The following is a 70,684-nucleotide window of genomic DNA, read 5'->3' as shown; positions in this document are numbered from 1 at the left end:
ATTAACATATTAAATATTAAAAATAAGACAGGTTTCATGGATGAAAGATGGATAAATACCAGAAGACAAAAGTATTTTACGTTTAACTTTAAAAAAATGGAGAAATTAGACAATTTTAAGATATTTATTGTTACTTACTATTGGTTTGATGTTTTTAAGATATTAGTTGTTTGTAATTTAAGTTAATTTTCTTATACCTTAAGTTTTTTTATATTATTACAAGTAATATGTTTGAACTCTTAAAACCGTTTAAGCTCTAAACTGTGGTTAAAAACCACACAAAATAATGACACCAAATTCATGCGGTTAATAACCGCAACACAAAAAAAAAAACAAAACCGCACCGCAAAAATAACCGCCTAACCGCACCGCAAAATAACCGCACCATGCGGTTTTGAAAATGGATTAACCGCATTTGCGGTTAGTGGTGAGGTTTTAGCTAATAACCGCACTGAACCGCACCGCGCTCACCCCTATCCGAAGGTACTTAAGAATATTCTTGACTGCGGTCCAATGTGCTCTACCAGAGTTCCCTTGATATCTGCTGACCATGCTCAAAGCGAAGGCCAAATCAGGGCGAGTACAATTCATATCATACATGATCGAGCCAACTATGGAAGCATAAGGTACTCGGCTCATCTCTGCTCTCTTGGCTTCGGTACTCGGACTTTGAGTCTTACTCAATTTGGTATTGCTTTGGATTAGTGACTCCCCTTTCTTGGAATTCTCCATACTAAAATGCGTTAGTACTCTATCCAAGTAAGTACTTTGACTAAGTCCTATTACCCTTTTACTTCTGTTTCTCACTATCCTTATCCCAAGAATATAGGCAGCTTCTCTGAGGTCTTTTATAGCGAAACACTTCCCAATCCAGGACTTAACTTCCTGCAGGGTTGGAACGTCGTTTCCTGTGAGTAATATGTCATCGACATACAAAACGAGAAAGCTAACTACACTCCCGCTGGCTTTGACATACACACAGGACTCATCCTCGCTTCTTGAGAAACCAAACTCTTTGACTTTTTCATCGAAATAAGGATTCCATCTACAAGATGCTTGTTTCAATCCATAAATGGATTTCTCAAGCTTACACACTCTATTAGGGTGTTTTGCATCAATAAAACCCTTTGGTTGACTCATGCAAACATCTTCAGCTAACTTTCCATTAAAGAAAGCGGTTTTGACATCCATTTGCCATATTTCATAATCATGAAACGCAACTATGGCTAGCATAACCCTTATATACTCTATCTTCGCTACTGGTGAGAAGGTCTCATCATAGTCAACTCCGGGAGTTTGAGTAAAGCCCTTCGCAACCAATCACACTTTATATGTGTGTACTTTCCCATCCATATCGGTCTTCTTCTTGAAGATCCATTTGCACCCGACATTCTTACGACTTGGTACATTGTTAACCAAGTTCCAAACTTGATTGTCATACATGGACTGAATCTCGTTGTCCATAGTCTCTTTTCAATTCGCAGACTCCGGGCTTGCCATGTCTTCCTTGTAGTTGTTAGGTTCATCCAAATTTACTAGTGTACTATCACTAATAAACGTATCACCCTCACTCCTTATATGAAAACCATACAAGACGGGTGGAACACTAACTCTACTGGAACGTCTAAGAGGTAGGGACTCGTCAATTGGTTCAACCAGAGTTTCCTCCTTGGGTTGAGTGCCAGCATTAGAGGTTCCTTCATCGCTTGATTCTTGAAGCTCTTCAAGATCAATTTGCCTCCCACTGTTCTCTTGGGTTATGACTTCTCACACTCGGAAAACCCCTCTCCTCGCAACGAAGACAACATTGTCACTTGGTCTATAGAAGAGATATCCAAAGGACTTTTGGGGGTAGTCGATGAAAATACACCGCTCACTATGAGGTTCGAGTTGTCGTGAGCCTCTCGTCTTACGAAATCCTTGCAACCCCAAACCTTGATATGTGCCAACGAGGGAGCTTTCCCTATCCACATCTCGTGAGGTGTTTTGGCAACGAGGGAGCTTTCCCTATCCAATCATTATCATAAGCTAATTAAAACTACCGTTGAAGGGACGCCTCAAAGGGGTAGTAACAATAGACACAAACTCACGGTTACGAGTCAAGGAAACTAATAATATTCAGAAAAATATAAATATCGTAAAGAAGTTGGGGAAGTGTGTTCATAAACAATAAAAGAATGCTAGGAAGGTACATCCCTAGTGAATGTTGTAACCGAGTTGCATATATCCAAACAAATATCCATAGGATACAACAAGATATCATAAACAATTCCAAAGGATGAAAAACATTGGATTAAGGATAAATAGTGAGATATAATATTATATTCATAAACAAAAATTCTACTCGAAAGACAATAAGTATTTTCTACATTATCAAAAACTTGTGAACTCATCAACATTATGTTGACCTTTCAAAAGCCACATATATTCTTAGGAAATCGAAGATTTCATTTCCTATAGTAACAGTTGATTGATGGAACTACTTGAAGTCTACTGAGATGCTTACGTATCAAGATATTTAGTTATGTTAGAATTTTAGTACTTTCACAAGCATCTTACCATGTAATTTATATACTTTACAATGGAAGGGATATTTATGTCACATATTATTTTGTATTGTTCAATGTATGTTTAATGACTGTGATCCAACATCCTAACGTCGCGCTGCCTAACGATTTCCACCGCTGGTCGGGGATGTGACACTTCTGGAAACCCTAAAGACGCTCCCAAAACCGTCCATGCCAAGAATTCTTCTGGAAACCCCTAGCGTCTTTAATTAATTTCAATTAATCATGAATTAATTATAGATTAACTCTAATTAATAATTAACTAATTCCATCTATTTCTAATTAATTTGTTATTCATATAATAAATTAACAAATCATTGATTAATAATTTATAATTAATATATTAACAATTCATTTTATGTCTCCCCTTTGATCAATCCAATTTATTTCCTAGTTATAAGGGTAACCCAAAAAGGACTTTACTTTTATTCATCAACATTATACCAATTTAGTTAGAACCTTAGACACCTTAATCCAACATCATATTCTTGAAAGTAAGTATTGCATTGTTAAAAGTCTAATGGATATGACTTTGGAATTCATTTGACAACAAATCTTATGATTAATGTGACTCCTATTTGTCATGACAGATGATAAAACCACTATGTGATTGCATGAATATCTGTTGGAATTAGTTTTGACTAATGGTCCATTCAGACTATCCACAATACATACTGATTCGACATTCGAGTACATCCAAAGGTTTTGATAAAATGTATTTGCGGACTCATTGCCTTGAACATGTAAACATGAAATACATTATCAAGTATCTAGTTATATTAGATCGTGGATACCATTTGGTTGTAAGTCTTATGGTAAATGTAAATCACGTTTATCGAGATAGATGATTAATGCATTACTTTGTAATGTAAATATACGTTGGAATTAGTTCACACTAATGGACCATTTAGATAAACCACAATACATAGTAAAACTGACTTCGTATGAACATTTTTATCTGAATAAACATTGAGACTGGAACCTTCTAGGTTTTCAGAGTTTTCATAAAGCGGTTTGATAATCAACTAGGAAAAAGAATAAGATACTCATATCTAATAAGATTGGTGAGCATCTTAGTCATCATCTAAGAAATTATGAAAAAGTTTCATAATTGTCTCTGACACTATCACTAAGGCCATTCGTAATGCTCTCCACGAGCAAGGGTCGTGGAGAGCTTCCAAATCAGCAACCACGAACCACCCAAAGAACTGGGGTACTCACCACGACCACGAAGAGAGAGAAAGAAGAGTCGGGGAAGAAGAAGTCAGAGAGAGTAGAAGAGAATGATTGGGCGTTCTCCTTCGTCCTGCCCACCACAATCGACAACGAATATGAAGGATAACGGTGTATAGGGGTGGTGTACACGAACGATTCTCGTTGCCACGTCAACCACTGAGCCTTTCGTGCTCGGTATACCGGAAGGTCGTTGTTAGAAATAGAAACAAATCATTGCTTGATTTGATATTTGACATAATACTTTAGGAAAATTAATAAATTATCATTTTTGTATACATTTAGTTTTTTCAAAACAATTTATCATTAAACTGATATTTATTGCTCAACAACATTATAGCTTATTAAATGTTTAAGAAACACCATTAAACTCATATTTGTTTTCAGGAAACACCCTTACACTTACATTTGTGTACACAATTTACCATTAGCCTAATTTTTTATACACGTTAAATCTATTTATCTTTTATGGCCATCATCAATTTTCCATTCATCTCACCTCGCCAACATAATACCAGATAAAAAAAATATCATTTAGTTGTTCATTTTTTAAAAGCATCACAAAATGACTATATTATATTCTCACGGCGAAAAATCAATCTACATGTTCCTTTTATTAGTGTCATCAATTTTTCTATCACCACACACAATTTTCTGCTAATTTCCCTCTCCTACTTTGTGATAACACCCTATCCGCTACCCCACACGGCAACACCCGTCTGTCACCCTTTTATTCTTGAAATGTATATGTAAACCGCTAAAATTACAATAGTTGGTCAAAATAATAATCCTTTAAAAATAAATATAGATTTAACGATAGATCTTGTAAAAAAAATAACTAAAGTTTCTGATAATCATAAAAGTTTTTCATAAACATAATGTATAAACGGCAACAAGCTCCAAGTTACTAACTAAATAAGTAAATAATATGAATACTATTTGACTATTTCGTACATTTATGCAGTCGGTATTTTTGGTAAAGTTGAAGTATTTTAAAATTCGTAGTCGGTATTTTTGGTAAAGTGAAGTATTTTATCATAAAATTCTTGCCCATAATATTCCTAAACATAGCATCGCCCATGTGACCCACATTCACTTCTTCCTCGCTACTCGCTACAGGGTACAGGCTTGCTCTTACACACGCTACCTGCTTTCTCATAAATACCCCCTTCTCAATCACCAAAATTCACACTAATCAACCACCTCCGATCTCCGCCATGTCCGTCCCTGCATCCGTCGTCAAGCCGCCGTTGGTTGACGAGTTGGATATCGTCATACCCACCATCAGAAACCTCGATTTCCTCGAGCAGTGGAGACCTTTCTTCCAGCCATACCATCTGATCATCGTCCAAGATGGAGATCCAACGAAGAAGATCCATGTACCTGAAGGATTCGATTACGAACTCTACAATCGTAACGATATCAATCGGATCCTTGGCCCTAAGTCCAGTTGCATTTCCTTCAAGGATTCCGCTTGTCGATGCTTCGGATTCCTTGTCTCCAAGAAGAAATACATCTTCACCATTGACGACGACTGCTTCGTAAGTTAACTCTAATTTCCCCTTTTATTTACCGAGTTGACTCATTGAGTCCAAAATCTTAAAAAGTCTTCTCTAGATCTCCACCGGAATTCCAGACTACTGTTGCCGAATGCCGATGGCTAGGGAAAATTCAAAATACAATGCCCTCTAGATCAGGTTGTTATCGTAGACTGTCACCAGATTGTGACACGTGCTAAACATATTGGACAATAAGATCTATTCTTAGCCGTACGATTACCATTTTTCGGTCCGTGGGACCTGAAGTAGATGATTTGATTCAAAAATCAAATAATTTTGACTTTTACGTCCAATTAGGAAAGTACATCTGACTCCAAAAGTGGGCAAAAGCCGCAAAACCCCAAAATTCATTGACCAAGAATAGTAAATTAGCACCAAGTTCAAAGATGTCAAATCCCTAGAACCCTAATTTATGGATCTTGTTCATAAACTACCATAATTCTTTATACGATTAATGAAATGGCATATGTCATTTGAAAGCGATGACTTAACTTGTTATGTTACTTATGTACATAAATTACAAATTTTATTCAACTTTAAATTTGAAGGTTGCTAAAGATCCAACTGGGCAAGAGATCAATGCATTGGCACAACACATCCACAACTTGTTGACACCTGCAACACCCTTCTTCTTCAACACATTGTATGATCCATACAGGGAAGGTGCAGATTTTGTTAGGGGTTACCCCTTCAGCTTAAGAGAAGGTGCCACCACTGCCATCTCTCATGGCCTTTGGCTCAACATCCCTGACTATGATGCCCCTACTCAACTTGTCAAGCCTCGTGAGCGCAACACCAGGTATTGATAAAGTGATATGAGAATAAGTTTATGAGCAATTAGGATTAAATGAGAAGATCTTACTGGATTAAGTCATGTTTTTTCAGGTATGTGGATGCTGTGATGACCATACCGAAACAGACACTTTTCCCTATGTGTGGGATGAACCTTGGGTTCCATAGGGAACTCATTGGGCCTGCTATGTATTTTGGGCTCATGGGAGACGGCCAGCCCATTGGTCGATATGACGACATGTGGGCTGGATGGTGTGCTAAGGTACCATATTTTTAAAAACACCAAAAAGAAGAGGAAAATAAAAGACTTTTTTTTTTGTTTATAATGTTAATAGAATTATGGTGAATTTGTAGGTGATTTGTGACCATTTGGGGCTAGGGGTGAAAACAGGGCTACCATACATTTGGCATAGCAAAGCAAGCAACCCATTTGTGAACTTGAAGAAAGAATACAAAGGTATTTATTGGCAAGAAGACATTATTCCATTCTTTCAATCTGTTGTTCTCCCGAAAGAATGCACAACCCCACAAAAATGCTACATTGAGCTCTCAAAGCTTGTGAAGGAGAAACTTGGCCCAATTGATCCTTACTTTGAGAAGCTTGGAGATGCCATGGTTACATGGATCGATGCTTGGAATGAACTCAACCCGTTGACTGATGGTGCTACCACTGTCAAGATTGAGCCTTCTAAAACTAAGTAGAGATAGTACACCCGGATCATGTCTACTTTTGTTACTTTTCTTATTGTTGGAATTATGTTTCTTGAATTTGTCATTTTCGGCTTTGGTTATAGTCTGTTTGGTTGAGTTGAGTTTATTGCAGAGATGTAACTTATATTTTTAGCTATGGATATGTGATTTTATCGTTGTTTGTTGTTTTAATTGTTAGTGGGATATATTTTTAGCTATGTATCCATGATTTTTGGGTTTTTCTAAACTGAAAAAACTAACTAAATGACATTAACAATCATAAATGGTCACTGAAACATATAGTTTATGTGGATGAAATAATTTTTAAGTGGAAGAAGAATCACATCCGTTCACAATATTCATTGGTTTTAACAACATACTAGCTTAACCCATTAAGTTTATTAAGTTAAAAAGAGACAAAAGGGGGATGAAAATGACATTAAGATAGAATAATACAAATAAATCAACTGTAGAAAGTGCCACCAAGAGAATTCATTCAAATAAAAGAATGAAGACAAGCAAACATAAATCTACGGAATTCATTTCAAGGGCCATTTTCGTTTTCTTTTGCGATTCCTAGATCATGTGGGGACTAGAATTTGTTCATCTTCACCGCGACATTTGAATGCAAAAATTCCAAGGGCAAATAGCATTACAACTACACATACCATCAATCTTCGAACATAACCACAACTTCCACCGGCGTTCTTCACCATCACCACAGCCACACCCTTCTCCGCCATATCAGACGGTGGTGAATCTGTAAGTTGATTGTAGTTCCCATCATGATTTTCGGAAGCCTTGTAAGAAAACTCTGTACAGACTTCACTTTCGTTGTCCATTTCCGAAGCCTCACCGTGTGTGACTCTTCCTCCACCGTCATCTTCCGAATCCACTTCCGATTCTTCAAAAAGTTTTCTTCCCTTAAACTTACCATTATCGAAATCAGCCTCACGCTCTTTGATTATTTCAATTGCGACTCGATCATGGTGTCTTGAATTCCAGAAGTCCTCTTCTGAAGGCGAATTTTCATGCTGTAACAACGACATGAGTTCTTTGGGAGATTTGTCGTACATTTCACAGAGACGGTGGTCGACGGTGGCGACTGAGTCGTTGGTGGAGTTCCGGCGATTAGATCTGGAAATCGATTGTTTGATGCAGTCCCATTCTTCTTCAAGTCTCTTTAATTGTTTTTGAAGTGGGTCGTCGAGATCTTCATCATTGTAAATCGATTTGGGTAAACTTTTCATGGTGGTGGGGTCGTCGTCGTAGTGTTTTGATTTCTTCAAGAATGGGGATATAACTTTTGTAAAGCCGTTTTCATGGAGATTCTTGTGGGATTTGAACTACCTTCCTGAATTTCAAATTTGAATTTTCGTTAAAACTCTATGAAATTTAACGGTTCTCCCCGTTTTTGAACCCTCAAATTGGTTCTCAAAACAGTTTTTTCCTTTTTTTTTGACGTCACTTGTTTTATAACATGGGTATTTTGTTAAAATTAATCAAATAAAATCGAGAAATTGAGTAAACTAACCCAATTTGAGTTGTATTTAACCGTATTTTGAAAACCGGATCGGACTGGCCGGTTTAACTGCGAACTGTTTTTGAAACCGGTTCTTAGAGGCCAAAAAAACCGCATGTCAGTGAACCGATAAAAATCGGTCGAACCAGTAAAAACCGATAAAACAGGGAATTTTAATTTTTTTTTCTATTTTTGTATTTTTATTTATTTAAAATTAATAACAATGTATTTATGATATCATCTAGTTTTTCCAATTTTTGAGACCGGTCTAACCGGTTGGAAAAATCAAACCATCGAACCGATAGTAAAAAGGCCGGTTCAGTCTCGAGTCCGTTTTTCAAAACCTTGGTATTAACCAAAACTAATCAATTTTTTTTTTCCAAAAGTAACCACTTGGTCAAGAATTGGTCATTCTGAACCAAGATAACGGGCCCAAGCCGAATATTGTAGCATAATGTTATATATATGGATCCCACACATAAAAAAGTGGAATACGTGTTCCAGATTCTCAAATTCCAAAGTTCGTTTTCTCCGCTTTTGGACCTATTTCCGAGCATCGATTCGTTAAACCAAGTGATTTCTACTCTTTAAGTTACTTGCATTTGAGTTTTCACACAAGTATATGTATTCCAGAATACGTTGAACAGCTCCATAATGTCCAGTTTTTTATGTTATTTTGTTGCACATATAAAATATGCATTTAAGTAGCGTAGAGTGTATTATACCCGTTTTTTTTAGTACAAAATTATGTTTTCTAGAGTATCAGGAATGGTCATGTAGGTCCGGAACATGAAGAACTTATTTCGGAATACTAAGAACGAGTCCAAAATGTCCAGTTTTTGCATGTTTTTTTATGTTGTACATATAAATTCTACATTTAAGTAGCTCTGAGTGTGTTTAGAACCATTTTTTTAGTTTGGAACTATGTTTTCTAGAGAAACTGGAATGGTATTGTACGTCCATAATACAAAGAACCTATTCCGGAATACCAAGAACTTAATTCGGAATCCTAAGAACTTTATTTAGAATGATGATCTAGAATGACAGGCCGGAATGAAAATTGATTATTTTTGGTGTCTGACATTGTTTAATAACCCATATTAGTCCAAAGACGAATTTGCATGAATGTTGTTAAAAAAGTCGGTTTTACGGACGAAGAAGTTATATTCCATTTACAGAAGCTTTCAAAATTGCGTCCCATAAAAGTAAAAGCAATTAAAATTTATTTAAAAATGTTGGTTTTATGGTAATGTGTATTAAAATATTGTTGAAATTTTGTTTTTGCATATAACAAACTAGGATGCTGGTTTAGAAATAAAAAGAAGAAGAAGAAGAAGAAGAAGAAGAAGAAGAAGAAGAAGAAGAAGAAGAAGAAGAAGAAGAAGAAAAAGAAGAAGAAGAAGAAGAAGAAGAAACAACAACAAAGACACCTATAAAATTAAGAAAGAAATCAGAAGGAGTGTTAAAACTTAAATTGAAAGTAGATAGAACTCCGAAGGATGAGACCGGAGCAAGTTTAGACAAACCTGTTATTATAAACTAGTTGCAATGTCATTATATTTTTTATGGATATGTTTCAGCAAGTTGGTTTTATTATTGGATATGTTTATGCAAGTTGTTTTTAATGCGTATGTTAATATATTTTATTTTCAGTCTCCAACATCCAGTTGATTGATGATGATGGGTTGTCAATACAATATGATACTAGGTGTGAGACTCATGTATTAAATGAGTTTATTTAAAAAAAAAACTAAATATAAAATTTTAAACATTTGAGAAGTTTGAATTTATAAGAAAAATGAGAAAAATATTAAACTATAACAATTAAAGTGCTTTTTTTCTCTAAATTTAATCAAAAAGTTTAGATAAATAAATAAAGGAAATTAATGAAGCTTTAATTTATAAATTTGAAATTAAAAGGAAAGTTCATTAAGGAAATTAATATGCATTTATTATTGTATTTAAATATTATGTGGAATTTAATAAAATAGAAAAACAAAAAAAATGACATGTGGAATAAAAAATAATTCAAAATAACCACAAAATGACATTTGGCAAATTAAATGAGAGTGTGACGAGTGGCAAAAAAAACTCTCATTTATTATAGTAGATACTACGTCTTGAAGACAAGTAACAACGTCTTGTTGATACGACTGCATTATAGTTGATTCGTGATTATCAATGTGCGAAACAACGAATTGTAATACTGGAAAATCCATTACCGCCTTTTACGGCCAAGGAGCGAAGAAAACTAGCATTGTATAATATGCAAATGCTCCTTATTACGATGTCTGGAGATATACGACAGTTTGTGAACATAATTGACTTCACCAAACTCAGACGAACTCATTCTTAACTTATAAACATACTGTCAAAGGTGAAGAATTTTATCAAAATTTATCACAAGTTTGACAACCAATTAATGGATGAAGATGAACAAGTAATTTTGCAGCTGAAAATGGTTGAATACAAATAAAAAAAAAATATCAGGGTTGATTTTCCATATGAACGTGCTTGGGATACTTTAAAAGATTTTCCATATTTTTAAATTATGTATTTTCTTATGTTTATGTTTAATAAGGTTATGGTACTTCTAAATTATATTTTTTTCTATGTTTGTAATATGTAACAAATATTAGGGAAATCATAATATTTTTCATTAATCACTCCAAAAATCGATTACAAACATAATTAATTGAGATTCCCTTACATAAGGAACAAAACGACCATCAATGAGCCCGATATTTCCCATTCAGATTCAGGGGGGAAAGGGTGCACATTTTGGGTCTGGTAGGTAGTTCGAAACACTTCAGCTCGATAATATATCTGAACCATATTGGCTAACTCAGTGATGTTTGAATAACGTGATGATGCAATAGCACAACTGCATGCTATACCCAAACTGCGCCATTTCCCACATGAACAGGTATGACGGTTGGGATCTACAATACAAGTTATTTTCAAATAAAAAATGCAGAAAATGTCGAAAAGAAACGGAGAAGGGATCTCTAGCGGGATCTTTGTTTTTTGCCACCGAACAGACTTTTGCATCCTTCTCAGAAGCACCATCTATGCATCCGCGGTTAGTACGCCAGTCAACCTCCCTGAAAAGTAAATATTATCATTTACAGTTATTTTACAGGTAAAAAAATTCAATATTTTATAGTATTTTACCTCCCATGAAATTGTGTTCAACAAAAATCCATTGAATGTAGTCATGAATTGCCTCAACAAGTGTTATTATCGGTACATTGCATTGATTAACCGATAACACCAACATAAATTATGGAATATCAATGTTGAGTACATTCCAACAGATATTAGGGAAATAGTCTCTTGCCTATTTTGCATGACTGATGTTGACAAGCACCTCACGTGCATCATGGGTTAGCCGACGGAAGTTTTGCTTAAAATCAGAAATAATATATGAGTTGGATGTCATCCAAAACAAAGGTTCCAATGTTTTGGGAGAAACGTCTCTTTTGTGCATATACATGAACACGCTTTTAGATGTATACCCATGATATGAATAAAGGAATACATGAACTATTCAAGAACTAATGACATTTTCCATATTGGTTATGAACAACACTTCCTTAACCACTACGAGAGCTTCCTTTAACCTCATAAGGAACTGTTGGGTTTTCATTCAAAAATTGTTTCAAAAACATAAACATAGCAACGAAAGACTTTAGATTTGAACAAAATAAAACTAGGTTTATTCCCACCAGAAGATCATTTTGCTAGACTTAGAAAAATTAAAACAACCATAGAAGGAAACATTACAACCTTTGAAGACTTTGATTCCTTTAGACAGTTAGGAAGTTGATGAAGATGTCTTTAAGCTCCAAGAAAGAAGCTATATGTAAGTATCGACCAACATTTAGCCAACTTGATAAGATGTTAGACTTCATCTTGTAATAATAACACTCTTAAGTCTTTACGAACAAAACAAAAGCTTTTGTTCTAAAGGAGAGTTTAAGTAAAGTATCAACTTCTTCTTACTCTGATCTCAACACTTTAAAAGAAAAAATTAGAGAGATTATGGAGATGGGAAGGCTAAAATTTCTTAGCACTTTAAGACCCATGCTTTATCAAATCAACCATCCATGCTTTCTAAGAACATGATGTGTTGAATAAAATAATCAAAAGAAGTCTTCTTTCTTCTTTATGGTCTCCTTGAATATTTTATAAAAAGAAGAAACTTGTTTTCTATAAAAACTCTTCTAATATTTATAACTTATAAAACATATAATTCCATATCAGACAAAAACCCCTTTTGGTCCAAAAAGATGTACATGACATAATAAAACATTCCTTATGATATATATTATGATATGTTTTGATATCTCATATTTAAAATTAATATTTCCATGAAATAAATAATTTCCAATTAATTGCAAAAATTATATTTATTTATCAAGGATAAAATTCTTATAAATAATATATTTGCATCAAGTTGTTGTTAGTGTGACCATTTAGGATCATATATTATCTAGCAATATTATTCTATAATGACTCTTGGCATATAGATCTTTTAATCTTTCACTTGCAGAAGACTCATCTTAGATTGATACAGACAGTGTTGAACGCCTAGCAACATTTCACCACCCCTAATAATATATGACTTAGTGTCATTCTATCAATATCCAATTCCTAAAAGCTCAAAGCTTCAATTGATGTATAAGGTAAGTTTATCTGTTATCAATTTGTTACATACATCCTGTTAAACAAGAGACTTGGATCGCAATCAATCTCATTTGGTGTTCAACTTTAGGTAACCCGTGTTAGATGTCTAACTCTCAACGCATAATAGGAACAAATCTGATCTTGACTACATAAGCTTCTCGCATAGTTCACACCATACCTGAAAATGAGTTTTATAACTGCCCGGTTAAGGATCAACATTTAACCATATCAAAGCACAACACTCCATACACTTAAGTCCCACTATTTATCTAAGGTGTTAAGGACACAAAGATAGTGTGACACTCGAAATCTTGAAGAGAAATTGTTGAGAATAAGCTTTATTTGAGTTGAACTCGACGAGTTGGAGGGGCCAACTCAACGAATTTTTGATTGTGACATCTGTCGAATTTTGGTAAACAAAAGGCAACAAGGGTCAACAAAAGTCAATTGTGTGTATATTAGGTCAAAAAGGCGAAATGTGATTTTTGTAACATCCCTAATGTATTATTGAATATTATAATGCTACGCTATTCTAAATCTATTATCAAATAAACGCTTTTATTGCAAAAAATAAACTATCGTAACGAAGTAATTCGATAAAATACACAAATATTACCGGGACTTGGGTAATGTTCATAACACGAGGTTTACGTGTTCACAAATGCATAAACACGATTCAAACATCATATGACCTAGTATTATCTAATATTCCGGTGGTTTTTCCGGAAAAATGTCATACATCAAGAAAACGAAAGTTGCCACGATTTGACACTCATATTTTATATAACGAATTGGAAATAATCAAATTATAAGGTTTTAATATTATTGTTAATAATATTAAATAACAATATTTTTGTTAGTTATTAAACCTTACAAATTTCTCTTATTACACTATACTTTTATAAAAATACAAGACTTTAATAAAAAGGGCTAGAAATTTTTATAAAAACCATAAGAAACAAAATGTGTCACCTCTCTCCCAACATTTCCCTCTCCGCCCAACACACTCATGATCTCTACCATTTTAGAATAATACTAGAACCCATGCCTTGAATATTTTATTCATAAGGCTTTACTTGATTATAATAAACTACAAATCATACTTCTAAATAAAAAATCACACAAACATGCTTCTTCCCTTACCCATGCACACCGCCCCACTCTCCTCCCTCCTCTATATAACTTACGACCGAGAAGGCCTTTCCCCTCCCTCTCTCAATCTTGAAATTGCATACAATTCCCTCTAAAGTGCTTCCAAGGATTCCAAGTTGATTCCAAGCTTTTTGCAAACCATTTGGTGAGTCTTTCTTCCTAATTTTCGAGATTTCCATTATCCATCATCATCTTTTGGTTATTTTTACTCATGATCTTGAATCAAAAACTCTAGGAATGATCTTGAAGTTTCAAGAAGGTGTTACTTGATTCTTACCTTATCTTTCCACCATTTCTTTCCATCTTTTAGGGAAAGCACATAAGGTAAGTTTATACCCCTCATTTTCATCTTTATCCAAGTTTTAGGGGGAGAATACAAGTAAACTTGCATAATTGTACAAGTTGTTATACATGCATACTTTCATGTTGTGTAAAAATGTTATTTACATGCAATAATGTTATTACCTAGTATTATTAACATTTATATGTGGTATGTTGTTTAAAATATAAATCTATGAAAAATGAGTATAAACATGCTATATGAAAACAAAACTATAAAAACTAGGGTTTTTATGAACATGATATGACTTTTCTAGCAAAAATGGTTATAACTACGATATTACACCATTTTGTGGGATGTAAGTCAAAATATGTTATTTTGGACATATGTTATGACACTAATTATAAATACCAAGGATTTGATTTTACAAAAAGAAAACTTAAAAATCTATCATTTTATGTAATAATTAGGGTTTTCTAATAAAAAGTCAATTGTGTGTATATTAGGTCAAAAAGGCGAAATGTGATTTTTGTAACATCCCTAATGTATTATTGAACATTATAATGCTACGTACGCTATTCTGAATCTATTATCAAATAAACGCTTTTATTGCGAAAAATAAACTATCGTAACGAAGTAATTCGATAAAATACACAAATATTATCGGGACTTGGGTAATGTTCATAACACGAGGTTTACGTGTTCACAAATGCATAAACACGATTCAAACATCATATGACCTAGTATTAGTTAATATTCCGGTGGTTTTTCCGGAAAAATGTCATACATCAAGAAAACGAAAGTTGCCACGATTTGACACTCATATTTTATATAACGAATTGGAAATAATCAAATTATAAGGTTTTAATATTATTGTTAATAATATTAAATAACAATATTTTTGTTAGTTATTAAACCTTATAAATTTCTCTTATTACACTATACTTTTATAAAAGTACAAGACTTTAATAAAAAGGGCTAGAAATTTTTATAAAAACCATAAGAGACAAAATGTGTCACCTCTCTCCCAACATTTCTCTCTCCGCCCAACACACTCATGATCTCTACCATTTTAGAATAATACTAGAACCCATGCCTAAAATATGCTGTATAAAACACAAAAATGTTAGATTGACTTAAACTTCACAAAGAGGTAAAAATAAATTTTACAAAGTTTATAATTAAATATTTACTGTTTGGTGACGTAAAAAGGTCAAAACTAGAAAAATGAGTTTATCATACTAGTAGTTCATATACTTGTGTTAGATGTATAATATATGTTATTTATGAACATCTAAACATGTTAACTTATATATATATATATATATATATATATATATATATATATGTACAACGAAATATTTATAATAAACTATAATAGATATAGTTTATGAGTCATTATCACTATTATAACATTTTGGGACAAAACAAATAATTATATAAAAGTATATAATCCTTATACACTATGTAAATACTATGGAAAAGTGATATTTACACATACAAGAGTTTTCATTACAATAAAACGTAAACTTGTTGAAACAATTATGTGAGACAAAGACTTCACTGTACCTACCAGAGTACACACTAAATTCCTGAATTATAACCAGAATCTCGGTAAAATTATAACCAGAATCTCGGTAAGAGAGCGTGATACTTGTGTATAAATGTATACGAGACTGACAATCCCGCACCTAAGCTGCTAACTATAAATAGACCGGTAGGTATGGGGTGACAAATGTCTAACATTCCGACACTTGAAGAACGTCGCAGCAGGCCAACTTCGGTTTTAGCATGGTTGTAATAACTCACATGGGAAATCAATGATACATTTAGTTTATGGGGTAACATGCGTTTAAATGGTTTTATATAAGAATAAAACTACGTAATACTATTTTAAGTATAGAAATACTTACACATTTTTGGTCTTAGGGTTTTAAGACTACAAATCATTTTAAGAAAACATTGGATTTTCTGGGAACAAATAATATCATTTTTTATAAGGAAAGAATTATAGATTTTTATCCATATAAAACTCATATGAACTCACAAACTTAATTGTTGACACTTTTCAAAACTACATGTATTATCAGGAAACCGTCAAACAAGTAGTCACAAGACTTTTGAGGATGGGACGCTACGATGTCATACTATTCATTTTTGTCATCATAATGTAATTGGTTTTGAAACATACAGTACTTAGAAACAATGTACCATTATAAATTATATTTATGATGGTTGTGTTTGCTTTGATCACTATTATACTTTATGTTGTGATATTGTTCATGAAGTCATCCACCCCCAGAGGTTTCCACCATCCTGGTTTGGGGGTGTGACAATGATGGATGATTCATGGGATTAAATGAGCCAACATGACGATTTGAGGTGCCTCAACTCAGCAAGTTGGTGGTTGGGAAGGAAATCCTAATTTTTAGGGACTTACACCCTATTTAAATGCCTTAAGTCCTTTTTATGGCCTCCTTATCAGCCTCCATTGATATCAAAACCCTAAAACGAGTTGTAGCCTCCATTGTCAAGGTTTTTGAGCCTTGGAAGGAAGTTTGGTGTCCATTTTGTACATTGTGAAGGAGTTAGAAGATCTTGAAGTTTCTAGCTTGGAAAAGGAAGTCTTGGTTGCAAAATCCCTCTATTTCTTGCAGTCACTTTAAGGTATCAAGTTCATACCTTGATTTGTAGATGGTTAGATCTCCTCATTTTGGGTTTTGTTGTGTTTTAGCCTCTTTTTGGGATGATGATTGAGTGAAGGGTTTGTTCTTTTAGATCTGAGTTGATTTTGGTACCCCTGAGCTTAAAGGTGCAAACTTTATGAGGATTTTGGTGTCATGCATGCATTAAGTCAATTATTAAGTCCATTTTAATCTTAAGAGCTTCATTTAGACATGCATAAACGTAACGTTGGCAACTTTACGTGGTTTCCCAGCTTAAGGAAGTCAAATCTATGTTTTGGGGCCATGTCCTTATGGATTTAGTGCTTAATGTATTAAGTTGTTGGGTCTCAGGCAAACTCGACGAGTTGGTTGGTCAACTAGGCGAGTTGTTTTGGTTTTCCCCATTTCCGAGTTGATTAGACAACTTGGCAAGTTGGGTCAAATAAATTTATATAAGACATTTGGTATCAAAGATTCTGAAATTCTAAAACTTATTGCTAACCCTAGCTACAATAAGTTGGATCAAAGACTAACCATAGGTGTAGTAAACAAATAAATTGCTACAGTACATAATTTCACAATAGTGTTTTATAAATCATTATCATAAAATATCTAGAATCAAAATCGAAATAAGAATCATAAAAACAAACTAAACGAGATATTAATGCCATCTTACCTGATTGTTCCATTTTTATGAAAAAAATAGAATCAAGAGATTCAAAATCAGATGTATCCAAGCTTTGATTTGTGGTAGAATGAAATTGTGGTTTTCAGAATGAGTATCATAATCAGTTTCTTCGGGTTTTTCTTGAGAGATTTGAAACAAAATTTTACTGCGAACGAACTTTGAATTGATGAAAAAAATATAATCACGATTTAAAATATGAATCAAATTATTGAAAATCAAAATGAGAATGAATCATAATCGATTCTTAGGGTTTTTGAAGAAACAATTCATAAACAAAATCGAATCGATTCAGTGATTTTAGGAAGAGCAATGTGAAGCAGAATCAAAATGAAAGGAAATCGAATCCGGGTAAGTTCTTAAATCAGGATTGCAGATCAGTAAGAATGATGATTTTTTGGGTTTGTTGGAGGGCGAGAGTTTTCCGGTGCGTGAAGAATGAATGAATTTGTTTGACTCACGATTGCAAATCAATTAAAAACAAAGTTATGATACTACCATTCTGTGTCTTTCATTAATCCAAAAGTTTGATAGAATTTCAAAAATTTCACCGTTATGTTTAATGTTATTTAATCTTATTCATAGATCATGATAGATGAATAGTCCAGATTTTATCCCAATGTCTCACAAAATATCATTGCATCATATATATATATATATATATATATATATATATATATATATCGGCCCACGTTGTTTTTTAACGGGCCGAATAAGACTCAACAATTGTGGTGAACGTGTTTGGGATTGCTTTTAAAACAACTTTTAATTTTGACTTTTCAAAAAAGTCTAAAAATAATCAAAAAATGTTTGGTTAATGAAAAAAAAATTTTGAAATGATTTTTTATATACAATAGTTACAAAATTCTAACATTGAAAAAAGTAATCTCAAAACACCCTCAAATATCTAACACACCGATTTGAACCGATCTGATAAGAGTCGAACAGGTTGGGTGCACCTCAGGGCTAACGGGCGGTAGAGGTAAGTGTACGAAACCCACAACACCACTCCATCGGCAAAATAGCACAATCAAGCACCGCAATGGCATCGCCGTCGACATCGCGGACAGCCCCGCCTTGTGGAATCGCAGCCACAATTGATCTCATCGGCGAAGACCTTCTTCAAAACATAGTCGCTAGGCTTCCGGCCTTCTCTTTCGCCTCCGCTGCCTGCGTTAGCCGCTCCTGGAACCTCGTTTGCGATCGCGTCCTTTGTCGGCCCAAGCTCTCCTCTTCCTGTTCTTTTAGTTCTTCTCTCGAGGTACCTTATTTCAAGCCCTAAAATTTATAAGCATCATTAACTATAACCGAAATCGTGTCATTAGACAATTTTAATGTTATTCCCCAATTATCATTAGGTTGCTGTAGAAGACGTGTTGAATAAAGTACTATCAGAGCCGATTCGTCCTCATTTTGCCATTGCTTCTGTTGGTCCTTTGTTCGATTTGCACCAGGCTCACCAACTCGTATGTTATTCATCTCTTTTGGCCTCGTCCACACTCCAGCACAAATAGAAAATCTACTCTTTTACATTGGATGTCAAACTTGTTACATTTCCACAAAATTGATGTAGAATTTCAAATTCCCGTGTAAAATTATGAACTACATCAAACTTTATAACCATGAATGAGCTGGTGTTTGATGTTATTCTGCAACAATATCAATTTCAATTTTCAAGTAATCAATCATCAGCTTGACATAAAAAATCAGAATGCTGTTGTCTTCCATTCCTCAAAATGGATGGAAATACTTCGTTGTTGCATACTTGAGAGTTTTATTGATTCCATGAATGACATGCAGATTACTGCAAAACTAGGCTCCAAAGTTCCAGTGATTACTAATGTTCCATCTGGAATCATTGGAAGGGATGTGTTTTCTGACGAATTCAAAGAGGTTTACTCTGTCTTCTACTTACATAATTTGATTTTTCTAAGTAAAATTGATTACCAAATGTCAAGTTAGTACTTGTGATTCTCTGGGATTAACAAACTAATGATTTCAACAATCCACAGATTCAGTGGGAACTTACGGAAGAGGATGATGATCCAGGCGTTCCTCTACTTCTATCTGAGAGTGCAAATAGAGCAATCATGCTGATTGTTGGATTTCTACCAGGGCTAAAAGTCGAAGCAATTCCACTTCTAAAGGAAATTGAGGCAAGAAATCTCATGATCTCATCTTTGTTGAACAAGGCATTGCATCTAGAACCATCTTCTAAAATTTTTTACCTCCATTTTTAGATGGAATGAAGAAGATGGTTAACATTTTAAAACATTGTGCTAATATAACTCATCATTATAGTTATATTTTCTTCTATTACTCATATTTTCATCTTCGATATGTTTCTCTTTCTTTCAAAATTAACAAGAGGATACATACATGTTATCAGGAACCACTAGCTGTCATGATAGACAAATTTGTGATAGACATTAGGGAGTACTCAACTTCTATTTCAGGATGTAGATCCCCTGCTGCCATAATAATGTTCAGTGTAAGTCGTTACTCTTTGTTATATACATAAAAAAAATCTTATCTTTGTTCCATTTCTGATGCCTCCATATACAGGACTTTGAAGCAGGCATGAAATCTGTTATGGAAAAGATGGGTGAGTGTTGCAACCAGAAACATAAGTGCTATACTTACAGACTTATATAATATAATTACTTTTTAATCTTTTTTTTTTCTTTTCATTTTTGGTAGATTTTGCCATGTCACCAGATACTGTCATAGTTGGTGATTGTGGTTGCCAGTTTCTACATAGCAATGGAAGTTCAAGGGACACAAGCGCCACAGAAGGACACATGTCTACAGCTGTTGCCTTGGTATTTGCAGTTGACAAGAACAAACGTCATGGTAACTTCAAAATCACATCTTTAGAGATAGATGATTTTCATTTTTCATGCATGATTTGATTATTGCATTAGGATTTTATTTATTTTAAAACATTTTTGAGCAGGCACTGTAGAAACCCATTTCAATGCTGTATTATCAAGCGGTTTGTCACCTGTGGGCCCCACATACAAGGCGGCATCTGTTAGAGAGAAACACCGTGATTCAATGACCTGGCTCACTGCAAGAAGAGAAGGGTTGCGTGAAAATATCGATGGTGAAACTATTTTGAATCAAGTTTATGATGAAGTATGTTCAAATTCTTCTTTACCCTTATTTAATATGCATATAATGCATTATTTTTGTCTCCAAATTGTTTTTTTCTATCTCATTTTATCTGTTTATAATTTATGACAGCTTGGAGATCGAATTCAGTTTCCTACTTTCTACATTGGGGTAACAAAACGAAGAAAATGCTCAATTGGGCAGGATAAAGTGGGATGGGTAACTTCACTCGCATTCCATGAAGTTCTAGGGTAAGATAGTGAATTTCTTCTTGCTCATTTTTAGTCTACAAATTGAATTGATAAATAAAACAAAAATTTGGCCTTTTCAGGGACAACCAGGAGTATCTCTTTGTAGGCGACGTTGGCATAAAAACAGGGGATTTATTTCGCTTTTACCACTCAGATTCCAACACCGCGTTATCTACAAACACCGATGTCTCCAACAATTTAAAATGTTTTAAACAAGGAAGCACCAGTAGAGGGCATAAAAAGGAAGTGTATGGTGGTCTTGTTTTCACATGCTGTGGTCGGGGTGAGTCATTTTTTGGGAAACCGAATATTGACAGCTCACCATTTTTAAACAACTTCCCTGATGCGACACTTGCGGGGACATTTTGTGGTGGGGAAATTGGACGTGGTGATTTGGGTGCGTATGTTAAAGAATCTCAACAACAGAAATCAGTACGTTGTTGCTTACATGTATATAGCGCTGTCTATCTGCTCATGTCTTATACCCCTTCAAAGGGGATTTAAAGATGTTTTCTTTGTTCTGGAGAAAAATGGTAATAACGTTTTTTTGCTTATAGTGTTTGTTGGATGCTTATTTTGGGTGGCGACTTGTTATGTTTGTGCATATATTTCTATTAAGTCTCTTACTTTTTATAAAATTATTTGTCGTCTATGTTTTCTGTATTTTGCTGAATTTAAATGAAATTTCATTGTTAATAAGAAATTGCCGAGTCTTGTTCCTGGTTTTAGAATGAGTTAAACATTGAAAGTTCTATGAAAGAATACATGTCGTGCTTTTTCTGTTTCAGGTTAATGAAATGAAATAAAAAAAAACATAAAAACAATAAAAAAAAATCACAAACCACTGTCTAAATTATCAAGTTTCTTCCAAATTTTGGTTATAGACTCTTGCAGTGACTATTAACATGTGTTAGAATAAATTATTATTTTGTGCCCACAAGGTAACAACACAGTTGACAGCCACAAATATCCTTTCTGATTTATTGGGCATCAAGTCGGCTCAATTATAGTTTTATTTTTACGAAGCGTGTTATGAAACAAAACCACACAATTCTTCAAAACGTGGTATCAGACTTGATTGAGATAATTTGGCTATATATATAATGTATCCAAACTCGATTGAGAAAATTTATTAATATCTCAAAAAGATTATTTATTTATGTATGAGACTTCGCCACTATGTCAATAAGACAACCCTCAACATAAAAATCTCACTATCTCAATAACTCAAATCTTATCGTCTAATCTAATATAAAAAAATCAAATCGTAAATCATAAAACATAAAACCATAAATATATAAGTACATAAAAACAATAAAATAAATCATAACCGAATATCTAAATTATCAATCTATTAAAATAATAAAACGAAAAGAAAAAAACAGAAGACCTTCGAATTATTTCAACGAACACTCAAGATCGAATTATCAAATAAGACAGAGACTACCCATACGAATTTCAAAGAGAAATTCCCCACATGATAAAACATTTTTTTCAACTTCAAAAAAGGTTGCAAACTTCCAAAACTAAACATACAAAGGAAAACAATTATTAGAAACCAAAGAACCTTTACATCATTATCAAGAAAATATTATGAACAAATTTCGGGTTTATCGCAAAACGATGAATACTCAGAGCTCTGAACATTGGATATTTTCAGAATGAATACAAACTAGAAAATAAGATATTAAATGCTTTATATACTAATCTTGTAGTTAACTACCAATCTAGCCCTCCAACCTCTACTTGCTTCCAGCTTTAGTCCACAGCTCCAAGAATTTTCCCCTTTCAACCCCTCAGCTTCCAGAAATTACCATGTTTGCCTTGTAGTTTAACGACTGCACAAACAGTTTAAGTTAGGACATCTAAACACATTTTCATTGTTAAGATTGACTATCCGAATGCAATTTGTGCAAATTATCACCTTAGTGAATACGTTTTAAGTTAATTGGTCGAAATTCTCACCTTTATGTATTTGTGATGATGGAGGATTTCTCATTTCTTAACTTTACCACGTTTATTTATTGTATTCTTGTATATATATATATTAATAACAAAGACTCAAAGAGAGTCAACAAATGACATTTGAACCAAGATCTAGAGTGTATTTTAACCTGAAATATAAGAGTAAAAGCGGATACAAATGTAACTCTGTTTCATATCTTTTGAGAATAGTTTCAACTTTCAAATTTCAATGGTATGTTTGAATTTTCATGATGACACTTGTTACATAATTTTCTTCAAATCCAAAAAATCTTTATTGTTGAGATGTTTAATTCTTTACCAATCGATCGTGTTGTTCTTGTACAAAATCAACCGGCTATTATTTGGTTCGTTAGATTAGATTAAACAAAAGGAATCAATATATATATATATATATATATATATATATATATATATATATATATATATATATATATATATATATATATAAAGGTTAGGATTAAATGTGAATAACAATTATTGTGTGAATGGATGACCATTATTGGTCCATTAGATTATAAAAAATGAATGGTTATGATGAATAATGGCATGATGGTAATTAAATGGAAAATTTAATTCTTTTTTAAATTTAAAAAACCAATAAGGGTAAATTTGATATTTTGTTTAAAAATAAATTAGGAAATTTCACATACTAAATGAAACAAACCAAAATTTCAGGGAAGTTTCAAATAAAAATTTAAGAAATACAAAATAACGTTTTTGAAAATTAACTTTTCATGTGCGTTTTAAAGAGATAAATTCAACTCTTTCTTATTATTGTTATTATTTTTGAAGAATAAGACATGGATTACACGTTCAACTCTTTTCTAAAAGATATATTAATAAGGAATTCTTGAAGAGTACTTTTACTTGAAGAACGTGAGAATATACTAACAAATCAAATATTCTTTTAGAATTTAGTATAAATAATTGTTTAACTTAATAACCAATCAAATATTTACTTTATAATTTAGGATAAATAATTTGTTTAACTTTACAATCCAGGATAAATAATCAGTATAACATAACAATCAATCAAATATTCTTTTACAATTTAGGATAAATAATCAGTATAACATAACAATCAATCAAATATTCTTTTAGAATTTATGATTAATAAATGGTTTAACATGTTTCATATTGTATACACTGAAGAATTCTTGAAGAACTAAAGTTTCTAACTATAATACCACAAATATTTTATATGAATGAAGTAATTCTTGAAGAATATATATAGTTTTTTAACTCTATAACACCACATTTTTTATACAACTGAAGAATACAATGTCTAAATTTTTTTGTCTCTTCGCTTTAATCATCATCACAAACCACTACTATGAACGATTGTAATTCGTGAAGAATTCGATCATTCTTAAAGAATATTTGAAGAATACAATGTCTAAAACTTTTTGTTTTTCCACTTTCTCTTATTGATATTGATTACCATCTGCATCACCATGCTCTCATGACATATACCTGCACAAAAACACGCCATCAACATCACAAACCGCCACCTTCAGCCTCTATAGTTCTTTAAGAATCAAAATCCATTATTTAATAATAAGAATTCATTCAATAATAATATAAGTCAGTTCATGGTAAAAAAATCAAGCTTATTTTTTAATACTGTAAAAGGAAAAACAAGTAAATATACATTGATATTATATAGAAAAAACGTATTTTAGTTATGATTCCACTTCTGTCGATAATCCTCTCCTGATACCTTTTTCATTTTGATCATTACATCTTGATTCTTCATTCTACTCTATTGATGAAAAAATCCACCATGAAGCTCTCCTTGAACGAATTACATTTTTGTACCCCACTAAGAGCGGATTCCTTTATTCCACAATCAGTTTCCACACCTAACTTTGCAACTTTTATCATTTCTTTTACCATCTCTGTCAACATTAAACCGTAAGAATGATAAATAGAATAAACAAAAGCACTAAAATAGAAACAAATATATTAAGTGAATCTGAGGAATATGAAAAATTAGTCAGATTAGAAGCTTACAGTGGAACAAATCTGTCAAACAAATGTTAATCTACATAAAAGGAAGCATAACTGGTTAGATTAGGACCATACTATGAAGCTGTCAAGTTCAAAATCAAATTAACACCACAAAAATGGTATAAATTTTCTAGCTCATTGAAATTTTTAAAAATCAACATACGTAACACGTAGAAGTTGATATGTACAATGGATAATCAAGTTATAAAACCCGAATCATAATCTGGATTATTCAATTTAGATCCCAAAGTAAGCTTCTAGTTTGAAACTATAAATACATGTTGCAATTTGTATGTGCTAATCAACTAAACTATATAAAAGACTATCAAGTAGAAAGAATAAGATCAATTTTGAGTCATTTGTATCTCTTTCTCTCCATAAATTTCATTCCAGCAACAAGATGATGATATGAAACAATTATAAAATCGGAAAAAAAAATCACATGAATGTGAATATGAATCGGATAATCCTTGTTCCAAGTATGATGAGTAGCGAAATATAAATAAAATAGAAAGATCAAAGAAAAAGAATTTTGACACACCATCATATTATTCGGCTTGCTTAATTAGCTTAGCCATGTAGACAAAGATCTCGGGTTCTGAAGTAGCCATGGAGATTGATCTATGAGATTTGATGAATATGATATAAGGATTCAAGGTTTACTTTGTGAATTGAGAGAGAGGTAGAGAGGTAATATCATCTCGCTTTTTTTAGACGAGACAACAATTTATCAGAGAATAGGAAAGAGACGTCGTGATAACCCTGTCTATGATATAGTCTATGTCGGAGAAGAAAGGTTGTGATAAAGAGGAAACATAAACAATGGTAAAATAGGATACCGGTAGTGGTCCGACGATGGTGTTATGCGTCTGTGGAGATGGCAAGTCGAAGGCGGCGTTCTTCATCCTTTACTTCTTATGTGTGAATCTTAATTTATCCCAAAAAGAACCTCCCAAAATTAGGTCGATATATAGATGGTGCTTTCGAAATCAAATTCCTTGTTAATCTCAATTACCATGATTACAAGATTATCATTTAAAATTAATTAAATGATTTATATGTTAAATTACCATGGTACCCTTTTCAATTGATTGGTTGAGAATGCGTCATATATATATATATATATATATATATATATATATATATATATATATATATATATATATATAATGCATATTACATGTTGAAGATATAATGAATATTAATTACATGTTCAACATTTAATATGCATTAATTACTTTCTTAAAATAACTAAAATGATTGGTTCAGAATCAATCATATATATATATATATATATATATATATATATATATATATATATATATATATATATATATATATATAATGGTAGATCCAAAATAAGATGTTATGAGTAACTCATTATTTTAAGGATAGAATGTCAAAACAATTACATTGCATTGGATTACTTCTCAGAAAATTTTCATTACGCGAAAAAATTTGAAGGGTAGCTTAAGCATAGACATAGATCCGTCGGTTTATATATACCGAATAGATATTTATAGTATAAATACAATTATATCTATATTAAAAGGCAATGTGTAGTTTCCACCTACATTTGCCCCCCATATACTTTTTAAAGTGACAGTTTTTCGCCTTATAGTTTTTAAAACTTTGTAAATGACATTTTCTATTCCTATATTTTTTTTAAAGTGACGACTTTACCTTTTATGTTTTTTAAAATACTTTGTGAAATGATATCTTTTAATTTTCTATTTTTTAAAATGTCATTTTTATCATCTTTAGTTTGAACTTTGTAAAATGTAATTTTCACCATTTCCATTATCTAAACTTTTGTTTATCCTCATGGTATATATATTATGATTTTCTTAATAAATTTCGTTTGTTAACTAAAAAAATTTAAATTTTTACGTTCTTATTTTAATGTATATATCGGTATAAATTCAAGATGATCAATGGTTCGATGTAAATTTATAGCTTTCGTTCGTTATTTAAAAAAAACTAATTTTTTTTATGTTCATATTGGTATAAATTTGAATCTGTCTACGTTTTAACGTAATTTTTTTTACGTTTTCGTGCTTATTTTTATGTACGATGTCTACATATGAGTCGGGTCAAATACAATACAATTTTGATTATTTAAACTTCCATTTGTTAACTTAAAAAAATAATATAAAACTTACTTATTTTTATATACATGTCAGTCTAAATTCAGGTTCTTTATGTTTCAACATATATTTTGAGTATATTTTTGTGCTTATTTTGATATACGTTTCCTACATATGAGTTCGATTATATATAATATATTTTCATTACATAGTATAAACTGGAATTAGTGAATTGTACCGACTTTATATATTTATCAATCAACAAATAAAATGATATCTAACTTTTATCAATATAATTTTAAAACTTTATTTATAAAATGGATTGGTGTGGCCGTACGTTGCTAAATATTTAAAATATCATTGAAAACTTCTTCATGTTAAAATAATCAAAAAGTAGTTGGAATACAATAAAAATTTTAATAAAACAATAATAGGATAAAAGTTTGTTTGTATAAGATTTTTATTTCGAAAAAAGTATATGGAAAATGAAATGAGTATTAACCCTGAAGTACCCAAGGGTAAATTATGGAAAGTGATTTTGAAGTGGGAAGTTGCCATTTTCAGTTGACCCATGTAGCCAACAAGTAATTTCCAATAATACCCCAATGGACTTACAGCTCCACTTTCTCACTCATACCAAAACCGGACACTGCATCATCGAGTTGTACAGACTGCAAAACAAAGAACCCAATTGGCATTTTGTTGGAGTGTGGTGGACCCCAGCAAAAGCAAGTACAATGAGTGGAGGATAGAAGCAGAAGCAATCAGACCCAGCAGAAGCGATGTGTTGATCTGATGACACGTAGCAAAGTGGGACCAGTTAAATTCATTAAAATGTCCACCAAAGTGTTAAGGTATCATCTTCCTTTCAGTCACCTTTTCCATCTTCCTTTCTTTTCGCCATATTTCTTTAGATTTAATGCATTTTCATTTCCCCCTACCCCACTCTACTATAATTATTCTACTTTTCTTTTCTTTTCATTTTACACATGTTGCCAAAAGCAATAAGCTAACGAATTAGTAACTTCTTATCTAATCTAAGGACTAAGATTATTAATAATCTATAACTTATTGATTCACATCTCATAAAATTGCTAAAGCTTCATTTCTTTATTACTTTATCCATGTACACATTCTTTTGAAAATTCTTATTTGTTGCATAAGATCATCGTGAGATTTACGCATTGATGGAGAAAGATCTCATCTTTTGTTTCGGTTTATTCACCTTTCTAAAAACTAGCATTTGTTTTCTTATTGATTTCGGAGATGATAATGTACGAGGAGACGAATTGTTATAAACTTGGCCACTTAAACTTTATCATTTATGTAACTTTCATGCTATTTACAATAAGAAAACATATACGGGATAATGTGCACGTTTTGTTTCACATTTTTCTTTAAATTTTTTATGCAAAACGGAAAAAAGAAAACTAGTAAGTTTGATAGTCATGTAGACCTTTTCTTTCAAAAACGTAACGTCCTACCCTCTTGCAACACCACCTTCTTCTTTCCCCATCGGTTCCAATTTCCAACCAAACCAGTCGAAACCTAATTTAACGATTTTTTTTAACCATCAAGGGCATTTTAGTCATTTTGGTTGGTTTAATCGTAAATGAAACTAAATTGATGCTTGGATGATATATCATATATATGTTTGTTATCATTTCAACAATTTGGTGTTATTTGAATACATTGTCTTTTATTTCTTTTTCCCAATTAATTCCCATGTTTTTTCATAATATATTTAGGCCATCTTAGAAATAGCTAGAATATATAATAACAATTTTAAAGGAAATAAAGGAATATTTATTTTGAGGTGGGTTTAAGTATTAAAGGTCAAAGTTACCTTTAGGGTTATAAAAGAGAGCAGAAGAGATCAGAGAGATAGAATAAGAAAGAAGAGAAAGAAACAATGGGAAAAGGGAGGTTAGAGTTGAAGAGAATAGAGAACAAAATAAACAGGCAAGTCACCTTTGCCAAGAGAAGAAATGGGCTTCTCAAGAAAGCTTATGAGCTTTCTGTTCTCTGCGATGCTGAGGTTGCTCTCATCGTCTTCTCCACTCGTGGCAAACTCTATGAGTTCTCCAGTACCTCAAGGTATAAACAAACCCTAATTATATTATCTTCTTCAAATATTCCTGCAGATCTTTCAACCAACTTTTCCTCTATAATATATACTTTGATTTCGAATCTTACATTCGGGCTATTGGAGCAAAGAAACCCTAATTATCTTGTATGTTCTTTGAAATCAAAAGCATGTTGAAGACACTTGAGAGGTATGAGAAATGCAGTTTTGGGCCACCGGAACAAAGAAAGCCGGCGAAAGAGGATCTTCAGGTATGATCGGTTACCGGTGGTTTTTTTGATATAGTTGGCTTCTTATAAATAATTAAATATCCATTGTATATGTCTATATGAATTTAGACGTAAAGATTATATATTAACCATCAAATATGCAATGTCTTTATTGATTTGAAAACGTTCTTTCGAAAAACTTATATGAAGGAAGCTGACAAGATTATTTTTTAATATGAAATCGAAAAGAAATCTGAATATATAGGGAATGGGCAATGGAGAATAAGGTTTTAAGCGAGGGTTAATTAAATGATTATTTCGATATTTTATATACTCTTTAAAATTTAAGTAATACTTTACCTGAAAGTATACATAAATGATTCAATCTAAGATCGAAACACACAATATTGTAACTTGAACGTTATTTTTTTTTTTTATATATGACATGGTTCTAATGAATTATGTGTTAGAATATTTTTTTTTTTACTAATTTACATGATAAGATGATTTTTATTAAATGAATTATATAACCAAGATTTTCTAAATAAATGTTCAACCATTAGTATATTGGTTTTATATATTTTTTTATTACAAAAAAATTATTAATAGTTTTATAAAGATAATAATTTTTATTACATTTCTTCTAAATGAACAAAAAAAAACTTTTAGAAACATTTATTTTGATTTTATATTATGTGTGGATAACTTTAATTAATATGCTATAAAAACACTATATTTCCAAATATTTAGTTATTTTGTAACTATTAAATATAGACTGTAATTGTGAGCCATTAATGTATAATTCTGTATAATTATATGTTTAAACTTTTGACATGATATCTAATCGATTCATTTGTCGCTTCTGGTTCATAATTATTTAGCGTATATTAGAAAAACTTTTATATCTATAAAAAATTGCATATAAGATGTTTCAGATATGGGAAGTTCAAAACGTTTGGGTTTTGATCAAATCAACAATATAATTATGAAATAAGGGATAATGCAAATATTTGCCATCTTAAATTTCATTTTTTTTTGCTAAAGCCAACTTTCCAAAATTACTTAAATAGCTATTATGTCATATATATATGTACATTTAAAAAGGTTAAATGTTTTTTTACTTAACAAAGTGTTATATTTTACCAATTTAAACAGCAAATTCGTTTTCCACAGGGACAACACAACAAATTAACTACAATGTTTTATAAGTTAAACATAATATACATAAAATGTCGTATGGTTTTATGCTAATTTGAAATGTAGGCGCGTAATTAGGATATAATCCACATTATTACACAAATAACAGAAAGATAGTAAATTATTAAATAAATAAGCAATTTACCTTTAAGCAAATGTTTTCATAGACACGTTTGAGTTTTATCATCTCCAATAGTATATGTCAGATTTGTTACATGGGTTGATTTACGAAAATTTTAGGTTTATAATAATATATAGACGCATGGGTTTATGAATATGTTTATTATTAATTATTATGCGAATATTTTTGTGGAGATTAGGAACAAAGCAGTTACCAGGAATACATGAGGCTTAAAGAGCGCTACGACGCTCTGAAACAACTCGAAAGGCAAGAACCCTTGTTTGTAGTTTCCACAAATCCATTGTGAACTCGGTTTTTACTTTTTACTGCTGTAACTTTCAGGAATTACTATGGCGAGGAGATAGACTCTTTAACTACCAACGAGCTCGAGTCGCTTGAAAGACAACTTAATTGTTCATTGAAACAGATTAGAACAATAAGGGTACATTTGTTATTTACAGGCTTATTCTTCAAAGTTCATTATCAAATGCTACTAGATATTACGTGACTCTTGAAAGTCAACACCTTGACCTTTTACCATATCAACAAAAACGCGAATCCATATTGGATTCATGGATACCATCTATGTTTCTTTATCTAAGAAATAGAGTAAAAATTTTAACTTTTTTAATTTTTTTTTATTGTTCGTAATTTCCTACCATCTTGTTTGCACAGACTCAATCGCTGCTGGATAAGCTCTATGAACAACAGAAGATGGTACGAACTAATTTTTGGATTTTAAATTTTAAAATATATTAGATCTTGAATTTTATTATCTTAAATTCTTAGCTTAATAGTAATTGCATTTGGAAACGTTTTAATTTTGTTTTCAGGAACACCAACTTTACGAGTCCAACAAGACGCTTCGACTAAGAGTATGCACATATGCTTATCTTTTGGTTAAATGCAAGAACTAAAAATGTACTTTCATTGATTTGTTTATTAATATCCTACTTCCATTTACTTTTTTAACTTTTTAAATCTACCCGGTTATATAATAATGACATATATCGAAAAATACAATGCAATTTTGACCGCTATTTGGTAGATTTTTCAAGGTGTACATGTTTAATAAGATTTTTTTAAAAGTATAACGTTGTAACCGTTAGATTTTCCATAGTACAATATCTACCCTAATAAATAAACCTTAATAAATAAGAATGATTTTGCCACATGTCATTCTCTCATTCAATTTGGCACATGTCATTTTGTCATAATTTAGAGAGACATTTATTTTCCACTTGTCATTTATTTCAATTTCCATTTCTAATATATATTAATTAGTTTCCATAAATTAAACCTACCATAATCATATTAATTTCAAATTTTAAATTTTAAATTTCAATTTCAATTTCAAATAAATTTACAGTTTAAACCTTTATGTTTAACATTTTGTTATAATTAATCTGTTTAGTATACGGGTCTAATAACTAAACAATAATTTTAATTTATTTATTTTTTGGATGTTTTTTTTCTCATAATTTTTATTCATTTCAAATTTCAAATTCAAATAAAGTTTTTATTTAATCGTTTCTATTTAACATTTTGTTTTAATCAACCCGTATATTATACGGGTTTCACAACTAGTCTTAATATCATATAAACTGAAATTACAATGCTTTAATAGATAGAAATGAAAGTAGATTGTAATAATACACTGAGTAATTAATGAAAGTACATTGGTATCTATTGCATATCTTCCCTTATCTTTTATCTCTAGTTTTCGAACAGTTGAGCCTTAGAAACTTGTAGTGGTCACAGTTAGAAGAAGAAAGCCAAGCAGAGGCGCTCCAATGGGATGCACATGCAAATGGCATGATTTATGGGCATCATCAACACCAAATGTCTCAACCCACACGTGACGCCTTCTATCACGCAACTGGCTGTAAAACTACTTTACAAATTGGGTAAGAAAACTCCATTTTAAGATTAATATTTCAAAAAATAAAAAGAAGGATTTTTATGCTTAATATTTCATAAAATTTTAGGTACCAAACGGAACAAATGTCTGGGGTGACCTCTACGAACGTGAACCATCAAATGCAAGGTTGGCCAGCTTGAAATTAACAAGCTAGATTCAGTCATTTGTTGCTAAATCTGATTTACTACATACGGTGTTGCATGTTGGGAAAAATTTGTTCTATCTAATCTTAAATTTTATATGTTTATGTTTTCTTGTGAGTTTTATCAATCTTAACCGAATTTAGATTCAGTCTATCAAACTGTATTAATTTATGGTGTAACCAATTCGGTTTTAAGGAACATACTTTGCTTTTTCTGATCTTAAAATATATTTCTTAATACAGAAATTGAATGAAAATATGTTTCTTTTAAAGCTTATATAATTACTTTTAAAAAGATTTATCATCTTGCATATTGTATATCTTTCATGCCAACAATAAGTAGTTGGTTCACTTGGTTGGAGGACGGAATGGAATGATGAAGTAATGTAATGAAACGGTCAATGTAATAGATTAAGGGGTTAAAGAGCACATAGATCATAGATGAAGGGCTTAAAGAGCACATAAAGCAAACAAGTAAGGGGTAAATGTAAATATAATAGTTGATGGTTTAAGGTTAAAGTTTAAATTACTAGCCGGCGTATACATGAACGCCGATGGTGATCAGGAAGAGGGTGAGAATGCCGAAAAAGACAACAGCATGAACGATCACGGCGGCGCCGCTGGTCCGCATGCTGCCGAACTCCACCACCCTGTTGTGACCCGGCAACTGGAACAGTAATCCTGGCGATAATAGCACAAACAGCACCACCGCCACTAGAACCGGGCCCCAATCCGCCATTGCCGCCGGTGAACTTGAGCTTGACGCAGATAAAAGAAACCTTGTGATTTTTATCAGATCTATAGGTGCTGAAAGCGTTAAACTGTAGATTATGATCTGTGAATGAGAGCTTAAATTAAAGATGGGTGAAATTCGGATTCACGGGGAGACATCGTTACGTGGGGTTTTGCAAACTATGCGATGCTTTCACGTGCGATGCCTCTGGTGGTGTGTGACCCTCGAGCCAATAACACCCTGCTCCCGAGTTCAACTTAAAGAGAGAAAAAAAAGGAAATGGGAGGAAATGAGAGGAAAGCAGGATAGAATGGTGCTCCCGAGTTTTATTAAAGGAAGGAAGTGGAAGGAAATGGAAGGAAAACTTTCCCTCCTACCTTTCCTCCTGATTTGGGAGGATTTGAAAAGAAAGAACAAAATGTTTAACTTTCCTTCCATTTCTCTCCGACTCGGGAGCACAAATGACAATTTTTTTTTCATTTCTTTTCTCTTCTTTTCTCTCCTTACTTTCTTTTCTCTTCTCTTTTTTTCTTTACTATAACTCGAGAGCGGGGTGTAAGTGAACAGAGGCCGACCCTAGCTCGTAAAAAGATGTTGTAGGATGGAGCCTAGAGGTCAAGTTGCAGAGAAAAGAGTTGAGCTTGAATCTAAACTACTACTATTTTTTTTTCTACAAATAAATCTTTATATTGAAGCTTTTAGTAACTTTTATTATATAAGGATTAGTTTTATTTAAAGTAAAAGAATAAAATAATCAATGAGGGGTAAAATATTATGTAATGGTAATTAATAAAAGAATAATTATTTTGTAATGATTAATTTATTTTAAGAAAAAAAATTAAAATGATTATTAGGGGTTCTTTAAAAATGTAAAAGGGATCCACATAACTTGACCTATTAATTTTCAAATATTTTTTATGATAAGAATTGTTTTGTTAAAGTATCTCTTTACAAAATTGTTTTGGCAACAGCGTACTAGAAAACGTTTTCAAAGCCAAATGTGTGTATTCCTTTTAGTGAGATGACATACTGTTTCATGAAAAATAATGTTGGGAACAAAAGTAAAATTCTTGATATTTTATGAATTTGCTATATGTATCAAACATGGCTTAAGGAAGGAGTGATAACACCTTTAGCATACTGACATATCAATTTTTGTGCTGCCACATTATTTTTTTTTCCTACCAACTCATTAAAATGTTTTGCTACTCATTTCATAAAGAGTGGTGACGTTTTAAATTAATAGGCTTTATTTTGAATTAATAGGCTTTATTTTGAAAATAGAATAAAGAAAAACGTAAAACAATAGTTATAAACCAATCAAAATCCACAAATACATTTTTCTCTCTTCTCTCTCCTCTCGCTAAATGCTTGGCGACCCATTTTTAACACATCCTCCGGTGAATCTTAAGGAGTGCTGTTTGATATTTAACAAATTGTTTGACGAGAGGGGTAGCAAGTCCACTACCTCAAGCCTAAACGGATTATGAAAAAAAATATATCTTTTACAAAAAAGACAATCATTCATGAAAAGTGTTAAAAAAGAATTTATCAATTTATAATAACATAGCTTTTTTTTCAAGGACAAATCAATCTACTCATAAACTACCATATCTCTCTAATAAGACTCGAACCCATAACATCTGAATTGAGAGAGTCACTACTGTTAGATTAAGACGTCTAAGCTCATAATTAAATTGATATAAACTTAGAATTAAATTGGTTATAAACTTATAACCAGAAATAACTAGAAATGATACTAACTAGAAATTATGGGGAAATGATATGTTAATGTATTATATGATTAATGTATTAGTTAGAAATATATAAATGATTTGTTAATTTATTATGTGATTAATAAATTAATGCGAAATCAATAAGAATTATTTAACTATTAGTCAAAATTAATCTAGAATTAATTCGAGATAATTGAAATTAATTAAAAGTGCAATAAGTGAATTGTAATTGTTCAATAGTTTAATAAAAATAAACAATTTTAGAACTCTCCATGGTATGGACTGTTTTTGAGGGATTCCTAGGGTTTCTGGAAGCCTCTTGGTTGCATATAAAGAAATAATTTGAATTGTGATTAAATCTATTATTTAATCAATTCAAATCTGTATTTGCATGTAAGTTACATAAACTATAAATATGACTTATTAGGAGCCAAAATTCATGTACAACCTTTCTAAGAAGTTTATGAACGAAATTTTCCTCTCTTCTCTTCACACACACACACACACACACACACACACACACACTCTCTCTCTCCATCATCTTTGTTATAGTGTTTCTAGGGTTTTGGGTGTGAGCCATTAGAGACATCATACTTTTGGTGCTAGTTTCTAAGATCAACTATTAGGGTTTGAAGTGAATTGTTTACTTAAAAAATTCAAAGGTATGTAATCCTAACTTTGTATTTTTGATATATTAGGGTTCTTGTAGGTTTTGTTGTTCATTGTATGTTACCTTCAAAGTGTTATCACAGAGATCATTATAGGTTGACTATGCCCATGAGCGGAGCTTTATTAGAGGGAGGGGGACTGTGGCCCCCCTGAATTTTTTGGTAAGAAGTAGTCCATATACTTTAATTTTATACATACTAGGCCCAAAAATATAAAATTTTAATTGTGCCCCCTCCCCTTCCGCTCACCAATTTTTATGCATATTATATTTTCGACCCCTCCCCCCCCAAATCAAATAATGAAGCTCCGCCCTTGATGTGCCCCTTAAATATTAATTGATTGTCCACATGTCCATGTATTTTGTCTAACATTGATTGTACATGAGATGAATTGAAAAAACAATTTTTTTTCTCTAACTTTAGTCTTCCACGATATGGCATGCCTTTTGCCACGGCATGACGCCAGTCTAAAACCGACATTCATGAATTTTCTCGCTAATCTGATTAGTAGGGTTATTTTTATTGATTATTTTGTTTTGATTATGTTGATATATGTAACATCTTGTTTCCTGGCATTTCTTATTTCAGGGCAGTGTGCCAGAAGTAGATTGTGTAAAGGCTATGGGCCTTAAAGAGGTAATGCTTAGGCCTTTTGGACGGAGGCAATAATGGTTGCGAGATCTTAACCTTTAAATTGTGTTTTGGGCCAAAGGGTAGAAAACGGAAAGTCATAGACTGGGATCTTGCATGAAATATGGATTTTGGTTCGAAAAGCTTTTAGTCCAATATATTTAGATAATATTGTGGGGCTCTTCAACACCTTTCGTGCATATAAAGATCGCCAAAATCGAAGTTGGATCAAAGAAGTTGTAGTAAATTGAAAGTGTGTTGAAGTTGGGAAGGAGGCTGGTACGTTGGGCGTACCGGCATAGTGAAGTCGCGCATTTAGAAGCGTACGTCGGGCATACACGACCAGAACCCAAACCCTAATTTTTGGGTTTTGAGCTTATTTAAGGTCCTTAACTCTCCCAATCCCTTTCCATTCTGAGCCTCCAACTTCCCAAAGTCCTCCCTTGAAACCCTAACCCTCGTTTGAGCCTTGTGAGCTAAAGAAGATGGTTTTGAATACCTTTGAAGAAAGGAGAAGGTGGTGATTGTGCTTAGAAGCTTAAAGCAACCTTGGATCTGGAAGTTCTTTTCCCCTAGTCATCTCCAGAAGGTATAAAGTTTATACCTTTATGCATCCATTAATAGATCTAGTTAGAGATAAAAGTTATATCCTTTTTGTGATATAATTTGTCGATTTAAGTGTGAGTTGTTCCATAGCTTGTAAGATACATTTCCACATGTATTTGGGAGCGTTAAGTCATAAAAATGGGAAAATGAAGCCTGGCAGCCTGCCAAAGAAATCTCATGAATGACAAATCCATATAAATGGTGATATGTTTAAATGCTCCACCGGACCCAATAAATGATCCAAACATAATTATAATGATTCAAAGCACCCCAATGTTTTAGATTGTTTAGAGCCCAACCCACAATCTAATTATTTTATAATTTCTAATGTGACGTGTCCTTTATAAAGAAAACCTTTGGTTATATATATAACCCACAATCTAATTATTTTATAACTAGTTTATAACCCGTGGGAACCACTGTTACAAACTTAATTAAACTTTAATATTAAAAACTCAAAATTATTAATCACTTATTTTAAATAAATTATTCATTAAGAGATTTTTTAGTTATATAAAATTATAATCATTGCTTTAAATAAATATGTATAATTATATCACTTTATAATTTGTGTTAATTTTATTTAATTTTCATTATAATGTTATTATTTTAATGTAATTAGAGTGGAAAATTTAAAATTTGAAATTTGAAATGGAGATTCAATAAGTTAGCAAGTGACATGCATTAATTAGGAGATATAATACATTGACACATGGCAAAAGAAAAATAAAATATGCATTAATTATGAAGCCTAATATGGTGACACATGTCAAAAGGAAAATAAAACTATTCTTTTATTAGAATAGGGATTTCTAATGTGACATGTCCTTTATTAAGAAAACCTTTGGTTATATATATATATATATATATATATATATATATATATATATATATATATATATATATATATATATATAAACATGTAAAACTAACATAGTTTATTGAATATACGGTAGAAAAAACACATAAAATCTTCAACATTTAAGTTTCAAGAATTTCAGCTTTTCTAAATTGACTTTCCGGTATCACCCGTGGGCTTGACATATATCATATCGGACTTTGTATTAGGGGTGTTTAAAATTAACGGAAACCAAAAAACCGAACCTAAAAGCTGACAAACCTTATCGATTTTTAAGTTAACTGAATTAGGTTTTTTTGATTTTTTTCGGATTGGTTAACTAAATCGCTAAAATATTCGGTTTCTTGGTTCGGTTACAATTTACGTCATTTACATCGGATGGTTAACCGAAAAACCGATTTTTTCATTTGTTATTTTTTTGGGGAATGAAGTTAATTTGAAATTAATAATTATAAAATACAATTTTTATTTAATAATTATTATCAATTAACATTGACCTGTTTAATATATAATTTCCATTTTTTAATTATATTTCATCATCATTAAACATATATTGAGTAACTCTTTATGTTTTTAAAAAGAATAAGATGTACATTTATATATTGTTAACTTATGTATTACTTAATCGAAGTATTTAGGTTTACAATAAAAACGATTATATTATCTATTTTCATTATTAAAACAATTGTCCAAATAAAATCTCAATTAAAAATATATTATTACCATATATATAATTCAAATTTAAGAAATGACAATTATTGATATCACGAAAGATTAGTTTTGTTTTGGAAAGTCGTTATGAAGTTTTTTAGTTATGAAACACATTTATTTATTAGTACAGGTTAATTGGTTAACCAATAACCGGAAAAATAGGTTAATGAAAATGGGTTAACTGGTAATTTCGGTTTAATAAATTTGCAAACTGATCACTTCGGTTAATCTTCCAAAATAAAGTTTCGATTCTTCTTAATCATCTTAAACATCGGCCCCTACTTTATATTGGATTTGACCCTTTTTCTACTGCTCCAAAATATCCATTATGAAGCACATTGTTATTTTACCAAAATTATACAAATCGGTTATTTCTTTAAAATGCTATAAAAGTTTCCTCAATTTTCCAAATAAAAATATAACATAATGAAAATGAGTTAATGACTATTTTAACATGATTTTATAGAATTCTTTGTATGTTTTCTAGAGATAAAAAAGCGCCTCATTTCCTCCTCTGAAATTGGAACAAGGATCTGCACATAATTCATGGAGAATTCATGAATACCTTCCAATCAATTGTCCTAAATCTTGTTTATGTGTGAGCGATAACCGATATCAGGTTAATTAATTGTGTAGGTGTTCTTTCTTTTGATGTTATTAACGGAGTACGATATTGTTGTAGTAATCTCATTGTGTCATGTTCCCAAAATTGATCGATTCATGCGATTTCATGTAGGTTAAGGTAAGGAATCCTGATTGACACCTGCCCGTGGTGAAGATGACGACTAGTCATGCAGGTTCTTCTTCACGAAGAAGCATGGCGTTGACAACATCGTCGTCTCAAAGGAGGAATGGTTCTGAAAGGGGAACCCCTGATCGCAGATCCCTTGTTGCTTCTCGTTCCATGTATGCGTTTTTGATTCCGTTGTATCTCGACTCATTTAGATTCTCCAGTTCTTCATCTACATGCATATGAACAAATGAACAACTGAGCATCATACGAACGCCTTTTAATCAACTTAACTTATACTTCAAATTTCAATTCTAATACGCCACAAATATTTTGAGATATGGTTTGAAAAATCTGTATAGGGGACTAACGGGAGAGCGTACAGTGAAGCGTTTACGTCTCTCAAGGGCCTTGACAGTACCTGAAACCACAAGCATCTATGAAGCATGTCGTAGAATGGCTTCTAGAAGAGTTGATGCACTTTTGGTTACTGATTCAAGATCTTTACTTTGTGGAATATTAACAGACAAGGTTAATTTTGTCTTGAATTTTCTTCATTCATCTGGATTCCTATCTTTCACTAATTAGCCATTATAATAACAACCGAAGGACATTGCAACAAGAGTAATTGCTCGTGAGATTGATTTTGAGAACACGCCTGTGTCAAAAGTGATGACGAAAAACCCCCTTTTTGTACTTTCTGATACTCTTGCTGTTGAAGCCTTACAAAAGATGGTTCAAGGCGAGTATTAAACTATTAATCATGAGAAATGAGATGATTTTTTTTTGTAAGATAACTTGCTAATCTGCTTTACTAATTGAAATTCCTAAAACTATAGGAAAATTCAGACACTTGCCAGTTGTAGAACATGGAAAGGTTATTGCTTTGCTTGACATTGAAAAATGTTTATATGATGCAATTGCACGTATGGAACGTGCAGCTGAAAAGGGGAAAGCCCTAGCAGCTGCTGTTGAAGGTGTTGAGAAGCATTGGGGATCTTCTGTTTCTGGTTAGTAGTCAAAGTTCATTTCTATTTTTCACTTATGCACTTCAAGATTCATAAATTTTTTAAAAATACGAGTAAAGTGACTTAAATTCAAACAGGTTCCAACACGTTTGTTGAATCACTTCGTGAACGGATGTTCAGACCATCTTTATCTACTATAATCTCCGCGAATCCAAAGTAGGTATACCTTTACTTAATTTCTTTTTTTTTTTTTTTTAAATAAATTTCTTCATACTGGATTTTTCTTGAAATGGAAATATATCGATGATTTCCACAAAATAATACCAGGGTTGTCACAGTTTCACCATCTGACACAGTGGTAACAGCAACAAAAAAGATGCTCGAGTGTCGCATGAGCTCTGTTGTTGCAACTATAGATAAAAAACCAGTTGGGATTTTAACGTGAGTGTCTCAATTATATAAAAATTTAGAACAAATAACAAACAACACCATAACATGCTATTTTCTACTTATATTAGATCAAAAGATATCTTAATGAGGGTGATAGCACAAGATCTTCGCCCCGAACTCATCTCTGTTGAGAAGGTAAATTACCTAACTGCCCCTGTTTCCCCGTATCATCTACATTTTTCTTCACAATATTTATGATTTTCAGGTTATGTTTTTTATTTTTATTTTTATCAAGTAGGTAATGACTCCAAATCCAGAATGTGCTACACTTGATACACCTATTGTCAATGCCCTACATAACATGCATGATGGGAAATATTTACATCTTCCTGTAGTTGATAAAGGTAATCATTAAATAAATAGTAGTTAATGTTACACAATTCATACGTATAATATCTAAAACTAGCAGATGGTTTGGTGTAGAGGGAGTTGTGGTTGCTATTGTGGATGTACTTCATATAACTCATGCTGCGGTAGCCACAGTAAGTAAATAAAGTACATGTATACCCTCAATGAAATTGTGGACGAGTTTTGTTTATTATTTTAGTTTTTTGAATATATATTATAGTGCGATTGCCATGTCTACAGGTAGGGAATACAGCGGGGATAGACAACGAAACTGCAAGTTCAATGATGCAAAAGTTTTGGGACTCTGCCATGGCAATATGTCCGGGAGATGATGATGATGATCTAAGGAGGTTATTGGATGTGATTTTTATTTTAATTACATTATTGCGACTCTAATTCAATGTTGGTTTATAATCTAAATACAATCGATGATATGATACAGTGAGAGCTCTGTGAGATTGGTTTCGGAAGCAGGAACAATGAAAACTCTTCCGTATCCTTCATCAACAATACCTAATGCGTTTGGTTTCAAGATCCAAGATAAAAGGGGTCGGATGCATAGATTTATATGTGGTATGCTTAATTTTTTTTTTTTTTAATGTTTTAAAAGATATATTTATGGTTTCGTTTAATTAACCGGTTTTTATTTTGGGTTTAGATACTCGAAGTTTGGCGGATCTTATAACTGCAATTCTTCAGAGAGTAGGTGGTGAGATTGACCGCAACAACCTTCCACAGATTCTGGTATGGTCTATATATATATAAATATATATATATATATATATATATATATATATATATATATATATATATATATATTCAAGTTTTTTATATTTTTTGCTTACGAATGATCCATTTTTAGTATGAAGACGAAGATCAAGACAAGATCGTACTGGTAACAGATGCTGATCTTGCTGCAGCTGTTGACCATGCAAGATTATCCGGATGGAAGGTATGATCCATTTTACCATGATACATAAGACCCAATTTGTTATTCAAGGGAAGAAGAGATGACATTCATACGAATGAGACCCAATATGTTGTTAATGGTGTACATATATACAGGGTTTAAAATTGCATCTAGATTATTCTGGGGTACCTAAACGTAGAAAAGGGTCTTCCACAAAAGGAGGTATTATGGAGTTTGCTCAAGGAGATGCATGGACCACTGCATATAGTACAGTTGCAGCTGGAGCTGCGTTAGTTGCCGGTTTAGGCATGGTTGCCTTTTTGAGAAGAGCTGGTGTCTAAAGATTATTTTCAACACATTCCCAGACTTTTCTTGAAGCATATATATATCATTGAGAATCGATGATATGAAACAAAGATCGGTTGTATAGTTGTAAATATAGTCTTGAATGTCTCAGCTCTACTTTTGTTATAAAAAATGAGATAAGATTGTATTAATGAATGTGTTGTATGACAATCGATCACTTTGTATCGGGTTTTTGCTCGATGCATATTCTTTTGTAATACTTGTAAGTCATTGCAGCAGCATCAAAGAAACATTAAATTCATTATTCATAGCCATTTCTATCTTCGATTAATACATTTAAATTATCCAAAGAAACATCAAATTCATTATTCATAGTCACATCTATCTTCAAAGATTAAGACATTTAAATTATCCAAAATTGTATGACTATTTGAGTAAGTTGGGGGGACATAGATATTATATAAATAAGTGTAGTTTTATATTTTAAATATTCACCTTTTTTTTTAATCATAGTTAGTAAGATAAAAAACAGAAAAATAAAATTATAATACTTTTCGTCGACAGCAGGGTTCGAACCTGCGCGGGCGAAGCCCAACAGATTTCAAGTCTGTCTCCTTAACCACTCGGACATATCGACGCTTTTGTTTTAATTTGGATTATGAAAGTTAAAAAATAGTTATTACAAATTGGAATAAAGAAACCCACGTAAGAAATCAAGTTTACTAATTTATAAGGTAGCTATTGTTTGTTTATTGTTCCAGAACTAATTTTTTTTTCTGCATACCCAAAAAAATATACCGACGATGAAAGATTAGCTGGTAAACACACATATTTTTATCCATTAAAAACATAAAATATACAATGATATACATTTTATCTATAGCTTTACATACTCTTAACTTATATTTCACAATCGGATCATGTCCGATAAGCTATAATCCCAATAATACAAGCAATATTCTTTTCCAAAAAATAATTCAAGCAATTATTTATAAAGTATAAACATCTCAACTTCTAAGTCCGTGAGTTCCCGTAGAGTTGAGCGTAGACTCCTTTAGTCCTGTAAACAACTGTCACACTCAAAGCAACCGCAATTACACAAAGTGCAGATAAGATCCCACAAGTGATGGAGTAACATATGGTGCCATAGCATGTAAGTTCTTCATTATCTTGAAAAATACGATGGTTTATGGTCATTTGCTTCTTTGCTTCATAGTCATAAATTCCACTAGCAATGACACCAGAAAAGATTAGGGAACCTGTTGGGCTTGCTAGTGCAAGACAATTATACAATGCACCAAAACTCTTCAAACCGAATAATTCAGAGGCAGTTGATGGAAAAATGGCCCAATGGGCTCCATAACAGAGTCCGATCACCACCGAAACAATGTAAATAGCACCGGGTGCGCCGATTGCGTAGTAGAAAAGCGAACCTGCCATTACGACTTGAACTACACCCATTGCAACCGGTCTTGGGTATGCGTACTTTCTAGCATGTAAAAAGATTTATCAACACGCAAATAGTACAATATTTAATTTAATATGTTTAAAGTTATGTTACTCAAATGTACTATAAACTTGAAGGTACACTCATCAACAAACTTAAAAAAAAATCAGGTAACCAAAAAAAAAAACAAAAACTTGACTTCAACATTCAAAGTATCTTAGAGTTTTTAGGTTCTATGTTTTGAGTCATTTTACAAATAAACATTATAACATAACAGTTTTAACAGACATTTTAAAACGTACCTTACGATTACCTCGGAGAAGTATCCACCACCAACACGACCAAGAAAGTTCCAAATACTAATCATGGAAACAAATATATGCGGATTTTCATAACCAAGCGATTGGCACATTTGACCAAGGTTATCAATTATGGTCAAACCGGATCCTGAAGCCAACACTAACGAAAAAAACATGAGCAAGAAATCAGCTTTTACCAACGCCTGCATTAACGTAAAATCCTCCCCTCTTCGTGGACCCTTCTTCCGCCGCTTCACCCTCACAGCCCCATCCGCCGCCGCCTGCACCAGTCTCGCCTGCAAATGAGAGATTCTCTTTTGCCTTTCGTAGGCAGAAAGCAAGTCTACTTCCGATGTCTTCTCATCTTCCATCTCACTCATTATCATTTCATTTCCATCTTTCTTTTCATCCTCGTTAAGCAGTTGCCTTTCCTCCGGTAGATTCTCTGAGAAAAAAACCAAATAAACGGGAATTGCAATCGGAAGCAATACGAGGATCAACAGCCCAACGGTGAGCAAAGTCACGGTTATCTGGTTCAGAACGATCAGATCTTGTAAAATCAAAATTCCGAGGAGATAAGCCGCGAGAATGAGGCAAACACTGTAAAGAAATACAAAGCTTGTGTCATCGGATTCTCGAACTTGTCTATGGCCTCCGACAGGTCTAACCATGAACATTACCGATAATATAACGATCGTGGGACCCACTGCAACCAAGAAAATGATGGAGGATTGATCGGGAAAATTGAAGATTGTATAAACTTGTGTCAAAATCGCACCACTTAACCCGGCAAAACCCTTTAATATTCCGACGACTGGACCACGGTTTTTTGGGAAGTTCTGAACTCCGGATACTAAAGCTCCGGTATTGAAGTAGGTTTCTCCGTTTGTTCCGACGAATATACAAACACATAGCTGAAAGTATATATATATGCAAACGCTTATAGTGAATTAAATCGATGATCAGATGAGTGAAGGGGAAAGAGGGTTAGAGAAAGTGAGAAACTGACCACCCACAGAGGCAATTCCGGCAAGGTGTGTATGGTGGTGAGCCAAACCAGACCATATCCGACGAAGTTTTGAACAGCTCCAATGAAAAGAACCACCCAAATGGGAGCAATTTCGCATAAACTACCAGGAATGAATCCGATTGCATCACCGATATCTTTAGCCACACCCAACATGGCAATCTGCCGCTGATTGTAACCCATGGATTTCTTTATCACCGGCGATATGCTGCCGAACAAGTACCCAAGACCTGAGCAAGATTGAACCCACATTGAAGCTACAAAAACCAGCCATCTGTTGTTGAAGAAACTCTTTGTTTTTTCATGTAACCCCATGCTTCTTCGTTTTCAGTTTGCACTTGGTAAGTGTGTATTAATGTATTATGGATTGGTTGAGAGAGTGGTGAGAGATGGTCCAAGAAAAAAATCATTTTGTTTGTGGGTACTAATTCAAAGATATTTCCTACATTTTTATCGCTACTTGGAGGATAAGATCCAAAAAATAGTTTCCAGGTGGATTATAAGTTTGATCCTTTAAGTTTAGCAAATTTTTTCTGTTTTGGTTCTAATTTTTTTTTATTAGCTTACATACATATCAAAAAGAAAGTTTTAACAAACCAAAAAATGTTTAATATACGTTATTTGGATTTAACAGGATACCAAACCAATAAAATTTATAAAGCTATTAAACCAAAATTTATTCAGTTCGTTTTGATTAACAATTTAATTTTTTTTTATTTATTTATCTTAACTTTTCCTTCCAAACCAATAAAATTTTATTTATTTATTTATTTTAACTTTTCCGTGTTTTGTTTTATCATTAACCGGAGCACTATCAATATATACATGCGACCCACAAGTGAGCCCAAGTTATTGATCACCATGAGTTTCGGTTTAACTACTCACCTTCTCCCTCCATTTGCACTCAAGAACACCACAACCACAATCACCATCAAACAATCCCCAATTCAATCATCAACATTATCAGCTTTCTTCTCGCAAAACCCTAATCCCAAAAAACCATCTCTTTTATCAAATCATCTGCTCTCTGTAGCCATTGCCCTCATCACCCTTACTTCACCACCGCCCTCCATTGCACTCCCTTCTCTCAGCAACTCCCTTCCGCCGCCCAATTTACCCCCCGCCACCACCCCATTCTCTCAATCCAAGAACCTACTCACCGGATTAGACAATGGGTAATTCTTTCTTCACATTTGTTTGTTGAATGTCTACTATTTTCTTCATATGATTTGTTTAATTTAGAAACATTTTTGTTTTGCAGGAAAATCAGACCGTGTCCATCGAACAATCCTGGGTGTGTTTCAAGTAACCCACAGTCATCATCTTTTGCCTTCCCTTGGAGAGTCCCAGACAAGTCTATCGATAATGCCCTCCAGGTGTTTGATATTTTGTCACTTCTATATACGCTTTTTCCTTTTGAGTCTAGTAAAAGCAGGTTGTGAAGATTTGATTTTGTGAACCTTTATTGCAGCAATTGCAACAATCAATTCTAGAAACACAGAAAAATGCCACGATTGAGATCGTTGAGGATACCCCAGATGGTAATTTTAGTCTCAATATTCGAAATATAGTGTTCAGATTTACATGCCCTTAATCAAGATGAGATAATCAAGTGTTAAAAATCACAATACTCTTGTACATCTTTCTCTATAATCATATCCGTTTAGTTTTTTTTTTACTATAAATAATCAGAAAAATCATTGGTTATTGATCTTTGTGCAAATTCTATACTCAACAGGCCAATATTTACAGGCCACGGTTGATGGAGGATTTGGGCGAGATGTTCTTGAGTTCTTGGTGAAAGGAGATGTGGTCTCTTATAGGTGCATGGCCACAAAAGTTACATATATTTACCCTTTTACCACAGCCTTAGGGGATTCAAAGGGTCAAGAAGAAAGAATAAGGAAGGTTGTTGACCAATTAGGGTGGGATGCTCCTAGCTTTAGTGCCATGGATTAGGGTCACTATGAATGTATATATACACATTTACACAATCCTGTTCATTATCTTCACTTTGTTTGTGTCTACATAATTTGAATATGAGATAGTACTGTTCGATTAATTCAACGATTTTGTTGTGTTTACTTGGTTGTTTATGTATTTTTTCTAATTTGTATTGTTTTAGGGTAAAACACCTATTCATGAAAAGATTTTTCTAATTTCTTACTGGTTTATACAAAGAAAAAGATTTTTTTTAACCCATTTACGTAGTCATGTTTTAATTTGTCAGCCAATTATTTTCCCAATTAATGAATTATTTTACTAAATTGGTTGTATACGTTGGTTTGGGATTGAAAAATGGTTGCATAATTGAGTAAGAATTCATGTTGTGAAAATCTAGTTCAAGTAGGAGCTTTTAGGTTTTAGCCTATATGTTTTATATAATTTTACATCTTTCAAAAGGTTACAATTATTTTTTCCGAAAACTTCTGAATAAAAGATACCAATTCCTTATAGTTTCACCAATATACCGTATGTTTAGAATATTTTTTTGTAAGGCAATTTGACTTTTCCTCAACGTCCATGGTGGAGATAGCAAGCAATGTGCACAATGTCATACATGTTTGGGGTTGTTTACAACACGAGGAAATTTGCGCTTTTAGGATTGGGATGTAAGTATTTATATTTTTATTTTTAGTTAATTTAATTGCACTATAAATGTATTTTAATATTCTTTTATGCTGGTAGGGTGCATGTAAGAAATTTGGTATTTTATCGGGACTAGATCAAATGCATGAACAAAGCACATAAATCATGAGAATCGAGCAGTAGTAGCTCGCGACACCATATTTAGCGGAAATATAGGTAATAGCGTGATACTAATGTCTTATAGCGACGTACTAATTTAATAATCATGCTCATTACTTTTATATATAAATAGGCATAAACATATCTTCGTCAAAACGATGTACTAAACTTTCCAACTGTATACGACCCTAGTTTCAACCGAACCTTTCTTAATGATCCCTCTTGGGATGTCAGTTTCTTCCCCTAATTAACCTTGCATGCCAACCCCATTACTACTATATATTTTCCGAACCATGTAATCTCAATATCTCATTCCTTGTTCAACAATGGTAGTTTGTACATTACACCCAACTTCCATATCCTCCTAACCACCATCTTTCATTCCACCATTTCAATCAATTACTGCAATACTCTTCTTCCCTTCATCAAACTCATCCATCGATTTCGGTCCCCAAACACGGTTCCCTCACCTACACACCCAGACCACCACCGTGTCTCGTCAGCACCAAAAACTTTTCGTTTCTCGCTCTACCGTCAATCAACCAAGAAAAGGTTCAAACATACTTGTGGAAGCCCTTGAGCGCGAAGGCGTCACCCATGTCTTTGCCTATCCAGGAGGATCCACCATGGACATCCATCAATCCTTAACACATTCATCCATCATACGTACCATACCACCACGTCATGAGCAGGGTGGAGTGTTTGTTGCAGAAGGCTATGCCCGTGCCTCCGATTTCCCTGGCGCCTGTATGGCAACATCAGGCCCTGGAGCTACAAATCTAGTGACTGGAATCGCAGACGCAATGTACGATAGTGTCCTAATGATTGCCATTATTGGCCAAGTACCACGAAGACTAATTGGCACTGTTGCCTTCCAAAAAGCACCCATTGTTGAGTTGACTCGTCCTATTACTAAGCATAATTACCAAGTTTGGAAAGCAAAAGATATCCCTCAAATTGTTCGTGAGGCTTTCTATCTTGCTAAATTTGGTCGGCCTGGACCTGTTTTAATTGACATTCCACACGACACATCATAATAATTAGTAGTGCCAAATTGGGATCAACCTATGTGGGTGGTGGTTGTTTGGATTCAAGTGATGAGCTTCGTCGGTTTGTCGAGCTTACTGGATTCCAGTCACAAGTACTTTAATGGGACATGGATCATTCCCAGGTTCTGATGATCTATCACTTCAAATGCTCAGTTTGTATGGTAATTATTATGCAAATTATTCTGTTGATAAAAATGACTTATTGCTCGCGTTTGGGGTTAGGTTTGATGATTATGTAATAGGAAAGTTCGAAGCTTTTGCTTGTAGAGCAAAAATCGTCCATATCGACATCGATCCTACAGAACTAGGAAAGAATAAGCAACCCGATTTATCAATTTGTGGGGATATTAAGCTCATTTTATAGGGCCTCAACAGGATGTTGGAGTATGAAAAAGGAAAGACAAAACTGCACAAACGGTCCCTATGGTTAGCTCAAAATTGTCACTTTGGTCCAAAAAAGTTTGGACTAGCACCACAGGTCCAAACTTTTCATTTTGTTGCGAGTTTGGTCCAAAAATTTTGAAACATTTTGTAATGACGGATTTTCCCTTTATTATTTTATTTTATAATTTTCTTTTATTATAGCAATTAGAAAACAATTAAAAATAAAACAAAAATAAAATTATCTCTCTCTCTCTCTCTCTCTCTCTCTCTCTCTCTCTCCTCTCTCTTATGTTTCTTCTCCGCCTCTTTGCCTCATCTTTCCAACCGTAGTCTTCAGTCACAAGCTCAGGTCTCTGATGTCCTCGGACGAGAACAGATCTACGCCGGTGAAGTCTGAAAACTTTCTTCAGATCTATCGATCTGAAAACCCTCCTCCTCTTCATATCTGAAAACCATCCCACAGTGGTAGCTCGATTTTCAGAGATAAAGCTCGATGAAGAAGGAAACAGAGGGTATCAACAGATCGAGGAAGGTCGAAAAAAGAAGCGGTGACAGAGATTGTGTTCAACCATCGATGTAAGGTGTTACCCAAATCTGTTCGTCGTGAGATTTTCGTTTGAAACCCTAAACGACGTCTAAAACCCTAGAAACTAGAAGGATGGCAACAGAAACCCTAATTTGTGAAGCTCCTCGAATCATCTCTCTGTAACAGTGACTTGCAAAGAATCGGAATAGATTAGATGACGAAGGAATAGTGGTTGGAGGAGGCGCTTACGAACGATTCGATATTTATTGGGGTTTTCAGATCGGACCTACTAAAGGCTGAAGCCACCTTTGCAACGATCAGGTTTTGTACGTCTTCTCCGCCCTAGAGCCGTTCTCCATCTACCTCTTTTCTCTTCTTCTCGTCAGACGACCACCATAGCAAAAGAAGGTGCGTCTACGTTGAAACAAGGGTTTCTTCCAGGAAGAAGATGACATCCACATATGGGTATACAAAGATTGTTCTTGATTTTGAAGTTACAAATAAGGAAAATGTAATGTTTGAGTTTCAGATCTGGAAAAAATATGTTTGCATTCATCAGATAGTGGTGGCAGTTCTTGAGTATTAATTTGAAATTATAGATCTGGAATTATATGAGTGTTTTGGTATTCAGATCTGGAAACATTATGTTGTTATGGTGTTGGTGGTGACCGGAGGTGGCAGTGGTGGTTGTTGGCGACCAACGGTGGTGGTAGCAGTGGTGGTGGTGACTAAAAATGGCGGTGGTGGTGACTGACAGTGGTGGTGGTGGAGGTGATAGCATAACTGGTAGTGGGATGAGAAAGAGTAGGGGGAGGGTGGGGTAGGGATAGGGGTAATATTTTCTTTTTTGTTTTATTTTTAATTACGAAAATTCTAAAATGTTTTTAAATAAATAAAAAAACAACTAAAAAAATAAAAAGTAATGGCAAAATCGTCATTAATAAAAAGTTTAAAGCAAACTGGACCAAACTCGCAACAAAATAAAAACTTTGGACCTGTGGTACTAGTCCAAACATTTTTGGACCAAAGTGACAATTTTGAGCAAACCACATGGACTATTTGTGCAGTTTAGTCAAAAGGAAATCTTGATCTTGATTTCTCTTCATAGATCCACGAACTAAATGAGAAAAAGCAAGTTACCCATTGAAGTTTGAAACGTTTGGCGATGCAATTCCCCCTCGGTATGCAATCCAAGTTCTAGACGAGTTAACAGGTGGGAATGCGAGCATAACTACTGGTGTAGGGCAACATCAGATGTGGGCTGCCCATTTTTACAAATACAATAAACCTCGACAATGGTTGACCTCCAGTGGGCTAGGGGCTATGGGATTTGGATTACCTGCTACAATGGGCGCATCTCTCGCAATGCCAGATGTAGTCGTCGTTGATATTGATGGTGATGGAAGCTGATGGGTTTCTCTATTGTACGTGATTTGATTCCAAGACTTACAAACCTAGATCTATCATATATAATTCGAAATTGTCATAAAGAAAACAGATCTAAGTGTTTTACCTCTTTCAAGTAGCTTGAATCCTTGTAATCTTCTTGATCTTGAGCTTAGAGTCACAATTGTAACTCCTCTAATGGTTCACAAACCCCATAAGAAAGAAGGCAATATGAGAGAGGGTGAGAGATGCTAGAAATCGGCCCTAGGGTTCTCTTAGAATGAAGTGTAGCCGATTTCCGTAGCCTAGGGGTCTTATTTATACTTGCAGGCTACTAGGGTTTCAGTCTAAATACTAATGGACAGCTTAGCCACCAAGCAGCCCAAGGAACCTTCTGGAATAAGGCCTTGGACGAAAATATGATGGATCCACATCATAATTTTTTTCCCCCTTAAGTCCATTAGGTTTCCTTAACCCAAAACTCAAATATCATACGTTTGACAGTTTATACCCCTTTATTTTAATTAATCTCTTTTAGTCACCAAACTAATTCCTAATTAATTTATGACTAATACTAATAAAATAAATATGATATCTCCTTTAATATATTATTCTTATAATATATTAATAAAACATAATATTCTCTCTCTCTTTCTCTCTCTCTCTCTCTCTCTCTCTCTCTCTCTCCTTAAATTACCTTGTCAAGTTGCTTTTGGAGAAGGCAACCCAAAAGGACCATGCACAACCGGGTCAAGTACATACCAATATAGTTACGGGCTTAGACACTATTCCAACAGTCTCCCACTTGGATAAGTCTAGTAACTATATCTCACATATGACTTCAGAATCCGATTAGCAATCGTAGCTCTTATACTTCGATGTCAACTCTGATCAACTTGTCCAACATTTGTTCCTCGATTTCCGATTTGTTTGACATAGAATTTAGTTGAACACATCAACTTCATTCTGACCGGGCCCGACACATAAGTCAAAACAAATCATCAAGTGGCCAAGATATCACTTTTATTCTCACAGAATAAAAGGAACAAATCAACTTCCACTCATATGCATCTATTATTCACTAATTGAATCATGCACAATAATGCGTTTTATAACATCAAGTTACTGATGCGTTTACACATCATCAATGCATAACCAACCAGCAAACAACAACCATATCTCTAAGTTTTAAAACTATATGATATTATCGCTTTGCGATCACTTAAGGCAAAACACCACGAAGTGATACCAGCAAATGCGGGTTTATTCCAATGCTCAAATCATATTCATAAGCACTCATGAACTTTGCAGCAAACCTTTGCTATGCCCAAAACCTTTTAGACAATCTACAAACAATTCATGACAGTCTTCATTCATATCTACTTCCAAAATATGACCGACTGTGGACTGTTTGAATAATCCTATCATTCAGGAAGTCAAAACATGCAAAATTGAAACAATAGATAAATAACCAACACAAGATAGTAGCTTTACTCATAAATAACACAATTTTATTTATTCATCAAATGTAAAGTACAAACTATCTATTACACGTTTCCTATCTAATCCAAACTTATATAATCCTTCAGCCCAATGCTCCTAGCGTGCTACAAGTGTTTGACCCTACTCAGTCCATTCGTAAGGGGTTCTGCTGGGTTTTCTTCTGATGACACCATCTTTACAACGAGGAGTCCCTCTTCTACCCGATGTCTGATAAAATGGTATTTTTTGTCGATATGTCGAGATCTACCATGATCTCTCGGTTCCTTGGTCAAGGCAACCGCTCCTTCATTATCACAGAAAATTTCCATCGGCTCCTTTATGGATGGCATAACTCCATGGTCTCCAATGAAGTTCTTCAACCATATAGCCTCCTTTGACGCGTCGCTCGCCGCAATGTACTCTGATTCGCACGTTGAATCAGCTATGGTCTCCTGCTTGGAACTTTTCCAAGTCACTGGTCCTCCATTTAGGGTAAAGACCCAGCCCGACTGCAATCGAAAATTATCCCGATCCTTCTAAAAACTAGCGTCACTGTACCCTCATACCCTTAAGTCATCATTCCCACCGAGGACTAGAAACCATTCATTGGTCCTCCGTAGGTACTTAAGAATATTTTTAACTGCAATCCAATGGGCTCTACCAGGGTTCCCCTGATATCTGCTGACCATGCTCAAAGCAAAGGCCACATCAGGGAGAGTGCAAGTCATAGCGTACATGATAGAGCCTACTGCGGAAGTGTAACGTACTCGGCTCATATCAGCTATCTCTGCCTCTGTACTCGGGCTCTGAGTCTTACTCAGCTTGATATTGCTTTGGGTTGGCAACTCCCTTTTCTTGGAATTTTCCACACTAAAACGCTTGAGTACCTTATCCAGGTATGTATCCTGACTGAGTCCTATCAGTCTCTTTTCTCTGTTTCTTACTATCCTTATTCCCAAAATATAAGCAGCCTCTTCGAGGTCCTTCATAGCGAAACATTTCCCAAGCCAGGACTTGACCTCCTGCAAGGTTGGGACATCGTTTCCTATGAGTAGTATGTCGTCGACATACAATAAGAGGAAGCTCACTATACTCCCACTGGCTTTGACATACACACAATATTCATCTTCGCTTCGCAGATAGCCAAACTCTTTAACTTTCTCATCAAAACAAAGATTCCATCTGCGAGACGCTTCTTTTAATCTATAAATGGATTTCTCAAGCTTGCATACTCTATTTGGATGCTTCGCATCAACAAAACCCTCTGGCTGATTCATATAAACATCCTCAGCCAACTTTCCATTAAGGAAAGCGGTTTTTACGTCCATCTGCCATATTTCATAATCATGAAACGCAACTATTTCAAGCATTACCCTAATAGATTTTATTTTCGCAACTGGTGAGAAGGTCTCATCATAGTCAACTCCGAGAGTTTGAGTAAAGCCCTTCGCAACCAATCACGCTTTATAAGTATGTACTTTCCCATCCATGTACGTCTTCTTCTTGAAGATCCACTTGTACCCGACTGTCTTACGACCCGGTTTCCATCGCCTCTTTCCATTTCGCAGACTCCGGGCCTGCCATGGCTTCCTTGTAGCTGCTAGGTTCGTCCAAATTTACTAGTGTACTATCACTAATAAATGTATCCCCTTCAGTAGTAATATGAAATCCATACAACTGGGGTGAAACACTAGCCCTAGTGGAATGTCGAAGAGGTAAGGACTTGTCAACAGGTTCAACAGGAGTTTCCTCCTCAAGTTGAGTGTCAGTGTCAGAGGTTCCTTCATCGCTTTGATCTTGAATCTCTTCAAGTTCAATTTGCCTCCCACTGTATTCTTGGCTTATCAATTCCCTTTCTCGGAAAACTCCTCTTTTAGCAACGAAGACAACATTGTCACTTGGTCTATAGAAAAGATAGCCAAAAGACTTCTGTGGATAGCCGACGAAGTAACACTTGTAACATCCTGATTTCCCAGGTATATTATTTTATTTAATTATTTTGGTGTTTGAGAAGGAACTCGGTGAGTTGGAGCCAAGACTCGCCGAGTAGGGTCGCAGATGTTCATCCGGGTTCACGTTCGGACTCGGCGAGTCCACGCTGTTTAATGAAACCTTAATCCCCCGGGTTTGGAGCCTATTTAAGGGAACTTATAGCCTCCCATTGCGGCTACCAGTCCCTTGAGAGAACCCTAAGTGAGCCAAATCGTTGTGAGGGAGAAGAAGTCACTTTTTGATCCTTGAACCCTTGGTTTAGCAAGAAGAAGGAGACAAGAGCAAAGAGGAGGTGCGATTCAAGCAGTTCCAGAGTTCAGAGACATCATTTTGAGGTAATGGTTCGAACCTCCTTCAGTTTTGGTGTTGATCATTAGATTTAGGGTTTTCTAACCCCTTTGGAGAGTGATTATGTGGAGCAAATGGTCCCTCTTCGAGTTTGTGCCTTGGATCTGGACTCAAAGAGGTCCAGAGACCTTGACCCTTGGAGCTTTATGTACCAGTTTGGGGTTATTGGCCTTAGGTTGCCATTTTTGGGACTAAATCTCCTTTTGATGAAGTAACACTTGTAACATCCTGATTTCCCAGGTATATTATTTTATTTAATTATTTTGGTGTTTGAGAAGGAACTCGGTGAGTTGGAGCCAAGACTCGCCGAGTAGGGTCGCAGATGTTCATCCGGGTTCACGTTCGGACTCGACGAGTCCACGCTGTTTAATGAAACCTTAATCCCCCGGGTTTGGAGCCTATTTAAGGGAACTTATAGCCTCCCATTGCGGCTACCAGTCCCTTGAGAGAACCCTAAGTGAGCCAAATCGTTGTGAGGGAGAAGAAGTCACTTTTTGATCCTTGAACCCTTGGTTTAGCAAGAAGAAGGAGACAAGAGCAAAGAGGAGGTGTGATTCAAGCAGTTCCAGAGTTCAGAGACATCATTTTGAGGTAATGGTTCGAACCTCCTTCAGTTTTGGTGTTGATCATTAGATTTAGGGTTTTCTAACCCCTTTGGAGAGTGATTATGTGGAGCAAATAGTCCCTCTTCGAGTTTGTGCCTTGGATCTGGACTCAAAGAGGTCCAGAGACCTTGACCCTTGGAGCTTTATGTACCAGTTTGGGGTTATTGGCCTTAGGTTGCCATTTTTGGGACTAAATCTCCTTTTGATGCCTTGTTGTGGTTATACAAGCATCAAGTTTCGAACTTTACGTGACATTCATGCTTGGGGAGGCCAGATCTATGGTTTGGGGAAACAGATCTGACCTCAGGAGGTCAGTAGAGTTTGTGCATTGCATGAACTCGCTGAGTTGTTCTTGAGTCTCGGCGAGTAGGGTTAGGGTTTCACGTAAATTGCTCAATGGATAGACTTGCCGAGTTGGGGGATGAATCAGTGAGTCAGGAGGGGGTTAGAGGACTGGAGTTCAAGGCGGTACTTGCCGAGTTGTTCTTGAGACTCGGCGAGTTGAGTCGGGGTGGCCCCGCGATTCCTGTCTGGTATGACTCGTCGAGCATAGGGAGGGAATCGACGTACCAAGCGGGACAAAGAGTTAATGGACATGTGTGTACTCGCCGAGTCACCGGAGTGCACTCGGCGAGTTGGGTCAAAGTTTGACCGTTGACTTCTGTTGACTTTTAGGGTTTGGTCAGCAATGTGGCCTTTGGGCCAAGAAGGGGTAAAATGGTCTTTTACCCTTAAGAGAGTGCCAAGAGAGGTTTGAGTCTAGTCTCGAGAGTTATGTTCATGAGAGCATTTGCCTTATGTGATAGATGGTGGCGAGTTCGAGATGCAAGCATGAGGATATCTGCTTACTGCTTGTCAGGTGAGTCTTCTCACTATACTTTACCTTGAGTAGGTAACCAGAGTTATGTGACAGAGTATTTGTATTCTATGTATGTTATGTACTGCATTATTTCTATGAGATTTATGTTGTGCATGTTACAGAGTTAGAACCGGAGGGTTCACAGAGTTAGAACCGGAAGGTTCACAGAGTAGGGTCCACGGACCCACAAAGTTATAGCCTCGAGTGGCTAATATGTGTTATGTGTGGTATTTTGGGGAACTCACTAAGCTTCGTGCTTACAGTTTTTTGTGTGATGTGTTTCAGGTTTCTCTCAGGATCACGGGACGGCACCGGCTCGATTGTACACACCAGAGAAAGAGTCATGTTTTGAAGATCCTGGTTTATTATGCAAGTGAAAATGGAGTTATGTTTTGTAACTCGATTATGAATGAGATTTTAAGAAAAGTGTTTTTTTTAAGAATTAAACGATTATTTTTAAATGAAAAATTGTTTTGAAATTTACGGTGTTACAATTTGGTATCAGAGCCTTGGTTTGAGGGATTCGGATGCACCTTCGGGTAAATCTGGACTCAAACTGAGGAAGTAAGAAAAGTTTTCAAAGAAATAATTTTCTAAAGCGAATAAGAGTGCAAAGAGAAAGCGAGAAAGAGCAGTGTGTACAATCAGCCAGAGCCCGAACAGTGATTAATTTCCCAAAATACCCTTACTTTTGTGTTATGAGATATTTATGATGCACTTTATGAGATATTATTGCATGCTAGAGACAGGATAGGTATTTCATATCTTAGGACTAGAGTGGCCTGATTTGTGATGCCTTAGCCTAGGAATTGCTGTTATATGCAATGTGCTTTTGAGTATGTGATGAGTGAGAGTATTTAGTTGGAATCCTTTAGGGGATTTGAGTTGAGGAGTAATCTAAGGGAGATGCCTAGATGAGTACCGTGGTACTTAGCGAAAGAATAGTAAGAACCCGCGAGGGGAAGAGTTGCAGAGTTCGGTGGTACTTTCAAGGATGAGCAGAGCAATCGGAGTTATCACCCAGAGTGAGTCCTATGTATTCTTCGATGCTCGAATGCTGCTTGCTTCGTGCTTTGTGGAACTCTTGATGATGGGAGTCAGCTACCAAGCGAATATGAAGATATTCAGGAGGTAGATGGCTGGCATCATTAGGAGCTCTTCAGCAGCTGATGGCAGAGAAGTGTGGGAATCTAGGAAGAGCCTAGGGAGTAACCTTAGCCAGATGAGTGTGCTGGCAGAGTAGAGAATTTCGCTGGGGAGCAAGCACGCGCGATGGAATTGGTGAACGAGAAGGTCGAGCAGCTACTTAGGAGCTCCGGGATAGTCCGTGTGGAAAGTATGGGCAGATGTGGCAGGTAGTATGGGCCCGTACTACTGAAAGCAAAGGACCCATACTTGATACAGGGAGTATTCTGAAGGTTCTAATGAGCGGATTGAGGAGTGATGTTATGGTTCGAGTACCATACATCGGAGTGGAGTGAGGAGTGATGTTATGGTTCGAGGACCATACATCGGAGCGGACTGACGAGTGATGTTATGGTTCGAGTACCATACATCGGAGCGGATGGAGGAGTGATGTTATGGTTCGAGTACCATACATCGGAGCGGATGGAGGAGTGATGTTATGGTTCGAGTACCATACATCGGAGCAGATGGAGGAGTGATGCTATGGTTTGGGTACCATACACCGGAGCATATTAAGAAGAGATGTCATGGGACGAGTACCATGGTTCGTAGTGAATGATGCTTGTGGTTCTCCGGTTATCCGGTCATGATTGATGAGGTAGAGATTGGACGCTATGGGTTTTAGGCCTGTGGGCCATGATTGAGTTCGAAGAGGTGTCCCTCGAGAGGGAGGTCGAGAGCCTTTCAGAGTATTTTGGTAAGGAGTCAGAGGGGGGGGGGAGAATTTTGGTCTGAGTTGAGCAATCAGTCGATAGAGGAGATGTCACCTTCTATGACCTGGGTAGTGTTATTTATGTTCGTGTGCGAAACATGAGAGACATGATGTTTAAGTTTTGGGTTTGGGGGTAAACCCTGCAGGTTGTCATTGATGATGATTTTCCATCAGAGTATCAGGTAGCATGTGTGCCGCGAGGCAGTGATTTACCATGAGCAGATAGTCTGTTAGGACCGAGATAGTCGAGGACCATGTTACACCTATTTGAGTATAGTAGGGCGTATTGTAGAGGTATCAGTGGGGAGTCCAGTCGAGTTTATCAGTGCAGTGGTTTTTCTATCTATGTTGGGTATTGAATATGGGAGTGGGTCCCTGTTCTTGGGATGATCCATGTGTTGGAACGTCGGTTGATGAGTCGAGGTGGGGGAGTATGATGATTTCGTGGTCCAGTCTATGAGTCAGTGATGTTATTGGACAGTTAAGTTGTTTGGTATTGGATTAGTACGAGACTTGGAACGACTAGAGGCAGTCGTAACGGGAAGTTCTTGAGGATTTCATCCGACGTTCAGAGTATATGGGATCGATTGATTTCCTTAAAGGGGATTATCGGGCGTTGCGTAACACTTTCCAGGGGCAGGTGCGTTATTGCTGGTGAAAATAGTTTGTGAGATTGTTGGTGTGTCAGATAGTGATGGTTCGAACCCTAAGTGGGGGAGAACTGGGTGGTTTATTGAGAGAACCAGAGATTTGTGCAAGAGCGGTTAGGGGTTGGATACAGAAACATGCGACTTGAATTCATGAGAGCAGGGTCATTGGTGATCAAGTAAATGTGCAGGGCGAGATAATGCATGTGGTATATTTCTGAGAGAAGGATGGGTGTCTCCACGGCGGGTGGTCAATGGTCAGGAATCTGGTTATGGTCAGAGTCGTTTCAAGTGGAACACTCGTAATGATGGTATGGGCAGTTGAGAACTTCTGGGTTGAAATATGGGTAGAAGATTGTCGAGTAGCCAATTCCCGGGCTGGGATGTGTATTCTTGCTTGGATTTTGAACAGTAGTGGAAAGGGTTTCGGAGGATCATCAGTGTGTTCTTAAGAGTTAGCGCCTTCCTTGTATTCCAATTGAGTGTTTGGATGCACTGAAGTTGCGCATTGAGTGAAATAGGAAATTATTATGGGATTAAGAGGAAATGTGTTGTTGTATGTGTATGGTGCTGGGAGTAAGGGAATCAGTGGTAGAGGCAGGACATTGTGATGCTCTGTTATGGTGTTCCGTGGTTTCCGCGTATAGCGTCCCGATTTTGGAGTTATTTAGAGTCTTGGGTTTAAGACGACTAGTGATGTATCAGGTATCTTCGGTTCCAGTGGGAGCCCTTCGTGTATTGTCATCAAGAGGGATTATTTAAGGAAGTGGATCTCTGGAGGTAGGTTCTGTGTTATGGCGTTTGCCGCCAAAGTCTGTAATGCATATCGGGGAAAGTGTGTGTGTAACTATCTATGATAGTCTTCGGTGCATGAGTTAGTGAACCTAGTGTGGCGTTGTAATGAGAATGAGAGTATAGGGTGAAGCTATGGGGAGCCGTAGTATTCACCATTCAGAGGGTGTTGTGGTGCTACGAGGAGCCGTAGTACTCACAAGTCAGAGAGAGAGAGAGAGAGAGAGAGAGAGAGTCGTGATACTATGGGGAGCCGTAGTATTCACCAGTCAGAGGGTGTTGTGATGCTACGGGGAGTCGTAGTACTCACAAGTCAGAGGGAGGGAGTCGTGGTACTACGGGGAGCCGTAGTACTCACTAGTTAGTTGGCGTTGTGATACTACGGGGAGCCGTAGTACTCACTAGTCAGAGGTTGTCGTAATGTTGCGGGAAGCCATAGTACCCACTAGACGGCAAGAGAGTGTGATGATGGAGTGTTCTCTAATAAGTGCATGACGCAGAAGAGTTTTAGGATTGAGTAGCCCTAGTGTTGAGTTTATGGAGCCTAGTGGTTAAACCGGGGCAAGACTGGGGTCTCCGTCTCTATCGGAGGGTCAGCGAGGCGCGCTGGAGGATATGCGCAGTAGACGCCAGAGGTTAGAGCTGAGTCGATCTTCGATTGGATTGTATCTTTTATGAGGAAAAGGGAATTTCATGACTTGCGTGTCACTGGGCCGTGATAGTGGTCACGGGGAGGGAGTTAGTGAGATATTTTGGATCATGTTATGTGTGACCTTTGGGGGTTCAGCTGTGGGGCCAAAAGCTGACCTGGTGCTCGGTATCGAAGATGAATATGAGAAATGAACTAGAGTTTACCATGGTGATGTATGTGGACACTTCAGAGCGAGCGAACGATTCAAACGCTCGAGGATATGCTTCGGGCATGTGTATTAGATTTTGGGGGGAAATTGTGGCCCGTATTTGCCCTTGGCAAAGTTTTCCTACAACAAACAACCATCATTAGTGCATCAGTATGCCACCCTTTGAGCTGTTGTAGGGAAGGAGGTATTGGACCCCATTTGCTGGGGAGAGGTCGGGCAACGTGTGATGGGAAGTAAAAAGATCGTGCTTCAGACGTCAGAGCAGATACAGCAGGTCAGGCAGAGGTTGTTGACTGCTCAGAGTCGTCAGAAGAGTTATGCGGACAGGCGCCAGTCCGAGCTCGAATTTTTGGTCGGTGACTTTGTGCTCCTAAAGATCTCTCCTTGGCAAGGAGTGATCCGATTCAGGAAGAGGGGCAAGTTGGGGCCCCAATATATCGGTACTTTTCGGGTGATCGCGAGGGTAGGCAGGGTAGCCTACCAGTTGGAGCTACCTGCAGAGCTAGGTCAGATCCATGACAATTTCCATGTGTCGCAGCTGCGAAAGTGTATAGCCGATGAGTCGGCAGTAGTGCCATTAGAGGATATTCAGGTGGATGTGGGCCTGAACTACGTTAAGAGACCGGTGGCTATTTGGGATCGAAAGATCAAAGTTTTGGGGAACAAAGAGGTGCCTCTGGTGCAGGTCCAGTGGCAACACCGGAAGGGGTCAGAGCTTACTTGGGAGTCGGAGCACAAGATGCGTGAGCAGCATCCGGAGTTGTTTCCAGAGTAAGACTTCAAGGGCGAAGTCTGATTCCAGTGGGGGAGAATTGTAACATTCTGATTTCCTAGGTATATTATTTTATTTAATTATTTTGGTGTTTGAGAAGGAACTCAGCGAGTTGGAGCCAAGACTCGTCGAGTAGGGTCTCAGATGTTCATCTGGGTTCACGTCCGGACTCGGCGAGTCCACGCTGTTTAATGAAACCCTAATCCCCTGGGTTTGGAGCCTATTTAAGGGCACTTATAGCCTCCCATTGCGGCTACCAGTCCCTTGAGAGAACCCTAAGTGAGCCAAATCGTTGTGAGGGAGAAGAAGTCACTTTTTGATCCTTGAACCCTTGGTTTAGCAAGAAGAAGGTGACAAGAGCAAACAGGAGGTGCGATTCAAGCAGTTCCAGAGTTCAGAGACATCATTTTGAGGTAATGGTTCGAACCTCCTTCAGTTTTGGTGTTGATCATTAGATTTAGGGTTTTCTAACCCCTTTGGAGAGTGATTATGTGGAGCAAATGATCCCTCTTCGAGTATGTGCCTTGGATCTGGACTCAAAGAGGTCCAGAGACCTTGAACCTTGGAGCTTTATGGACCAGTTTGGGGTTATTGGCCTTAGGTTGCCATTTTTGGGACTAAATCTCCTTTTGATGCCTTGTTGTGGTTATACAAGCATCAAGTTTCAAAGTTTACGTGACATTCATGCTAGGGGAGGCCAGATCTGACCTCAGGAGGTCAGTAGAGTTTGTGCATGGCATGAACTCGCCGAGTTGTTCTTGAGACTCGGCGAGTAGGGTTAGGGTTTCACGGAAATTGCTCAATGGATAGACTTGCCGAGTTGGGGGATGACTCAGTGAGTCAGGAGGGGGTTAGAGGACTGGAGTTCAAGGCGGTACTCGCCGAGTTGTTCTTGAGACTCGGCGAGTTGAGTCGGGGTGGCCCCGCGATTCCTGTCTGGTATGACTCGTCGAGCATAGGGAGGGAATCGACGTACCAAGCGGGACAAAGAGTTAGTGGACATGTGTGTACTCGCCGAGTCACCGGAGTGCACTCGGCGAGTTGGGTCAAAGTTTGACCGTTGACTTTTGTTGACTTTTAGGGTTTGGTCAGCAATGTGGCCTTTGGGCCAAGAAGGGGGGTAAAATGGTCTTTTACCCTTAAGAGAGTGCCAAGAGAGGTTTGAGTCTAGTCTCGAGAGTTATGTTCATGAGAGCATTTGCCTTATGTGATAGATGGTGGCGAGTTCGAGATGCAAGCATGAGGATATCTGCTTACTGCTTGTCAGGTGAGTCTTCTCACTATACTTTAACTTGAGTAGGTAACCAGAGTTATGTGACAGAGTATTTGTATGCTATGTATGTTATGTACTGCATTATTTCTATGAGATTTATGTTGTGCATGTTTACAGAGTTAGAACCGGAAGGTTCCCAGAGTTAGAACCGGAGGGTTCACAGAGTTAGAACCGGAAGGTTCACAGAGTAGGGTCCACGGACCCACAGAGTTATAGCCTCGAGTGGCTAATATGTGTTATGTGTGGTATTTTGGGGAACTCACTAAGCTTCGTGCTTACAGTGTTTTGTGTTATGTGTTTCAGGTTTCTCTCAGGATCACGGGATGGCACCGGTTCGATTGTACACACCAGAGAAAGAGTCATGTTTTGAAGATCCTGGTTTATTATGCAAGTGAAAATGGAGTTATGTTTTGTAATTTGATTATGAATGAGATTTTAAGAAAAGTGTTTTTTTTAAGAATTAAACGATTATTTTTAAATGAAAAATTGTTTTGAAATTTACGGTGTTACAACACTTCTCACTACGAGGTTCGAGTTGTCGTAAGTCTCTCATCTTACGAAAGCCTCGCAACCCCAAACCTTAATATGTGCCAACGAGGGAGCCTTCCATGTCCGCATTTCGTGAGGAGTCTTGGTAACCTTCTTGGTAGGAACTAAGTTAAGGATATGGGCGGCAGTCTCTAAGGCATACCCCCAGAAAGCTATTGGTAACGAAGTCCAACTCATCATAGAACGAACCATGTCCAACAAGGTCCGATTACGTCTCTCAGCCACACCATTCAATTTTGGCATCCTTGAAGGCATCAATTGCGAAACAATTCCGCATTCCTTTAGATAGTCGTGAAACTCAAGACTTAGGTACTCTCCTCCTCGGCCTGACCGAAGCATCTTGATTTTCCTACCCAACTGATTCTCCCTTCATTCTTAAACTCTTTGAACTTTTCAAAGGTTTCCGAATTTTGCTTGATTAAGTAGATATATCCATATTTGCTATAATCCTCTGTAAAAGTCATGTAGAAGCGGCAAGCATCCATTGTGGTGGATCTAAAGAGCCCACACACATCGGTGTGTATGAGATCCAATAGACCCTCACCCCTTTCACAAGTGCCAGTAAAGGGTGACTTGGTCATCTTCCCAAGTAAACAAGATTCACACGTGTCATCGTCCCTAAGGTCGAATGACTCCAGCACTCCATCCTTTTGGAGTTGGGCTATGCGTTTCTTGTTGACATGTCTAAGGCGAAAATGCCACAAGCATGCTTTGTCTAGACTAGTAGACGAATCAATATTCAAAACATTATTTCCTAAATTATCAACAACCATCACAGATTCATAAATCCCATTACAAGGTAATGCATTGAAATAAAAGACACCATTCAAATAAACATTAATAGAACCATTACTATTATAAAAAGACTATCTGAAACCTTGTCTAAACAACCCATGAAATGAAATAATGTTTCTTGCCATATCTGGCGAATAACAGCAATTGTTTAAATCTATCCCTAACCCATTACTCAACACTAAAGAATAAACACCGACTTTGGTCACAGGCGACGATTTTCTGTTTCCCATAATCAGGTTCATCTTTCCATGTTCCACCTCCCTACTTCCTTTTAGGCCCTACATATAAGAACAAATGTGGTAACCACACCCTGTATCAAGAACCCATGAAGTAGCAAATGATGAGTTATTAGATTTAATAGAATACATACCTGCAAAGGTGGGCTTAATCTTCCTATCCTTTATATCTTGCAGATAATGAGGGAAACTTCGTTTCCAATGGCCCTTTTCGTGACAATAGAAGCACTCTGCTTCCTTAGGATCGGAGGAGGGTTTAGCAGGGACTGCTTTGGTCCCACTTGAGGATGAACCATCACGGGGCTTCCCCTTATGGTGGCTCTTACATGGAGCCTTCCTCTTTTTACCCTTTCCTTGACCTATTGCCATCACAGGAGCGGCCACAGCAGGGGATGGTGCAACGAATTTGTCTTTGAGGTTGCTCTCAGCAGTCCTCAAGAGTCCTTGGAGCTTGCTCAAGGAGACCTCCTCCTTGTTCATGTGGTAGGTCACCCTAAACTAGTTGTAGCAGGAGGGCAAGGAGTAAAGGATTATGTCGATAGCCAAATCCTCATCAAACTTAACATTATGTTTGAGAAGACGATCAACATACCTCTGCATTTTCTACAAATGAGAGGTTAGGGATTCTCCACTCCCTATCTTAGCGGTGATCATGTTAGTAATGATCTCATAGCGCTCTTGCCTCGCGCTCTGGTGATACCTGTCCAGCAAATCCTGATGCATTTCATACGGATACATGTCCTCATAGGAGTTTTGGAGTTCGAGGTTCATGGTGGCCAGCATGATGCAGTGAACTTTCATAGCATCACGCTCGTGGGCCTCAAAGGCGGCCAGCTCTTCAAGAGTAGCAACATCTGGGATGAACTTTTTAAGCTTTTCATCGAGGACATATTCTTTGTCCTCGTAGCGTGTGATCATGCGAATATACCTTATCCACTCGTTGAAGTTTGACCCATCAAATGTCACTTTCTGACACAGGTTCATCAATGAGAATGACCCAGAAGCGTTGTTGTTTTTGTTTTTTGCAGACATCTGAAAAAGAAAGGAACAAAGTTTGATTAGAAATGAATCCCTAATTAAACACCCAAATGAGAAATTAGGGCTAAGATCCAACAACATTATTTACAATTTAGAAAGGGATGTCGTACTCTAAAAGTAAATAATTTGAAGGTAAGTGAATGACGATTCACTAATTCTCACCATGAAAAACGAAAAAGAAATTTAGGTTTTAAATGTATTGAAAACTCCTAGATCTTTGAGATTCATTGAACTTTTCAATGACATGTTTAAATCTCGATATGCATTTCAAATTTGTGACTGGGATACCGAGGATCACAAAAAAATTGTGAATAACCATGCGAATCAACATGGTGCACTCAATGTCTCTATCACCTAATCAATGTCCCGGTAAACCACACACGCTCCATTGATCTATGACAAACATCGAGTCACCCTTCACTACCAATGTCATCCCCAAATTGATGTGCCGGTTAACCACACGCGCTCCACCAACGTTTGACAAGGGTACGAAGTGTAATTCCATGGATTAGTATCATTTTCACATTTTACCCTAAAGTAACTAAGATTGGGAATTTGTAAAACATGTAGTTACTTTGTATCTTACATTATACTTTTAATGAGGAGAGCGTTGCTTTATCCTACCCTTTCGGCTAATGACCCTCCACCAGTTAAGCAAGCGGTGGGTGTGAGTGTACACCCATTAAGCGTCATTTTATAGGCAGCAACCTTATACCCACCTTATAGACTGGCTTCGTGAATGAGGCCTACTAACGGTAAGACTAACAGTTTAAGTTATATATATATATATATATATATATATATATATATATATATATATATATATATATATATATTAATTCAGCTTGTAATAATATATAATAGTATAGGGTTGAATTTTAAACTTGTAACATTCTAAGGGTTTGAAATTTAAATTATTCAAAATTAAACTTTTAATCACAAAATTCAAATTTCAAAACTTGAAGGCAAGTTTTGAACTTTTCAAAACATAAGCGGTCAAATAACAAATAATTTAAATTAAACAATTAATTTCATAATTATCTATATTTGACCTAATCTTATTTTAGTCATTAGATAATTACCAAATAATTTTAAATAATCCATATTTATCATATAAACAACCAATATTCAAAAGATTTGAAATTATCTATTGTTTTGGCAAGGATAATCATTTAATTAAAATAAAATTCGGATTTTAACTTCAAAAAATGATTTAGGCATCAAATCCAAGACAAAACAACAACTAAATCCTGAAATACCCTCTGCCTGATGCACGAACTCGCCGAGTAGGGCCAACTCACCGAGTCCAGATACTGACTCGCCGAGTTGAGTCAGGCAGAGGCAAGAAAACTCGATTTTCAGCATATAAATAGTTAAAGCATCACATACAATTGAAACCAATCAAGTCTCCGATACCACTGATGGGTTTTATGCATAAGAAACAATCCTATGTGCTCATACAAACCCTAATGCTTGAATTTAGGTTTCTCTATTGTACATGATTTGATTCCAAGACTTACAAACCTAGATCTATCATATATAATTCGAAATTATCATAAAGAAAACAGATCTAAGTGGTTTACCTCTTTCAAGTAGCTTGAATCCTTGTAATCTTCTTGATCTTGATCTTAAAGTCACAATTGTAACTCCTCTAATGGTTCACAAACCCCACAAGCAAGAAGGAAATATGAGAGAGTGTGCGAGATGCTAGAAATCGGCCCTAGGGTTCTCTTAGAATGAAGTGTAGCTGATTTCCATAGCCTATGGGTCTTATTTATACTTGCAGGCTACTAGGGTTTCAATCTAAACCCTAATGGACAACTTAGCCACCAAGCAGCCCAAGGAACCTTCTGGAATAAGGCCTTGGACGAAAATATGATGGATCCCCATCATAATTTCGTTCCCCCTTAAGTCCATTAGGTTTCCTTAACCCAAAACTCAACTATCAAATAAATATGATCTCTCATTTAATATATTATTTTTATAATATATTAATAAACCATAATATTCTCTCTCCCTCCTTAAATTACCTTGTCAAGTTGCTTTGGATAAGGCAACCCAAAAGGACCATGCACAACCGGGTTAAGTACATACCAAATATAGTTACGGGCTTAGACACTATTCCAACAGAAGCTTCATGATAAATCATCAAGAACTTGCCACCATTCGTGCCGAAAATCTACCGGTGAAGATCATGCTTCTTAACAACCAATATTTGGGCATGTCGGTTCAATGGGAGGATATTTTGTTTAAGAGACATAGGGCACACACATACTTAGGAAACCCAATGAAAGAACCTGAGATCTTCCCAAATATGGTGAAGTTTGCAAATGCATGTGATATCCCAACTAAGAGGGTTACCGAAAAAGAGAAAGTTCGATTCGCTATTAAAGACATGTTGGATACACCAGGGCCTTGCTTGTTAGATGTTGTCATCTCGTATCAAGAATATGTTTTGCCAGTAATCCCGAGTGGAGGAACTTTCATGGATGTGATTACCGAATGGTAAAAGAAAATATTAGGATTTAAACATGTATTTGCATTTTGCATGTGATAATTGATATGTTATAAAAGCTTGTTATCAAATAAGAGATTTGATTACATAAGTTGGACTTGTACAACATGACCTGCTACTAAATTATTAAACAAATTGATGTGTTTTAAACATCTAAACACGATCTCTTATGTCTTTAATATATGTTTAGGTTTACCAGTGTTGCAGAAATCAGCCTTGGCGGCCGATTAATTGGCGATTAATCGATTGGCGGCCTTAAACCGATTACGATTAGGGTGCTTGGCGGAAATTGGTCAAAATCGGTCAAAGTCGGCCTTGGCGGTTTCGGCTGTCATAGGCGGGAACTTTTTAAAAAATTCAAAAAAAATTAATTTTCAAATATCACACCAAAATTTTAAATTTTCAAATTTTAAGCTTTCAAATTTTAAAAAATTAAACTAAAATTTTCAAAATTTTAAATTTTCAAATACTTAGTTTTTAGAGAATATTAATTTTTTAAATAATTTTATTAACAATTAAGGGTCCCCGATTAATCTCCGATTAATCCCCGCCTAGTCCGGTTAATCGGTTATCGTCAGTCGACCGCCGAGCTACCGCCGAGCGATTTTTACAACCTTGAGGTTTACCCATTCTCCATAAGGATATTCATAATATATTGAACTCCATAAAACTTAATGACCATTGTTACATCATTATTCTATATTCCATACAATTCTATTATTATTTTTTTCTGCAATGCATTGAACTCTACAAAGTTTAATTATACATATTTAAATATTTTTTAAGTATTAGAAATCTTTCTTTTTTCCCATTGAAAGGTTCAATGACCATTAAATTCTAGATTCATTGTATTTGAAGGTGGCATCTTATAATGTTATGTAACGCCCGGGTTTTCAGGGCTAAGCATTTTTGTCAATGTAATAGTCTAGGTCAACTATTGTAACTCTTTTTGAAGTAATAAATATAAAATATTTGAGTATTATGTGAATTATGTGTGTTTATGTGTTTATTATTTAATTATAAATGTATAATTAATAAAGAATAAAAATGAGCGTCAAAATTAAAGTGTGAGATAATCCTGATATCTCTACATAAAGTTGTAGAATACGTCTCAAGGTTTCCGTACATATAAAGAATGCCGAAATCCGAGCTATAACGAAGAAGTTATGGCCCGCCGAAGTTTTACGGCAAAACCGGCACGACACCGGGAGACGTAAATAGTGAATTTACGATAGAAGACTTTTTAGCCTTATCAATCTAAACAAAAGCCGTAGAATATGTTAAACTAAGAACATCGATAAAAAGAACGCCCAAATCTGACTTCGTATGAAGAAGTTATGATTTTTCTAAGATTCGGCTTAGCAGTGCACGGCCTGAAACTCGAATTTTAGTTCGAGCGGTTTTTGGCTTACGCAACGTAAATGAGAGTTGAAGATCTCATTAATAGGAAATCAACGGTAAAAAGACAGACAAAAACAGAGTCCGTATGTAGAAGTTATTAATTTTACGTAGACGTTTAACAGTATAATCTCCTTGTACTGTTAAATTTAAGATCGATCGAGAATTGGCTGACGGTGTCAAAATGAAAGTTGTAGATCTTATTATTACCTACGCGTGGATATAAAGAACGTCAAAAACGGAGGTCGTATGTGAAAGTTACGGATTTTAGAAGTCGGAAGTGTGCTGTGCGAAAATGGGTGATGTGGCACAATCTTGGCCATTGCTTTCTCCCCAAGGCTTGCCACCAGATGGTGACATGTGGCACCAAGTTCAGCCACATTTCACCCTATAAATACCACCTCTCCCACCCTCATTTTCTTCACACCTTTCCCATTCTTTCTTCTCTTTACTCTCTCTCTCTCTAGAACCTCTCTCTAGCCCCGAAATCCCCCGAAAAGCCTAGGGAACCTCCCTAGCACGAGGCGGAAGCCCCGGAGTGCTCGAAGGCTCCGAGAAGAAGAGCTTTTCGGCTCAGGAACGCTGCTCCAAGCAAAGCCCGGTTTTCTATAAAACCCGCTGTAAGTGAGCTACGCCTACGCTATTTTTAATATAGCTTTTATTTAATTATAGTAACGTTATTAGGAACTTATAATAAATACTTGGGCTATTATTATGGGTTATATAAGTATTTTTTTGACGCTTATATAATAATAATAATAATAATAGCTAGACTATTAATTAGTCTCGACGAATAATAAACTAAACTCTAGTGGTAATAATACTAGGTTTCGTCGAAGAAAATTCTTTTTAAGAAGCGAAGCGCTGTCTGAGTTCGGAATCACCACCTTTTCAGGTGAGTGCATATTTACTTTCAACTTACACATAGATATGAAGTATTTAATATAAATTACGTGCTATTTGTGCATATTATCTGAATACTTGCTATCTATGCTGGATGAACGTTTTATACATGTTTTCAAAGATTTAAACTGTATATGTATTTTATATCTACAAAATGTGTTGGGTAAAACATGGGTAGATGTAATAGTTGCTGTGTGACAAAATAAAATAATGAGAGGCCTCGTTATAGATGTTATTGATGAT

At 35.3% G+C, this 70,684-nt stretch overlaps 7 protein-coding genes, 1 non-coding gene and 1 pseudogene across 10 annotated transcripts; 6 read left to right on the top strand and 3 right to left on the bottom strand.

The window, feature by feature from the left end:
* The first annotated feature begins 4,879 nt into the window (after positions 1 to 4,879).
* Positions 4,880 to 7,033, top strand: LOC145083225 (UDP-arabinopyranose mutase 1-like). Its single transcript, XM_079023366.1, has 4 exons — positions 4,880 to 5,341; positions 5,908 to 6,158; positions 6,245 to 6,413; positions 6,506 to 7,033. The coding sequence occupies exons 1-4, from the start codon at positions 5,018 to 5,020 to the stop codon at positions 6,851 to 6,853; spliced, it is 1,092 nt and encodes a 363-aa protein (XP_078879492.1). The 5' UTR covers positions 4,880 to 5,017; the 3' UTR covers positions 6,854 to 7,033.
* Positions 7,034 to 18,753: 11,720 nt separating this feature from the next.
* Positions 18,754 to 21,838, top strand: LOC145083209 (F-box/LRR protein). Its single transcript, XM_079023365.1, has 10 exons — positions 18,754 to 19,096; positions 19,194 to 19,301; positions 19,636 to 19,728; positions 19,848 to 19,991; positions 20,225 to 20,326; positions 20,401 to 20,440; positions 20,536 to 20,688; positions 20,792 to 20,973; positions 21,082 to 21,200; positions 21,281 to 21,838. The coding sequence occupies exons 1-10, from the start codon at positions 18,878 to 18,880 to the stop codon at positions 21,702 to 21,704; spliced, it is 1,584 nt and encodes a 527-aa protein (XP_078879491.1). The 5' UTR covers positions 18,754 to 18,877; the 3' UTR covers positions 21,705 to 21,838.
* Positions 21,839 to 29,082: 7,244 nt separating this feature from the next.
* LOC145083166 (agamous-like MADS-box protein MADS4) lies at positions 29,083 to 33,190 on the top strand. Of its 2 annotated transcripts, none has more exons than XM_079023363.1 (8): positions 29,083 to 29,380; positions 29,539 to 29,620; positions 31,096 to 31,163; positions 31,239 to 31,338; positions 31,572 to 31,613; positions 31,730 to 31,771; positions 32,658 to 32,803; positions 32,885 to 33,190. In XM_079023363.1, exons 1-8 carry the CDS (start codon positions 29,196 to 29,198, stop codon positions 32,955 to 32,957), a joined length of 738 nt encoding a protein of 245 aa, XP_078879489.1. In that variant the 5' UTR covers positions 29,083 to 29,195; the 3' UTR covers positions 32,958 to 33,190. The 2 variants fall into 2 exon arrangements, with proteins under 2 accessions (XP_078879489.1, XP_078879488.1); XM_079023362.1 differs by having other exon boundaries at positions 29,089 to 29,380; positions 32,649 to 32,803; positions 32,885 to 33,189.
* A 151-nt stretch (positions 33,191 to 33,341) lies between these two features.
* On the bottom strand, positions 33,342 to 33,906 carry LOC145083192 (uncharacterized). Its single transcript, XM_079023364.1, has one exon. The coding sequence runs from the start codon at positions 33,696 to 33,698 to the stop codon at positions 33,489 to 33,491; it is 210 nt and encodes a 69-aa protein (XP_078879490.1). The 5' UTR covers positions 33,699 to 33,906; the 3' UTR covers positions 33,342 to 33,488.
* Positions 33,907 to 39,365: 5,459 nt separating this feature from the next.
* LOC145083140 (CBS domain-containing protein CBSCBSPB1-like) lies at positions 39,366 to 42,915 on the top strand. Of its 2 annotated transcripts, none has more exons than XM_079023361.1 (15): positions 39,366 to 39,521; positions 39,639 to 39,808; positions 39,995 to 40,163; positions 40,242 to 40,374; positions 40,472 to 40,642; positions 40,738 to 40,816; positions 40,928 to 41,041; positions 41,119 to 41,185; positions 41,289 to 41,394; positions 41,474 to 41,532; positions 41,639 to 41,748; positions 41,841 to 41,971; positions 42,057 to 42,142; positions 42,261 to 42,350; positions 42,464 to 42,915. In XM_079023361.1, the coding sequence occupies exons 2-15, from the start codon at positions 39,681 to 39,683 to the stop codon at positions 42,647 to 42,649; spliced, it is 1,629 nt and encodes a 542-aa protein (XP_078879487.1). In that variant the 5' UTR covers positions 39,366 to 39,521; positions 39,639 to 39,680; the 3' UTR covers positions 42,650 to 42,915. The 2 variants fall into 2 exon arrangements, with proteins under 2 accessions (XP_078879487.1, XP_078879486.1); XM_079023360.1 differs by having other exon boundaries at positions 39,366 to 39,534.
* A 254-nt stretch (positions 42,916 to 43,169) lies between these two features.
* Positions 43,170 to 43,251, bottom strand: TRNAS-UGA (transfer RNA serine (anticodon UGA)). Its single transcript has one exon. It is a non-coding gene; the product is annotated as a tRNA-Ser (tRNA).
* Positions 43,252 to 43,430: 179 nt separating this feature from the next.
* On the bottom strand, positions 43,431 to 45,812 carry LOC145083108 (protein NUCLEAR FUSION DEFECTIVE 4-like). The gene is made up of 3 exons (XM_079023358.1): positions 45,370 to 45,812; positions 44,364 to 45,274; positions 43,431 to 44,103 (listed from the first exon to the last, which is right to left on the bottom strand). Exons 1-3 carry the CDS (start codon positions 45,700 to 45,702, stop codon positions 43,629 to 43,631), a joined length of 1,719 nt encoding a protein of 572 aa, XP_078879484.1. The 5' UTR covers positions 45,703 to 45,812; the 3' UTR covers positions 43,431 to 43,628.
* Positions 45,813 to 46,221: 409 nt separating this feature from the next.
* Positions 46,222 to 47,471, top strand: LOC145083124 (thylakoid lumenal 17.9 kDa protein, chloroplast). Its single transcript, XM_079023359.1, has 4 exons — positions 46,222 to 46,562; positions 46,649 to 46,763; positions 46,859 to 46,928; positions 47,126 to 47,471. The coding sequence occupies exons 1-4, from the start codon at positions 46,249 to 46,251 to the stop codon at positions 47,344 to 47,346; spliced, it is 720 nt and encodes a 239-aa protein (XP_078879485.1). The 5' UTR covers positions 46,222 to 46,248; the 3' UTR covers positions 47,347 to 47,471.
* Positions 47,472 to 47,910: 439 nt separating this feature from the next.
* On the top strand, positions 47,911 to 68,382 carry LOC145053619 (acetolactate synthase 2, chloroplastic-like; annotated as a pseudogene).
* The last annotated feature ends 2,302 nt before the right edge of the window (positions 68,383 to 70,684 follow it).

Source organism: Lactuca serriola, chromosome 1 (assembly GCF_051521515.1).
Source record: "Lactuca serriola cultivar US96UC23 chromosome 1, Lser_US96UC23_V15, whole genome shotgun sequence".
Classification (NCBI taxonomy): Eukaryota; Viridiplantae; Streptophyta; class Magnoliopsida; order Asterales; family Asteraceae; genus Lactuca; species Lactuca serriola.
The sequence above is the reverse complement of the archived record's forward strand: the minus strand, read 5'-3'. Positions and strand labels throughout refer to the sequence as shown.

What these genes read in the sequence shown, in the direction of transcription:
- LOC145083225 (XM_079023366.1), top strand. Translation starts at nt 5,018, where the DNA reads ATGTCCGTCCCTGCATCCGTCGTCAAGCCGCCGTTGGTTGACGAGTTG. An exon ending in CCTCGTGAGCGCAACACCAG is followed by an intron (nt 6,159 to 6,244) that starts GTATTGATAAAG and finishes ATGTTTTTTCAG; the next exon opens with GTATGTGGATGCTGTGATGA. An exon ending in GGGCTGGATGGTGTGCTAAG is followed by an intron (nt 6,414 to 6,505) that starts GTACCATATTTT and finishes GTGAATTTGTAG; the next exon opens with GTGATTTGTGACCATTTGGG.
- LOC145083209 (XM_079023365.1), top strand. Translation starts at nt 18,878, where the DNA reads ATGGCATCGCCGTCGACATCGCGGACAGCCCCGCCTTGTGGAATCGCA. An exon ending in CTGCCATAATAATGTTCAGT is followed by an intron (nt 20,327 to 20,400) that starts GTAAGTCGTTAC and finishes CTCCATATACAG; the next exon opens with GACTTTGAAGCAGGCATGAA. An exon ending in TGACAAGAACAAACGTCATG is followed by an intron (nt 20,689 to 20,791) that starts GTAACTTCAAAA and finishes ATTTTTGAGCAG; the next exon opens with GCACTGTAGAAACCCATTTC.
- LOC145083124 (XM_079023359.1), top strand. Translation starts at nt 46,249, where the DNA reads ATGAGTTTCGGTTTAACTACTCACCTTCTCCCTCCATTTGCACTCAAG. An exon ending in CTCACCGGATTAGACAATGG is followed by an intron (nt 46,563 to 46,648) that starts GTAATTCTTTCT and finishes TTTGTTTTGCAG; the next exon opens with GAAAATCAGACCGTGTCCAT. An exon ending in CTATCGATAATGCCCTCCAG is followed by an intron (nt 46,764 to 46,858) that starts GTGTTTGATATT and finishes CCTTTATTGCAG; the next exon opens with CAATTGCAACAATCAATTCT.
- LOC145083192 (XM_079023364.1), bottom strand. Translation starts at nt 33,698, where the DNA reads ATGGCGGATTGGGGCCCGGTTCTAGTGGCGGTGGTGCTGTTTGTGCTA.
- LOC145083108 (XM_079023358.1), bottom strand. Translation starts at nt 45,702, where the DNA reads ATGGGGTTACATGAAAAAACAAAGAGTTTCTTCAACAACAGATGGCTG. An exon ending in CGGAATTGCCTCTGTGGGTG is followed by an intron (nt 45,275 to 45,369) that starts GTCAGTTTCTCA and finishes ATATACTTTCAG; the next exon opens with CTATGTGTTTGTATATTCGT. An exon ending in TTCTCCGAGGTAATCGTAAG is followed by an intron (nt 44,104 to 44,363) that starts GTACGTTTTAAA and finishes TTTACATGCTAG; the next exon opens with AAAGTACGCATACCCAAGAC.
- LOC145083166 (XM_079023362.1), top strand. Translation starts at nt 29,196, where the DNA reads ATGGGAAAAGGGAGGTTAGAGTTGAAGAGAATAGAGAACAAAATAAAC. An exon ending in AACAGATTAGAACAATAAGG is followed by an intron (nt 31,339 to 31,571) that starts GTACATTTGTTA and finishes TTGTTTGCACAG; the next exon opens with ACTCAATCGCTGCTGGATAA. An exon ending in TCTATGAACAACAGAAGATG is followed by an intron (nt 31,614 to 31,729) that starts GTACGAACTAAT and finishes TTTTGTTTTCAG; the next exon opens with GAACACCAACTTTACGAGTC.
- LOC145083140 (XM_079023361.1), top strand. Translation starts at nt 39,681, where the DNA reads ATGACGACTAGTCATGCAGGTTCTTCTTCACGAAGAAGCATGGCGTTG. An exon ending in ATAATCTCCGCGAATCCAAA is followed by an intron (nt 40,817 to 40,927) that starts GTAGGTATACCT and finishes AAATAATACCAG; the next exon opens with GGTTGTCACAGTTTCACCAT. An exon ending in CTCATGCTGCGGTAGCCACA is followed by an intron (nt 41,533 to 41,638) that starts GTAAGTAAATAA and finishes CCATGTCTACAG; the next exon opens with GTAGGGAATACAGCGGGGAT.